At 41.6% G+C, this 72,089-nt stretch overlaps 4 pseudogenes across 4 annotated transcripts; 2 read left to right on the top strand and 2 right to left on the bottom strand.

The window, feature by feature from the left end:
* Window positions 1-23,834: 23,834 nt before the first annotated feature.
* LOC308256315 (keratin, type I cytoskeletal 18-like) lies at window positions 23,835-25,070 on the bottom strand (annotated as a pseudogene). The gene has a single exon. The product of its transcript is annotated as a keratin, type I cytoskeletal 18-like (transcript).
* A 12,619-nt stretch (window positions 25,071-37,689) lies between these two features.
* LOC308256593 (F-actin-capping protein subunit beta-like) lies at window positions 37,690-38,470 on the top strand (annotated as a pseudogene). Its single transcript has one exon. The product of its transcript is annotated as an F-actin-capping protein subunit beta-like (transcript).
* A 3,391-nt stretch (window positions 38,471-41,861) lies between these two features.
* On the bottom strand, window positions 41,862-42,408 carry LOC308256592 (U1 small nuclear ribonucleoprotein C-like; annotated as a pseudogene). The gene has a single exon. The product of its transcript is annotated as a U1 small nuclear ribonucleoprotein C-like (transcript).
* Window positions 42,409-67,931: 25,523 nt separating this feature from the next.
* LOC308256591 (large ribosomal subunit protein eL34-like) lies at window positions 67,932-68,302 on the top strand (annotated as a pseudogene). Its single transcript has one exon. The product of its transcript is annotated as a large ribosomal subunit protein eL34-like (transcript).
* The last annotated feature ends 3,787 nt before the right edge of the window (window positions 68,303-72,089 follow it).

Genomic DNA, 72,089 nt, shown 5'->3' with positions numbered 1-72,089 from the left:
CATTAGCTAATAACTCCAGGAAGTATGTTCCGTTGCTATCACCATTGTACAGTTGGTAAAACTCAGGCTAAGACAAAGTAAATTGCTTATACATATCCCGAGGAATGAAGCTGGGTCAAGAAACTTGTTCCTATTAACTCCAGAGGCCAGAGCGCCAAGTTCCTAACTACTGTATCATTGCTATCTCTGAAATCTATACATTTAGAGTCAAATGGCAACCATCTTCACAGGTCTAAACACATACTGGAATGCACACAACTGACACCTGGGTGAAACAAAACGCCAAACAAATCCTTTTGGCAAGGCTTATGTAGCCACAGGCAGAGAGTTTGAGACTTGAATCCTCCTCATATCGTCTTATTTTTCTCATTAATATCAGAAGCTCCATAGAGGATCTTGCCCACATCAACTTAAGTTAACTGTTTAAGTCCGTGGGGCCCACATTTCCAATATTTACTGTATAGGGTAATAACTTATAAGAGCAAGAAGATGATCTCCTGGTTCAATGACCATCACACACATTAACTGGAAGGTGAAAAGTGACCCCTGGAGTTGTCCAGTGTATCTGTTCTGCATGGGTCTTATGACCTTTGAGCAGCATGAGGAGACTGCTGGGCTTGGTGGGGTTGCCCTCTCTTGATCTGACACTGACCTAATGACAACAGATACCTTTGGTCATTACTGTATGTCACATAATTGCTCTCAGACAAAAACAATCTTGCTAACTACTGAAATTACCATTTGTGGACTTGTGTTTGCAGGGATTTCTATACAAGAGTACAAAGGTGTGAGAGATAAGTTTTCCAAGGTGCCATATGAAAATGCCATTTTTGATAGTTTAAAAACAGTTGAGTATGAGCAAGCTCACATGGTCCAACCTCATAGATCTCTGAATGGAAAAGAAATTTTAAAAAAAAAACCTCTTTAGTTTTACTTGTAAATCTTCATGGTTTTTTCAAATGGTTGAATGATGTGCAACATGAGTAAATGGACACAGTTGTTTGTTAAAACCAATGCTGTCTTTCACCAGGGTGGTGGATAAATTACAATGAATAAAACTAGAAGCAACTAGTCTAGAAACTTGAGGTCACCCAAACATTTTAGCTGAACAAGGAGAAGAGGAGATTGATTTGAGTTTCCTCAAATTGGCCTTATGGAGGTGGTCTTAATGATGGGTAAATAGATCAAAGGAAGGTGGCAAAAGAAGAAAAAGAAAGAAACCATAAGCCTGGGTAACTCTCAGACTAGATGACAAATGTTGAATGTATTTGTAGGCACCCAACCCCCTTTCCTCTCATCTACTACTGCAGCTCACAATGGATTACATGTATCATTAACAAGCTATACTTCAGATAATCTGTGTAATTATGAAACTTAAAAACTCAAGAATTCAAAGGCAAAATTCCAACTGTTCTGCTCTGTCACTAACAAGAGTTATAATCTCTAAACCTTAAGGCTCAGAGTGACAGACCACTTCTCTTCCAGGTGATGGCAAGCGGATTCATATGTGGAGGAATCTGAGGTCTTGTTTGGCCAGCATATGAACTAGCACCAGGACTGATTGTTTATGTCAATCAAGAACATGGGAGAACAACTAGTGATCATACATGTTCCATACTTTTGTCATCTGTGACCTTGGCATTGAGCCTTCTAGACCTCAGTTTACTTATCTGTACAAGAAGACACTAGAAATATGCTACATATGAGAATCCCTCCATATCTAACACTTTGGGATTTTTTTCCAATTATCTATACATGTGATTTCTTTTTTGATATTCTGTCACAGACTCTTGGTTACTCCAAACTTTTTATTGCAAAGGAAAAGCAGCAGCAACCCAATAATAGGTTCCCCAATTTCTTCACAATTTGAGTTACCAACTTTGTTATGTTGCTTTAATAATGTAATAACAACAGGTGCCCCATATCATGCCCTTCAATAATATTCCAGAGACGCTTGTCACATTCCTATCTCTCTGAAGCTGCTACCAAAAAAAAATTAACATTATGCCACCAGTGAGTCTAATACCATCATTCTTGTCATCTGGGAAGTGATCACTTCTAGGTTATTGAAGAAACTAAATGGGAAATGTGAGGAGACTTCATAGCCACACAATGTTGATTAGCTTCTTCACCACAAACATAACAAAAATAATAATGATAGGAGCTTCAAGTTATTGGGTCTCATGAAGCAGTAGGCCCTTAGGGACATAAACCCATTAAGTCAAGGGTTTGTCCTGGACAGCATGTGATATGTTTGGATCCATCATACCTATAAGCCCTGTATCAGTCAAGGTTCCAAAAAGTAAGACCTGGCCACTCAAAGAATTCATGGGAGTTGGATGAAGGGACTATTTACCAAACTAGGGTCAGAGCTCAGGGAAGGTGAAGCCCACAGGGATGGCAACGACAAAAGTGCCATTGCCCTGCAGGCTGAAGAAGAGCATTGTTACTAACATGCTAGAGAGAGTTGTAGCTATGGTAGAAAGGCTGATGGACAGAGGCTGAGCACTGTCAAAACCATCACCAGGTGATGAGAAGTGGGGGAGAGATGATGAATAAATTTCCCAGTTTCTCTCTCTTCCATCATCTTATCTCCTTCCAATGCTTACTATTATCTAAACCCAATAGGAAATAAAACAGCAATGGAACACAGGCAATATATAGTTCATAGAAGTCAGCCCCCAGGACACAAAGCAGAACAAAGAAGAATGGGGAATGAAGCCAGCCAGTGTGGCTTAGTGGTTGAGCATTGACCTATGAACCAGGAGGTCTCCATTCGATTCCCAGTCAGAGTACATGCCAGGGTTGTGGGCTCTATCCCCAGTAGGGGGAGTGCAGGAGGCGGATGATCAATGATTCTCATCATTGATGTTTCTATCTCCCTCTCCCTTCCTCTCTGAAATCAATCAAAATATATTTTTTAAAAAATAAAAAAGAATGGATCTGGAGGGACAAATGTAGCTTATCAAGCACAATCCCCTATTGAACAAAGTAACCATGGGTGATGTCATGTGACCCTGTTGGCCTGGCTACTAAAGATGGTTTCAGGAATTGGATCCTGGATTGGAGCCAGCTCTGAAGAAGCCTGACATGGGAACTCTAACCAACAGGGGGCTCCCTGTTGGATGGTAACCTTGTGATTCAATGGAATCCTCTCTGTTGGTGAGGTTTGAATGCAAGACAAGGACAGGGAGAGAGATAAAAGGGTCTACCCTTTTAGAAGAGGAGAAAAAGCCTTGAAGGCAGAGTGGAGACTGGCACACAGAGAGATGAGAGACAAAAGAAACTATGCAGCAAATATGGCAGGGCATCTTACGAAGGTGCTGCTGTGTTCTGCATAGTGATTATTTGCCACACTTCCTGTGTCTCTCATACTAATCCCTGATCACCAGTGTAACCTGATCTTGCCTTTGATCCTTACAACCTGAATGACTCCAACCAGCAAAATGCAATTACCCTGATTTTACAGTTGAGCTAATTGAGCAAAAAGAATTAAGAATATACCTGAAGTGACATAGAAAATAAGTATCTGCAAAGAAATGCAAATCTGGTTCCATCTGTCACAAGCCCATGGAGCCACATTGCCAGTTGTAACCCAAGACAGAGCTGTCTCAATAACAGAACTAAAAGATGGCAGTTTTCAAATTTTCCCAAGAAAATCCCTAAATGATTGTAGATTTTTTTTTTGCCACTTCCAGTTAATAAATGTCCATGATTTTTTTTCTTTTTTTCTTTTTTTTTTTTTTTTTTTTTTTTTTTTTTTTTTTTTTTTTTTTTTTTTTTTGTCTGGAGCTCACAGCCTTTTAAGAGCCATTCATAATGGTCTGCAAAACTCAAGGATTGTTAAGAGCACCATCTCAGGGTTGCTAGCAGATGTTCCTGGCTAAAAAGGCTTTCTGGAATATAAGAAAGAAACATTTCACACCAGTTTCCATTTTCTCCCCTAGATCCCTTGAGATCTGAATGTGATCATCACACAGAACAGTGTGGCACTTCTTCCATAACAAGCAACATTTCAACTTAGGAAAGACAGAAACTGTTCCCATGCTACGCATAATAAAAGCAAGGTGCATCTTTCATTGCTTCAGCTGGTAGAAATAATGCAACCATAACAAAGTCATCAGAAGACTGGTGGGCAGCCCAGCCGGTGTTGCTCAGCGGTTGAGTGTCGACCTATGAACCAGGAGGTCACAGTTCAATTCCTGGTCAAGGCACATGCCCGGGATGTGGGCTCAATCTCCAGTGTGGGGCCTGCAGGAGGCAGCTAATCAATGATTCTCTCTCATCATTGATATTTCTATCTCCCTTCCTCTCTGAAATCAATAAAAATGTGTTTTGTTTTGTTTTGTTTTTAAAGAAGAAGACTTGTGGGCAGCTAAGGAGTGAAATATCTATGGAGAAGATGTCAAGATCTGTACGTTTCTAAGACAGCCTTGCTTCATGGAGACTTATATTCTAAGACAGTGTAAGCATGTGCTCTGTAAACCCAAATGGTCCCTTCAATGTCTTTTCATTACTTTGAAGGGAAAGTTCATTTCCATAAGTCAAACTTCGTAATGAATGTTGAGAACCCAGTTCAACAGTGGAAAAACCTCTAGAATGTTTTTCCACATTCAAACCAGGGGCTTCCTTATCAAGTTCATCAAAGCATTTTTTTTAATATAAATGTTTCACCAATTTGCCCAGGAAGAATAAATCTTCAGAGCCACCTCAAAGGCTTGACAACTTTCTTTTCATTGTGTAGAGCTGGGTGGGTCCCCCTGAACTGGGCTTCCTAAAGAGACCCAGCCCTTCTCCGAACAGTCCCCAGGCCTGCCACTCCAGCAAACGTGATCAAAGGGGGAATAACGCAAAAATAACAGATTTGTTTCTTGGCTTCTCTCTTAAATGCGTTCTGCGTGTTTAAAGCCCTGTAAGGAAGCGCTCTGGGGCCCTGATGTGAGAGAGGCACATCTAAACCCGCTCCCAAGAGGAAATCTCTCACCTCGGTGGGGTAAATGAGCTCATTAAGAGCAGCCAGAAGCAGGCAGGAAACCTGGGAAGTAGGAGCTTTAATTCAAAGAACAGAAAATTATAGATTTCTTTACACATTAAGAAAGCATTTATCTTGGCTAAAAATGAAACGACTTCAATGATCAACACATGGTTTAAATCTGCTTTGCTAATTTATATCGATCCACCAGTCTGTCTACTTGCTCAGCTACCAGGAAATTCAATTATATTCAATAAATCTTTGTTGAAACCCTACTATGTGCCTATTGTGCAGTTGTGAATTGCATAAACACAGCAAAAATAGAAGGCAGGTATCTGTCTACCTTCTTGTTCAGGACATTTGCACTTCACTTCTCAACAAACAGTTGAGAGTGCTTTTTATATAGCAGGCATTGGGTTCAAATGGGAATAATGCAAAATGGATTGTTAGAAAGTGCTGCATTCGGTGGAATCAAGTGCTAAGATGTATAGAGAGAGTCATGGCTCAAGGGGAGGCAGGGGGTTGAAAAAAAGAGGGCAAGGTTTCTCTGGAGGGTTTTCTGAAACAGGACCTGAACTGACCCTGAAAAAAGGTTAACATGGAATAGTAACAAGAGTGGCCCCTAGAAGATCTAGCGTTGGTCTCTGCTCCTGGGACTGCAGACTACCCCAGGTTTCTGGACCTTAATTTCCCCCTTTAAAATAGGTACACTGGACTCAAATTATTCACCTGTTCACTCATTCATTCACTATTTATTCAGAACCAACTATCCATCCAGGTGGTGTTGACTTTTTAGGAGGAAGCCTCGGGGCTTGCTTTGACCCAAGCATGAAAGGAGCCTCTGCTCTCCAGGAAACGCTCAGATGTGCATGATGCCCTAACAACCCCTGCTGTTATCTCCTATTCACTTATCAAGTCATAAGGCTGGCTCTGGGGAAACAGGACACAGGCTGGGTAAACCTTGTTGGGAGAAGGGGCCAAGAAAAGTGTAAAATATGGCAATGGGTTGGCATCTACTGGGTTTACGGGTGGTGACAGGATGAGGTGGGGTGGAAATAAACCTAAATGGTTGGTGACAAGATTAAAAGGCAGAGGAGAGCTGCAATGTGCAAAAAGCTCTCACCATTCCCTTGAGGCTGGCTCAGTGCCCTCAATACTGCAGCCAATTGACCAAAGGCCAGCAACAGGAACCGGAGCTTAGGATCAATAGCGTTCTATTACTGGGTGAGTTTACCTATACTGCTTGAATCTGTTGAAGTTCAGATTCTACATTAGTAAAATACAGTTGATCAAATGTATGACATTTTTCCCCCCCACATCTCAAGAAGAATTTGGAGAAATGAATAATAATACTAATATCCAGCATACCCAGTATGCTAATTTTCTATCCGTTTTCATTTATTAGCTCTGGGCAGAGACCATGCCACTAATTTTATTTCAACATAGTACCATCCTCTTTGAAAATGGTACCTTATACAATTAGGAGTTCAAAATTATTTTGTTTGAAGACAGAAAAATGGCGGCAGAATAGACAGACGTGTTCCGAGCCTTGTCCCAAAGCAGAAAGAAAGAACAGCTGAGGGTCACACTAGGAGTGTTTGTTGGCAAGTTGGGGGACAGCTGAACTCCAGAAGAAGGTAGGAGACTACTAGACGGGGTTCCCCTGACCTGGCAGCTCCCACTGCGGCTGGGTCCCCTCCCGGAGCTACGGGCTTGGACGCGGAGTCTCCGCCATCTGGGACCAGAAAGTGGAGCTTATCGGAAGCCTGAGAATCCACAACTGCAGCACCCACGGAACAGCTGCGAGCCCCAGAACAACGCTCCCCATTTGGCACAAACACACGGGTTCAGAGGAGCTCTACACTCCACCACGGAAAGGTCAGATTTCGCCTAGGATAAGGTGAGGTCTCTGGTCCCAGCGCGAGAGAGGAACGCGCGTTTTGCGGGAGCTGGAGGACCAGGGAAGTCTGTGCCTAGAAAAATCCATGGCTGTTGGGGCTGGCGTGATCTGTGAATGTGGAAGGGGGTCCCCAGAGCTGCTAACAGAAGGGCTCTCTAAAAAGCAACCCATTTTGATCTGAAGTGCAGGGACACCCTAAGAATTTCAGGGCTAGACTTACGCGCAGCCACGGAGTGCGCACACTTGGGCTTTTTCCTCTTGAAATTCTTGCTTCTGATTACTAAGCCCAATACATAGGATCACCCAGTTGGGGACACCCTGGGAGACTGCAGGGGAAAGTTGTTTTTCTGGAACCTGGGGATCAGAGCGGGGAGTGACCATCGGAGAGCCAGCTCTGAGGCAGCCCACTTCCACAAACCGGTAGTGAGTGCCACAGGGAAAGAAGGCTCTAACACTCCCTAGAGAGGCCATAGATAAACCCGGAAGTCAACCCAGAAACACTGCCACCCAGGGGCTGAATCACAAATTGACTCTTGTGTAATCAAAAATAAAGGAATACGAATTAAGACACACCACCTGCTTAAAATCAGGACTGGCTTACATCACTGAAGAGCAGTGGAACGCAGGGAACTGCAATACTGTCCGGACTGAGAAACAGGCATGCCAAACAGAACAACAGAGGAAGTGAATGACCTTCACTACTCCATATTTTATTTTTATTTTTTATTTTTTTTATTTTCATATTTTGCATCTTTTACTCAAGAAACTAATTTTTTTTCTTTTTTCCTCACTTGATTTTACCTTTTTAATTATTACATTTTTATTTTCAATCTGTATTATTACTACTGCTATTTTATCTTTTTTTTTTTAAGTGTCATTTTATTTTCTCTTCATTTTGTTTTGGGATTAATCTTCTACATTCTATTTTTATCTTGCCTTTAGCATCATTTTACTCTATCTCAACTCTACTTTATGCCATCACTCTCTTCCTCACTTTTCCCTTTTCGGTGTCCTGTTTATCTTACCCCTTTCCTGCTTTAGATTTTCCCTATTCTTTCTGTTTACCCCCTGTTAAAATTTCACCCTACTTATATATCTAATCTCCAATCCCCTGCTCCAAGTCCATACACACCTCTCTCTTCGCTGTCTTAACTATCCAAAAAATTGTTTTTCTCTCTGTCCTTTTGTTGTTGTTCGCTTGAATGTAGATTATATCGAATTTTTATGCTTTTTTGTGAGATTGTTTTGCTTATTCTTCTTTTGTTTATTTTTTTTGTTTGTTTAGTGCTTCTGTTTTCCCTTGCCTCACTCAATATTAGTTGGTGTTGTAGTTTGTATTAATCCCCAGGTACTTGTTGCTGGCATTTGCTGGGATAAGTGATTGTTCTATTGGAGTTTTATCCCCAATATATATAGTCTGTTTCCCTTTCTCTCTTAGTCTCTTTCTTGTCTCTCTTACTTTTTTTTTCTTCTTTTTTTCCCTTTTCCCAATTTCATTTTGACACTCCTTTTTTTTCTTCTTCTTTCTTTCTTTTTCCTCTTCTTCTTTCTCTCCTATCCCCTAATTTGCCTTTCTCTGGAGGTCACCTTTATTGGAGGTTATTAATATCGTGAATACATTTCTGTTCAGTGCCTTGTGTGTTGTACCTGGTAGTGCTGTATTTTGTGCCTTTAAATCAACGCAGGAGAGAGAGAACTACATAACCAGACACCCAGAGAAGAGAGACCATGGGGAGACAAAGACACAGCCCACATATGAAAGAAAAGCAGGCATCACCAGAAAAGGAAGTAAACGAAATGGAGGCAAGCAACCTTCCAGAAAAAGAATTCAGAGAAATGGTCATAAGGTGGCTGAAAAGAATGGAAGACAAATTCGACAATATGAGCAAGAACCAAGAGGAAATGAAGAAGAACCAAGAAGAAATGAAAAATGACATCGCTGCTGTAAAGAACTCAATAGAAAGCATCAAGAGTAGACTAGAAGAAGCAGAGGACCGCATCAGTGAGCTAGAAGACAAGATGGGAAAAAATACCCAAGTAGAGCAACTTCTAGAAAAAAAAATTAAAAGGCAGGAGGAGAGCCTAAGGGAACTTTGGGACAACACAAAACAAAACAACATCCGCATAATAGGGGTTCCAGAAGGAAAGGAAGCTGAGCAAGGAATAGAAAACCTCTTTGAAGAAATAATGACAGAAAATTTCCCTGATATAGGGAAGAAAAAACCCACACAAATCCAAGAAGCTCACAGAGTCCCAAGCAAAATGAACCCCAAAAGAGCGACGCCAAGGCACATTATAATTAAACTGGCAAACACCAACAACAAAGTAAGAATCTTAAAAGCGGCAAGAGAGAGACAGAAAGTTACATACAAAGGAACCCCCATCAGACTAGCAACTGATTTCTCAACAGAAACTCATTAGGCCAGAAGGGAATAAAATGAAATATACAAAGTCATGCAAAGGAAGGGTCTGAATCCAAGAATACTGTATCCAGCAAGGCTATCAATCAAAATTGAAGGTGAAATCAGGAGATTCACAGACAAAAAAGGACTAAGGGAATTTATTACCACCAAACCAGCAATGCAAGAAATGCTAAAGGGTTTGCTGTAAAAAAAAAAAGAAATAGGGAGCGAAGAAGGAACACAGGTGTAAAGAATAGGAATGGTGACACATAAGTACCTATCAATAATAACTTTAAATGTAAACGGATTAAATGCCCCAATCAAAAGACATAGGGTAATGGGTTGGATAAGAAAACATGACCCAGCCGAAACCGGTTTGGCTCAGTGGATGGAGCGTTGGCCTGCGGACTGAAGGGTCCCGGGTTCGATTCCGGTCAAGGGCATGTACCTTGGTTGCGGACACATCCCCAGTGGGGGGTGTGCAGGAGGCAGCTGATCGATGTTTCTCTCTCATCGATGTTTCTAACTCTCTATCCCACTCCCTTCCTCTCTGTAAAAAATCAATAAAATATAATTTAAAAAAAAGAAAGAAAGAAAACATGACCCATATATCTGCTGTCTACAAGAAACCCACCTCAGAAAAAAAGACGCACACAGACTGAGGGTGAAGAGATGGAAAAAGGTTTTCCAGGCAAATGGAACTGAAAAAAAAGCTGGGGTAGCAATACTTATTTCTGACAAATTAGATCTCAAACTGAAGGACATAACAAGAGATAAGGAAGGCCACTTCATAATACTAAAGGGAGCAATCCAACAAGAAGAAATAACTCTGGTAAACATATACGCACCCAATACAGGAGCACCCAAATACATAAAAAAACTCCTGGAGGATATCAAAGGAGAGATTGACAGCAATACAATCATAGTAGGAGACTTTAATACCCCACTATCACCATTGGACAAATCCTCTAAACAAAAAATCAGCAAAGAAACATCAATCCTAAATGGCTCACTAGACCAGATGGAATTAATTCACATCTTCAGAACATTTCACCCCAAAGCCACAGAATATACATTCTTCTCAAGTGCACATGGGTCATTTTCAAAGATAGACCACATGTTGGGACATAGGCAAAGTCTCTTCAAATTCAAGAAGATAGAAATCATATCAAGCATCTTCTCAGACCACAGTGGCATAAAACTGGAAATCAACTACAATAAAAACAACCCAAAGAAATCAAACACATGGAGGCTAAACAGCATGCTATTAAACCATGACTGGGTTACCAGAGAGATCAAAGAAGAAATAAAAAACATCATGGCAACAAATGACAATGAAAACACTACAATCCAAAATCTATGGGACACAGCAAAAGCAGTCTTGATAGGGAAGTTCATAGCTCTACAAGCTTACTGCAAAAAAACAAGAAACAATGGTAATAAATTACCTAACCCAACAACTCAAAGAGTTAGAAAAAGAGCAACAAGAAAAGCCCAGTGTAAGCAGAAGGAAGGAAATAATAAAGATCAGGGCAGAGATAAACGACATAGAGACCAAAGAAACAATACAAAAGATCAACAAAACCAAGAGCTGGTTCTTTGAAAGGATAAACAAGATTGATGAACCTCTAGCCAGGCTCACCAAGAAGCAAAGAGAGAGGACCCAAATAAACAAAATCAGAAATGAAAGAGGTGAAATAACAACAGATCCTGCCGAAATACAAAGGATTGTTAAAAAAATACTACGAAGAACTCTATTCCAACAAACTGGACAACCTGGAGGAAATGGACATATTCCTAGAAAAATATAACCTTCCAAAACTCAATCAAGAAGAATCTAAACAGCTCAATATGCCAGTAACTATGGAAGAAATTGAAGCAGTCATCAAAGAGCTTCCGGCAAACAAAAGCCCGGGGCCAGACGGCTTCACAGGGGAGTTTTACCAAACATTCAAGGAAGAACTAAAACCTATCCTCCTCAGACTATTCCAAAAAATTCAAGAGGAAGGAACACTTCCAAGCTCCTTCTATGAAGCCAGCATCACCCTAATACCAAAACCAGATAAAGACAACACAGTGAAGGAGAATTACAGGCCAATATCCCTCATGAATGTAGATGCCAAAATCCTCAACAAAATTCTAGCAAATCGCATCCAGCAGTACATCAGAAAGATCATACACCAGGACCAAGTAGGGTTTATCCCAGGAATGCAAGGATGGTACAATATCCGAAAATCAATAAATGTGATACATCACATAAACAAATTGAAAGATAAAAATCACATAGTCATATCAATTGATGCAGAAAAAGCATTTGACAAAATCCAACACCCTTTCTTGATAAAAACTCTCAACAAGGTGGGAATAAAAGGATCATACCTCAACATAATAAAAGCTATATATGATAAACCCACAGCTAACATCATACTCAATGGGCAAAAACTAAAACCATTTCCCCTAAGAACAGGAACAAGACAAGGATGCCCACTCTCACCACTCCTGTTTGACATAGTACTGGAAGTATTAGCCATTGCAATTAGACAAGAAGAAGAAATAAAAGCCATCCAAATTGGAAAAGAAGAAGTAAAGCTGTCCTTATTTGCAGATGACATGATATTGTACATAAAAAAACCGAAAGACTCCATCAAAAAACTAACAGACTTAATAAATGAATTCGGCAATGTAGCAGGATACAAAATTAACGCCAAGATATCTATGGCATTTCTATACACCAACAGTGAACTTACAGAAAGAGAGACTAAAAAAGCAATCCCATTTACCATCGCACCAAGAAAATTAAGATACTTAGGAATAAACCTAACCAAGGAGGTAAAAGACCTATATGCGGAAAACTACAGGACACTGAAAAAAGAGATAGAGGAAGATGTAAACAGATGGAAGAACATACCATGTTCATGGATTGGTAGAATCAACATCATCAAAATGTCCATACTACCCAAAGCAATCTATAGATTCAATGCACTCCCCATTAAAATACCAACAGCATATTTCACAGACCGAGAAAGAACTCTCCAAAAATTCATCTGGAATAAAAAAAGACCCCGAATAGCCACAGCAATCCTGAGAAAGAAGAATAAAGTAGGAGAGATCTCAATACCAGATTTCAAGCTGTATTACAAAGCCACTGTCCTCAAAACAGCCTGGTACTGGCACAAGAACAGACATATAGATCAATGGAATAAAATAGAGAATCCAGATATCGACCCAAACCAATATGTGCAATTAATATTTGACAAAGGAGGCATGAGCATACAATGGAGTCAAGACAGTCTCTTCAATAAATGGTGTTGGGAAAATTGGACAGATACATGCAAAAAAATGAAACTAGATCACCAACTTACACCATACACAAAAATAAACTCAAAATGGATACAGGACTTAAATATAAGACGGGAAACCATAAAAATACTAGAGGAATCCACAGGCAGAGAAATCTCAGACATATGCCAAAAGAACTTTTTCACTGATACTGCCCCTAGGGCAATGGAAGCCAAAGAGAAAATAAACAAATGGGACTACATCAAAATAAAAAGCTTTTGCACAGCAAAAGAAACCATCAACAAAACAACAAGAAACCCCACTGTATGGGAGAACATATTTGCAAATGGTATCACTGATAAAGGTTTAATTTCCAACATCTACAGGCAGCTTATACAACTTAATAAAAGGAAGATAAAGGATCCAATAAAAAAATGGGCAACGGACCTAAATAGAATCTTTTCGAAAGAAGACAGAAGGAAGGCCAAGAGACACATGAAAACATGCTCAAAGTCACTAATTATCCAAGAGATGCAAATCAAAACGACAATGCAGTACCATCTCACACCTGTCAGAATGGCTATCATCAACAAATCAACAAACGACAAGTGTTGGCGAGGATGCGGAGAAAAAGGAACCCTCGTGCACTGCTGGTGGGAATGCAGACTGGTGCAGCCACTGTGGAGAACAGTATGGAGTTTCCTCAAAAAACTGAAAATGGAACTCCCATTTGACCCAGTGATCCCACTTCTAGGAATATATCCTAAGAAACCAGAAACACCAATCAGAAAGGATACATGCACCCCTATGTTCATAGCAGCACAATTTACAATAGCTAAGATTTGGAAACAGCCTAGGTGCCCATCAGCAGATGACTGGATCAGAAAACTATGGTACATCTACACAATGGAATACTATGCTGCCATAAAAAAGAAGGAATTACTACCATTTATAGGCACCTGGATGGAATTAGAGAACATTATGCTAAGTGAAATAAGCCAGTCAATGAAAGAAAAATACCACATGATCTCACTCATTTGGGGATAATGAAAAACATTATAAACTAATGAACAAAAAGATAGTTACAGAGGCAGTAAAGCATCAAACAGACTGTCTAATTACAGCGGTAAGGTTAGGGAGAGGTGGGGAAAATAAGAGATCAACTGAAGGACTTGTATGCATGCATATAAGAGTAACCAACGGATGCAAAACATTGGGGGGTGAGGGCATGTATGGGAGTGGGGTGGGGGGGGCAATGGTAAGATATGTACACATATAATACCCTAATAAAATTTTGAAAAAAAAAAACAAAAAACAAAAAACAAAATTATTTTGTTTGAGGAAATTCAAGAAAATTTCTCTATTTGAGCAATTTCACAACAGCCCTTGGGTGTAAAACCAGTACATCTAATGCTACTTATAAAAATACAATAGTATGGGTACATTTGAATAGAACATGCTTTGCTGGAGTGATTTAAACCATAATTAAACATCTCACATCATCTGCCATGGTTTTGATTAAACAAAATAAGGGGTGTGAACATCTGATGAGTTTTCGGCACACGTTCGTCCTGTTTGACACTTCCATCCAGTGTGTTGACATCATTCGTGGATATAAAAGGAATTCTAATCAAACACATGCCCATTCCAATTGGAGACAAAAAAAATCATGGTGGTTTATAGAAAACTTCCTTTCTGTGCTAACCCACAACCTAAACAAAAGTTCAAAATCACTTAAGTTGCTTCAAAACGGACCGCTGTGACATAAGCCAGCAATGCCGTATGGATGAAGCCCAGGCAATCTCTTTGTAAGTTGCAGAGCTAAGCTAACACTACAAAAGCCTGCTATTGTTTACTCTGATATCATAGTCAACACTTTGGAATCATTAGCCTCGGGCCCTTGGATAAAGCTGCTTTTTTAAACTCTGTAGTTTACAGTCAAGGTCGACTTCTATAGCCAGCAGATCCATATCCTCCCCTCAGGTCCACATGTTCAGCTCTCACAGGCATCAACAGGAGGGTCTCCTGGGACCCTGAGGCAGGATGAGGGTTACCTCCCTCTCTCCTCTTTTACCTGAAGATTAAATGCTGAGAAGTCAGAGTTTGGGGCTATCAAATACTGAAGGCCACAAGCAAGAAAAGATCCATTCAAACTGAGCTACAGGTGATTCCCAAATTTCTTGACCACAGAAATTTTATTGATGCCAAATAATATAACTAAATTGTATATGTGTGTGTGTGTGTGTGTGTGTGTATCACATATATAATTTATATATATATACGTATATCACATATATAATTGTTTTGACATGTTATATTATCTTCTCTCCAAGTCACCCAAATAAGATACAAAATCCTCTGCTTTAAACATCATCCATTTCTAAAGAAAGTAGTGGCCACCTATTATCAGTGGAACTTACACCAATTACTGTAATACATGGCTCTCCTGGCTTTCATTTTACACAGAGATTATTATATATAAATTCTTATATATAAATGTTGCTATAGCAGACAGAGAGCTTCTACCTCAGCCATCCAGCCAGTGACGCTAAATAGTGGGGTGAGTTCCATGCATCAGTGAAATTCTCTGACATATCTTCTCATTTCTTTTATTTTAAAAAGTGACCCAAAAAAGGACTCAATGCTCTAAAATTCAGTGATGTCTAAGAACCAAGTGAGAGAATCTAATTGCACAAGTCAATAAGCATTGCTAGAGGACAGAATAAACTTAAAATAAAACCTCTGGGGCAGCATGATTATCTTCAATTTTGAAGGACGGGACATTAATCATTAACAGTGCACCACTGGGAAAGAGAGATAAATTAAGTAAGTACTACGGTGACTTTCTGGCCTGTGCCTAAGGTTCAGCCTGGAGCAGCTAGACTGGTACAACGCCCACCCAATAAATTAACTGAATGTGTGACCAAGGCCAGTCAAACCTAAGCTACCTGGGATTAGTGATGGGAGAGAGCACACAGAAACAGCATGTCTAGAAAATTCTCCAAGGCCAGGACCTGCACACCAGGCACTGTGATAAGACCACAGTTAAGGCATCTCTTCATTTTCAACAGACTGGGTTCATTTGCAAGTCATATAGGAGATATATTCTGACCAAAGGATTGGAGTCTTAGCCAGCCCACAGAAGCCTCCTCAACAAAGAACAACACCCTGAAGTACAGTAGTTATAAAATTCTTTTAATGAGCCCACAGGGTATATATAAAAATGCTTCCAAAGAAAAGTACCTTCCAAGCATTAGAAAGAAAGCATTGCACCCCTCTACCCTACCCTACCTGCCACATACACACTAGGTAGGTAGTTTCTTTTATTCTCAGGCACATTTTTTAAATGGGCACTAATTGTTTAGCTATCTCAGATATCACAGATGGACCCTAGTGGCAATAACCCTTTCCATGCTGCCCAACCATGGTAGTCATCAATCAATGGATCAATCTCAAATATATATATATATATATATATATATATATATATATATATATATATAGAGAGAGAGAGAGAGAGAGAGAGAGAGAGAGAGAAAAGAAAGTCAGACACAAAAGAATACGCATTGCATGATTCCAATTGTATGAAGTTCTGAAATAGGCGAGATGAATCTACAGTGATGGAAATCAAAGTAGTTGGTTTTGGCAAAGGGAAGAGGACTATCTGATAAGGAGCCCAAAGGAACTTTTTGGAGTAATGGAAATGTTCTGTGGGTTACATATGTGTATGAATTTGTAAAAAATGATTAAACTCACACTAAAGATTTGTGCATTTTACTGTAAGTAATTTATACATCAATAGAAATATATGGGGAAAAGTAAATACATAAGCCTGGGGAGGGAGATGATGGCATAAAGATGAAAATGACAATACTCTAATTCTCAAGGACCTTCAATGATGGGGAGAAACTATCTGAGAAAGTCAAAGAGCATGGGGAAGACAAGACAGAGTTGCAGAACACATTTTATAGCATACATGTGGTCTTTTTTTAAAACCTGGTGACTAAAAAAATATTTTTCTAAAACTTATTTGAATGGGTAATCCTCAATCTAAATGAACTGTTGGGATGTTCACCAGACAATGAACACCAAGATTACAAACTTCAACATCACTACTTTGGTGTAGACTACTTCACACATCATGTCCCAAGGGCTTCCAGGTTTAAGATTATCCATTGCACTGATGTCAGGAAGCCCCATTAATCTTTTCCGTGAGACACAATAGGAATGGGGCCTGAGGACCATGAAAACACCTCCCCCACTGCCCTGGTCCTATATCCAAAATGCTCACATCACAAATTTCTTTTGGGTTAAAGCAGAGTTGGGACTAAAGGACTCAACACTCCACATCTTACCCACATTCTGTCTCTAACCCATCCTATTTGAAAATATGGTCTTCACTTTGAAGAGACTCTCCCTCAAGAGACACCCTTCCTATCCTCCCCTGAGCTTTCCAGCTTTATGTCCTACATCCTTAAAAACACACCTCAGCTGATAAATCCATCCCTCTTCCCAGAGACTTAATCTAGACTGTGAGAGGCCCCAAACTCCCGGAGCCTAAGACAGGAGACTGGAGCACCCTTCCAGCTGGAGACTGGGCAGGAGAAACCAATAGGCTGACCAGAGGCCTAAATAAACTCCAGTTCCTAAACATTTAGATTACTCTTCTGCAGCCATTGTCTGTTGACCATAAACACATTATGGCGGTGCCCTGTTTGAACTGTTCAGAGTCACTGAGCACCCAGTCAAGCCACCCCCTTCATTATCCCTGCAGGTCACCCTGTCTGGATGCATACATAGCAACAAACCAGCCTAACCCATACAAACAAAGGCACTACAGCCCAACAGAAGATCTAAAACTTTTTAAAAATTAGAAATCATAAGCACGGAGAGGCAGAGTAGTATATTTACCCTTTACATGAGAAAAAGAAAAAGAAAAAAATCAAACCTGAGAATAAATCCACCTGTGAGTTCCTATCTCTGTTGAGGTCACCAAAAAAGCCCTCCTCTTTATTTGCAAACAGTTCAGAAGCTACTGAAGGAAGTCAGCCAATAAATGTTTTTCAAACCAAGATTAATGGCTGATTTGTCATCTGGGAAGGGAAAGGTGAGCCTGCAACCTCCGAAAGGAAGCCAACCGGAGGAGTGGGGGCAGCTGATTTATGGGGTTGTGAGGAGGCTAATTAGAGCCTCATGGAGGGAGATAAGAGGGACCAAAGGCATTTGGGAACAGCAGAGTGAAAGGTAAGGGCACAGCAGAGGACAGAGAGCAAACAATGAGCTGCAGAGGGGAGGGGGGCGGCAGAAATAAGCTCCAGAAGCAAAGCAGAGAGACTGTAGGCAGTGAAGGGACCCAAAGTCTGCCACCCTGAAGCTGCCCTGGGGGACATTGATTTTAAGCTGTTTATTAAAAAACAAAAGTCTCAGAAAGAACCTTTGACCCTCCCCCCTCTCCTGCCCAAGAGATTCAGACAGAGAAACCTGCTTCAGGAAGGAGATCTTAGGATGCTGCCTTAGCCTAACTTGAATTCAATATGGTAAACTAGGGGGCTTCAGACAGGTGCCTGTTAGCTAGATGCCCCCTGGTCACATTGCTCCTGAGTCACCTAGCAAGGATTTTCCTGCCTTGTGTGTTCCTCAACTACCTATAAATCACTTATTCTTTCTTCTGAAATCGAATGCCCCATCCCCCCTTCTCGCCTTTGTCCAAAAGTCTTATATACCCAATGTTGCCTCACTGTCTTTGGGATTGTCATGGATTTATCATATCTATGCAAAATCCCCCTGATATTAGTAAATATTTTCTCCTGATAATCTGTCGGTGTTCATTTGGTTATTAGCCCAGCCAGAAGAACTTAGAAGATGGGAGGAAAAGTATTAATATTTTTAGCCCCATAGTGGGTTCCAAGAAAATTGCATGTCTAGAAACTTCCTAGAAGCCACAAAGAAAAGGCCCCTGTTCTTGAACCTCAGACAAGATCTGAAAACAAAATCCTTGTGGCTGAATTTTGAGCAGCTCCCCAGCCCCCACAGTTGCCTACAAGTGGCCAGCATGCCCGGGGGTGTCCAGCACACCCTCCCTTTCCTTCCTATCTAGTAAACCTGTGAAACAGCTTGCTCAGTGGTCCAATAGGTTAGTTTGTGGTCACCCAAGATGTGCTGTCACTTGGGAGGTCTGCCCTCACACCAGCCATGTTTGTGTCAGAGACTCAATGGGGCTGAATCCAGGCCCGAGAAGAACCACAACAAGGAGGGGAGACTCTCCAGGCATCACGTTCTTGAGAGAAGCCCAGGCCAGAAGGTGGCCTCTGCAGAAGACAGGCACTGCATCAGGGCAGGTCTCAGGAGGTCGGGGCCACTGGAGCGAGTCTGGAAGGGAGGGGTGGTGATGAGAAGGAGAGAACAACGGACAACCTGCCCTACTTTCCCCATAGGGTTTCCTCTTTTCAGGACAGCTGAGCACCGTGTGTGTGTGTGTGTGTGTGTGTGTGTGTGTGTGTGTGTGTGCGCGCGCGCCTCCAAGTGTTCAATCTCCTCTCATAGCCTTCAAATGATAAAACTAGGGACCCTCTCCCTTTATTAGGGTGTTGCGTTTAGGTGTAAAGTGTCGCCTAAAACACGGCATTCTTTTTCCCTCTCTCATTTTAACAATAAGAACAATGAGAAGGCAGAGAAAGAGAAAGGGAAAGGCAAGGAGGAAGGAGGAAGGGATAGGCAGAGAGGAAGAGAGAGAAAGAAGAAAGAGAGGAAGGAAGAAAGGGAGAGGCGGGTAGCAAGAAAGAGAGGAAGCAGAGACAGAGAGAGAGGGATAGAGAATGAAAGAAAGCGAGCAGGCAGCTGGTGCAAGAAATAAGTAAGGGTCTTTTCTCCCATTTCCCTGTCTTTTAATAAATCACTGTAGCGGTCTGTGACAGCTCTCTGTTATCCCTAAATGCTCGAGCAAACAGCTTTTCTTTGAGACTATTCAAGTGGCTGCCAGGGCGGCTGGAGCTGGGCAAGCCGTGCAGGCCTCAGACTGCCCGCCTGTAATTCAGTTAGAAAAGCAAGCACAAAGTCAATATTCATTGCGCAGGGGAAGAATTACCACACCACAATGAAATGGTAATGAGCCGGTTCACAAAGCAGACAAGCCGGATAATCAGTTTTTAAGGAGGTGCTGGACACACCAGGCTGCCAGGGACTGAGCGGACAGCCCAGGCATATGGGCCCCCACCAGCGCGGCCTGCCCTCGGCCCCCACCATCTGGGGGCATTGGCAAGAGGCCGGCTGGAAACCAAGGGAATCTCCCCGGGCCCCTTTCTCCAGCCACTGCTCTCCATTTTGCCATTTTAGGATCCGAAGTACCTAAAATGTGATGAGGACAAAAAGCCATTTCACAGCCACAGCCCCTGTGCCAGCTTTCAGATCCTGGGGATGAAGGCCGGCAAATGGGAAAACTGAAGATCCTGCAGCTGTAACAGACATATGTGCTCAGTGCACTCAGTGGTCATTACCCAACTAGATCAGGACACCTAAGCAGGAAGTCACCAAAATAACAAGAATTGAGGGGTAGACTTAGACACTGGGTATTTACATATGTCAATAGCTTCAAATATATAAGGAATTTATTTGTTTTAGAAGATTTTATTAAATACACCTTTCTTAGTAGTCAGACTTTTTAAATCCCCTCAATAAAGCCAGAATCCAAGAAGGATCCAATAAATTGAAGCCATCAGATGTATGGCCCCGTGTGAGCTGCATTTAAACGCCCATGGCTATGGAATTGTTCTAATCGATTGGAGTCCCTGAATTAGAAGAGAAATTTGTCTTCAGGGCTTCCAATTGATTTCACCTTTTGTATTCTACCCATGTCTGTTTTGAGATTATTGCAAAATTATTTCAGGTGACCTACAAAAAATGCATGCCAAAATGGGGGGATGTACAATGTAAAATAAGGAATGAAGGGAAAATAAGAGTAAGAAACAAAATAAAGCCCAAGGCCCTACCTCCTTGCAGAGCTGAGCTAGGACTTGGTTCTTGGCTTTCTGGTAACTAGCTCAAAGAGAGAAACATAATATTTTCAATCAGCAAATCTCAACCCAACCCCAAACATTCTGATGAATGTGGCCTAGGGGTGGGGGCTCAGGCAGCTGTATATTTAAGGCTCCCCTGTGAGATAAAAACAGAGCAGTTGCTCAGGAGATAATCATTCATGAGGCTCATAGGAAGGACATAGTGTTGTACGGGGGGAAGTCACGCTCAGCAACCCCTTTAGAGTAAAAGCAGTGAGAGTGATATATGAAAACATGAACGAAGCCCAAGGAACACACAGGAGACTGAGGAGGAAGGGAGAGAGCTCCAGGGAAAAGAAACAGTATGAGGAGAGAAAAAGAAACACAGCAAGTCATGAAATGTTTAGAGGTTGGCAAGAACATAGACACATGTGGAGGGAATTCAGCATTTGGAGGGAATCCTGAAAGACGTGCTCAAGACATGAAGTTAAGAGCCTAGGTTTGAATCCCAGCTTCACTATTTATAACATGTGAGAACTCAGGCAGGTTGCTTACCTTCTTTGGGCCTCAACTTCCCCACTTGTAAAGTGGGAGCAAGAAGAGTACCTACCTTATAGGAATAAATGAGACATTCTACATAAAGTGTTGAACATAGCATCTGATATAGTAGCTATTATTATTGTCATTATTATTGCTGATAATACTTTCTACATAACGAGAACAAGGGAATAAATTTTCAAGAAATACCCTCTAGATGTATTGGGCTTTTCATATATTATCTTTTTTTTTAAAGTATAGTTGGCATACAATCTTATATTGGTTATATTTGTTTTATGTGTACAATATAGTGATTCGACATTTGTATACCTTATGATGTGATCACCCCACTAATTCTATATCATCTGCCAATGTGCAAACTTATCACAAAATTATTGACTATATTCCCCCTTCCCCTCACCCCTTCCCTTCTGGTAAACATACTTTTCGTCTCTGTTTCTATGAGCCTGTTTCTGTCTGATTGTTTGTTTTGTTTTTATATTTCACATATAAGTGAAACCATACAGTATTTGTCTTTCTCTGCCTGACTTATTTCACTTAGTATAATACCATATAGATCCATCCATATTGTCAAAAATGGCAGGATTTCATTCTTTTTATTGCTGCATAATATTCCACTTTATACATATCACAACTTTTTTATCCATTCATCTATCAATGGACACATTTAATTTTGTAACAACTCAGTTTAATGGGCATTATTATCTTTATCTTTAATAACCAATTGACTCTCAGCATAGTTAAGTACCATGTTTGTACAGCAAAAAAAGTGACCAACCTGAAATTCCAACCCTGAAACTGGAAAATATTCTAAAATAAACAGGTCAATTTACACTAAAGGGAATAAAGCTTAAACTTCACACACTCCCTGCCTTGTTTACTCAGGCCCCTCCAAAGCTCTGAATGTATTTTGCATTTACACTTTATTACTATTTTTTAAGGAGAGTCCCTAAATCTGTGTAAGTTTAGGATCCACCTCAATGATAATATATGCATGGCAGGGTATGATCAGAACTATGTTCTAAAACATGAACAAGGGTGACCAAGGATAAATTGATAGGAGGAAGGCCAGGAGAAAATGTGTTTTGTAGGTAAAGATAAAGAGTTAAACATTAACCACATTGATCTGAGGGGACCACAGACCAGCCAGGTGGACGTGTTGTAGATATTTATAAATGTGGGTCAGGAGAGCAGGCAGGGCAAGATGCAGACCAGGAGCAATGAGGTAGATGGTGACACTAAGGAGGAAACTCTGACCAAAGAGGAACTATGCTCTAGTCTAGAACTATGCTATCTGTCCTATAGGGCAGCCACCAGCCACATGTGGCTATTACATTTAATTAAATGTAAAATTCAGTTCCTTGGGCACGTGTGTGCAGTATTGGGTAGCTCAGACATGGAACATTTCTACCGTTGCAGAAAGTTCCATTGGATGGTGCTGGTCCAGAAAGGCAGCAGGTAGTGAAGGACAGACTCCCAGGGAAACATCAGAGGGACAAATGGAGAAAGAGGACAGTGAATAAGATGGGGAAAGTGGCCTGTAGAACCAGGAGGAGGACCAGGAGATAGAGGTCCCAGCAAAGGGGATTTCAAAGGAAGAGTTTATTCACCAGGTCAGCAATTAGCAAAAGTAACAACAACAAATTCCCAGCACAGAACACATGTCCAACTAAACCAGCTGCCTCTAAACCCTCTGGTGTGGTCAGGTGAGGGCCCTCTTAGGGGTCACATACTTCTTGTGTCCTCATATGGTAGAAGGGGCTAGAAATCTCTCTGTGGCCTCTTCTATAAGAGCACTGATCCCATTCATGAGGGCTTTACTATCATGACCTAAGCACCTCCCAAAGTCCCACCTCCAAACACCATCACATTGGGCCTTAGGAACCCAACATGTGAATTTTGGGGAATGCAAACTTTCAGAGAAGAGCCCTCTGCATCCTTGCTTCCACGAAAACCTTGAAAAGGCATTTTCTTACAGACACAAGCAACACACTCTGAACTTGGCCCTGCCCAGAAAGGAAACCTTGAGAAGGACAAACGACAGCTGCAGTTAGAGAAGCAGATGCCCAGAGGCCTGCTTTCCCTCCCTGCCCTCTGCAGAAACCTTTAAAATCGTACTCAAAGGGCAAGGCACACGCCGGCCCATGCCAGCACACACCTCTCCAACAGGTGGCTGCCTGCATACCTACGCAACTTCCTGCTTGCTTGTGCAATTACCTACAGTTCACATAAGAATGCATGTTCTGAGCACAGCCTTTTCTGGCCCACACATGTATGTGCATATTTTGAAGGTGCAAATTAGACACCGAGCAGTGTTTTTTAATGTAGCCCTAAGGGGTACATTATTCTGATCAGCACTAACATAGGCCTCCTACATTAAGGTGTCAACTTTAGGCCCCACTGGAGACAACAATGTTAAACAAGCAAACAAATCCAGGTTCCCCTGCGGCTCAAAGCTTTCCCTTTGCCCTTCACTCCCCTCTCCTCCTATTAAAGTTCCACTGCCTCCAAAGCAGCCCCTGATCCGAAAACTTCTCCACACCCTCCCCAGACTCCACTTTCATCCCAGGTATTTTCTTAGGTATCTGGCTCTGTCTTGCCTTCCCAATTATGATCTTGTGTTTCAAAACTTTGTCTACCCCAGGGTTTCATGCAACATTTTTTCATGTTCAATGACCTCTGAACTTTTTATTGGCCACCTGCCCAGCCAGGGGTGCCCCACTACTGCTGCCTTAATGCCTCAGAACTTTACTATCATTGACCTCAGACACCACTTTGCTGTAGGTGGTGGTCTTTTGGATGGATTGCATGGAGTTGCTGTTGTCCAGGGCATCGCCAAGATCCAAATTCTCCCCTTCTTCCAGCAGGTGGCGGTAGGTGGCAATCTCAATCTCCAGCTTGACCTTGATGTTCACCATACTCCTGGGCCTGGTGCTATCCCTCTCTCTGGGTCTGGCTAGCTCTGACACCAGGTACAGCAGGATCCCATTGAGTTGTTCCATCTGCATGGCTTAGCGCATCTACACCTCTCTCAGGATGTTCTCCAAAATGCCCTTCTAATTTCTCATGGAATCCAGGTCAATTTCCAAGGACTGGATTGTACATATCAACTGCTCCTATCTCAGCGGTCTACAAGGTGACCACTGGGGTGCTCTGCTGGGACCAGTACTTATCTGTTGCCTCTCAGTTCTTCTGAGCCAGCTCACCATACTGGGCCTGGATGTCAGCCATGATCTTGCTAAAGTCCTGAGATTTGGAAGCATCCAACTCCATAGTCAACCCAGAGTTGGAAATCTGGTTTTATAGACCATTTACTTCCTCCTCGTGGCTCTTCTTAATGGAGAGCAGCTCCTCCATGGGAGCCTTGATCTCTGTCTCCAGCTGCAGCCGAGTGATATTGGTGTCATCAGTGACCTTTCAGAGCCCATTTATGTCACCCTCCTCAGAACAGTGCATGGCCAACTCCATCTCATACTTGACTCTGAAGTCATCAGCAGCAAAACAGACATTGTCAATCTGCACCATGTGGGCATTGTCCACAAAACTTACAAAGATCTGAGCCCTCAGATCCTCGATGGTCTTGAGATAGTGCCCCAAATCTCTTGCTTGTGGTCCCTTCTTCTCCAGGTTTTACGGATTTTGTTGTCCAGTCTCTAATTATCAGCCTCCAGGCTTCTCACCCTCTCTAGGTAGGAGGCCAAGTGGTCATTCAGGCATTGCATAGTCTCCTTCTCACTTTGGATGCCCCCCGGGCCCTTCAGAACCCCAGCCATCACTGCAGCCAGGCTCCCAGACACCCAGACCCCCTGCATGCTGGTAGAGTGAGACATAGAGATCTGGGAGCTAGAGCTCCTGCCACCTGCATAGATGCTGGCCATGCTGCTGACTGGCCAGGCCAGTGGCTGGGCGACTGCACGGAGCCTGGGATCTGGTAGTTTGTGGACAAACGAGTGGGTGCTAAAGCTCATGTTGTTTAAGGAGGAAGGTGAGAGGTCAAGATTCAGGTCATTAACATTTTATGAGCCTCAGTCATTAACATTTTAAAATACCTCGGGTGCACCTTCTCCTGCAATAACTATAACTAGAGCCCAAGTAGGTATTCAGCACACCATTTTCCCTTTGTGCTCCTAACACAGCTAGACCAGGTTTCCCAACTTCCCTTGTTGTTCAGTTGGGCCATGTCCTATGTTCTTGCCATCAGAAAGAAGGCAGAGCAGTAACTATGATGCCTGCAGGTGGGGATTATTAGGAGTAGATGCTCCTGCTACATGTTGCTCTTTCCTTATCTACTGGCTGGAAACAGAGGACACGATAGAAGACTCCATGGCCTTGGAGGGCACAATAACTAGAAGGAAGGAGCCTAGCATTCCTGAATGACTGGGTGCAGTAGAGCCCTTCCCTACTATTCTGACCACTCTTATTGGACTGTAATAAAGTCAAGAAATAAAACATTATTGTGTTAAAATCCTGAGACATGGAGTTTGTTTTACTATAGCAATCAGCCCACTCTGATGTGGTAAATGGATTACAAAATTTCTCCCAAGTATTTCCCTCCCCTGCTACCTGATTTAGTAGCTTTTCCCATCAAATGTTGTAGTCTACTTTCATCCCTTGAATCCAGGATTGGCCATGGACTTTTCTTAGCAAATGAAACATAGCAGAAGTGCCATTTCCAAGCCTAGCTCTCAAGAAGCATTGCATGCATTATATGGGTATAAAAAAGTGGTTTGTAATTATTCTGTTGAACCCTGCCAGTGAAAAGATGTTTCTCAAACCTTTAGTTCTCTTTAAAAATTTAAACACTTCTCCCAAAAAATGTATTTAGTCAAGATGTGTCTTGTAAATGATCCTTTCAATGGTCTTTGAAAAAGAAAAAGCCAACTTTAACTTCCATATTTTCAAATATCTTATATCCTTTGGAATAAATGCTGATGATGTTATAGAACTAAGACTGAGAATTATCTCTGTGGACTCTAAGACAAGGAAGGAATTGGATGGTTTTGAGACCTATTTCATGTACAGTCTTAAGACACTGAGTGGAAATTACAACAGCCCTTGAACAGTGTCTGGTGGTTTTCTCTGCAACCATAGCTGTTATGCCTAATAGCCACATATTTTTATCCTTTGTGGAAAGAACTAAGGTATAACTATAAATAACATCTTCCCATATGTTCACATCTGAAAAAAACTGAAGCAGGTTTTTCTTTAAAATTATGTGTTTGATTTAACAGTGTTTCAATATTAGCTCACAACAGCACTAAGCGTGACATCATTGTATTAATTATTTGAATTACATTCAGTTTTTCCACTTGTTTGCAAGGTCTCCTTGAGCAGTCTATTTTTGGCTGAGAGTTTTTTCAGTGATTCCACTCAAGGAAGTACCCACTTGTTTTGAGTAGCACTTGCCAGCAACAGTGCTTCCTAAACTTTAACATGCATACATATCCCTAGGCGATCTTGTCTAAGCACAGATTCCAATGCAGTAGGTCTGGGGTCAGGATTGAGATTCTGCATTTCTAACAAGCTCCTAAGTGACATTGATGGTGCTGATCCATGGACCACACAAGAGTCTATAGCAGACTTTTACTTTGCAGGATTTCCAAACACTTAAAATTTTACTCAGATGGAACATGATACAGCACATGAAGATCATGTCAGATAATAGGCAGTGGTTTGCATAATTCCTATAATTCACCCTGTGATCACCTGCCTGAACTCAGTCCTGTGTAATGCCAAACATATCATCACCTAGCTGGTCATTTACTTAATGAAATCAACACACTTATTTGTGTTGACACAGGAAGAGCAGTTCTGGGACATCTTCACATTCTAAATTCACATCTAAATTACTTTCACATTCTAAAGAGGCTGGACTCCCCCACTTTTTTCTGCAATTCTGTTTCCTTTTTTGCCTATCCCTGTCACCAACCTGCCATCTTGAATCTATTTCAACCAAGGCTAAATAACACAGGTGGTAACTACTGATGCAAGCACTCATGGTAAGGTATAAAAAGAAATTGGATATTTTTTATTCAGTTGTTTGGTTCACCTTTTCCACTTGAATCCAATCCCTATGTATGGATTGGGGATTCTATTGAGAAATACATAAAAACCAATTCAGCAGGATAATATTTTTAATGAACTATATAGCCTCTGAGATTTGGTTTAAGCCCTTAAATGTGAATGCCTTTCAATTTTATGATTACTCTGGATCAAGTGGATCCTTCAGCCTTTAGTCTACCAATCTCAAAAGCCATAGTTCTTATAGCTTGCTACAAAAAGTGTGATTCATGAATTAATAGAAAGATCCATTAATTTAGCAATAGAAAACTAGGTTCTGACTCCAATTCTGCCCCCTAATTAGCTGGGTGAGTTTGCACAAGACATGTTGCTTCCCTAAGCCTCATCGCTTTTAATTATAAAAATACGTTTTCAGATCTAACTCCTCCCAGTTCAGACATCACTTGACCTGAAATGCCTCCAGACCAGAGGCTGCTCACAGCAAGTGACCCACACAGCACAAACAGCCCTGTCCCACACCCACTTCAGCACAAGGATCCTTGGCCACCGCATTTCAGGCAGGAAGGCCCCCAAAGTATCATATGCCAGCTCCTTCATTTAGCATGAGAGGAAATCAAGGTCCTGGGAGGCAAGATAACATGGTCACATGGCTAGTTAAGGGCAGAGCCAAAACTAGAACACAAGTCTTCTAACTCTCAGTCCAATGGTCTGCATGAAACCACAAACTCAGAAAGCCAGGCTTTGAGAGTCACATTAGGATTCACAACTGTGTCTCCATGCTGGCCACCATGGAGCTCTTACAGGAGGGACGTGTCCACACAAAAACAACACAAACACAATCTTTTCCCCCTTTTTCTGCAGCACTGGAACATAGGAAGGGCTTTATACACAGTTTTGAATGAGAGAACCATTCCTTTGCATTTCCCCTTATTTCAGAGTTATATTTGTAGGTTTTTAGTCTCAGCATGTGTAGCAGGGGCTTATTTGATGCCCTCCAAAATTTCCTCAGTGCTTACTAGTATCCCTGGCTCCAAAGGCTGCTCACTGCAAATTGAGATGCTCCTTCAGAGGACTTCTTTTCTGGCCACATGGTTATGGTCAGCCTGAGCACAGTCATCCCAGACGTGCTGGGAAGTATCCCTACAGCATCCCTCAGTCCATGCCAGATGTAGAATTGCTGGCTCAATACTCAGGCTGCCTCGCCCCTGAACAGTTTGCAGGACATCTCTGAGGCCTGTTCCACAATGTTCCAGATGCCTCCTCAGGATTGGGCTCCAGCTGCACACAGTAGTAACTGGTTTGATAATACGCCCTTTATTTCTTCCAGCTCTTCCCTGTCTCCCTTCCCTACTCGAACAGCATTTTCTGGAATTACTTCCCAAATAAACAATTTGCAGTGAAATCCTTGTGTTAAAATTTGCTTCTGGGGAATCCAAACCAAGGCATCGGGGTACCAACTTGTGGAAAATAGAGCTTTTGAGGGGGTCATTTAAATTATTTTTGATAAGACAACTGCATTGTTGTCTGTCCCTTGTGGTAGTTTAGGTTTCTCCCAAAGCAGGCCCTGAGAAAAGGACTTGGGTGCCGGGCATTTATTTGAGAAATGTCCCAGGAAGTAAAAGGGAGAGACTGGAGCAGGGAGAAAGGAAGGGAAAGAAAGCCAATATAAAGTGTATCCATGAGTTAGTTGCTGTTGGAGACTGTGGGCCCAACCCCACTGAGTCCACCCTGAGAGGCTGTATGGAACACATCTCAGAATTGTGCACTGAGGAGCAAGAAGGGGTATTGATCCACTAACACCCCTCTGGGGGCATTAGCTCCCAAGTTTCCCAGCATGCCCTGCAAGTAGGCCAAGCACACCTCGGGGTCACAGAACACCCTCAGATAATTACACTAGAAGTTCTCAGTGTCTGGCAGAACTGCCTGCAAGGGACCTCCATGAAACAAACAGCGTCTGCCGTGAACAGTTTGCAGGACATAGAAATGCTGCTCTGCTCAACAGATGACCATCCTGCCATCCTCCGAGACTACATTGTGCCTCCCTAGCTCTGAGCTGGCCTTGTTTTGGCTTCCTCGAAAGGCATCCCTGAATTCCATCAGTGCCCAGTGCAAAGCGTCTAGGTAAACTGCAACGCAGGTGGAATGGGAAATGGAACCAGTCGAAGAAAAAGGAGCCAGAAATCTGCCTCCCCCAGTCATGCTACAAGCCAAGCTAAAATGCTGTGTCCACATCAGTTCCATGCCTGTCTTGTCTTCAACACCCTGTCCCGGGGGCTGGGCAGCTGTCAGGCTCACAGGACCGCACAGGCCTTTGCTTTGATGCCTCCCTGCTCAGTGTCACCCAGACAGCCTGATCAGGGGGCCCTGAGGTCAAGGCACTATCAGGAGTAAGGTTTCTTAAGTGCCATGTGTGAGACACCATCTGACACTGTTTATAGATCGATTTAGCCCCTTATTGACCATGGGACAGAAGTTAAAAGCATTGCTTTTGGAACTCAAATGTGTTAACTTCTGAAGTGATGTTTGAATTAAGGTTAAGAAGGGCCCAAAGTTTTGATCTGCTGATTAGAGAAGGAAAAAAAAAGAAAGGAAATGGACTAAGAAAGATTTTTTTTTTTTTTCAGAAAAGAAATCAGATTATTTTGACTAAAATCAAGAGACAAGCTTGTAATGAATCTACCAACTTTGGGGCTGATATAAGATGGCTACAGAAGTGTCTGAATTCTGCAGCTGCTAAATGTGGATGATCTGTTTAAGTGCAACCACTGGTTCTTGAAGTTGCTCACAGAAAGAAGTCACTTTCCTCTTCAGTAGATTAAGGCCAAAAAGGAGAGCATCCACTGGATTCAGGCCCAAAGCAATCACATAAAAGTCAAATAAAACAGCATCCCATGCCTAAACCATGCCATTCGTGATGGAATAATTGCACAATAAAAAGATACAGGCACCCCACAACTCAAGTTGCTGGAATTCAGCAACTCATTCCCTGAAATGTCTTTGGATTCAGAACACAAAAGATCTAGTAAAGAAATGCCCCATACTTTAGTAAACCAGATTATAAAACACCTGTAATCTATGGGTTACATAGTGAGGTTGACAATTTTTAATTGATGTATTTTTTATCTACTGATGTGGCATAATAGGAAGCAGTGGCAATTAAGATAATTAGATAGGAATAGGAAACAGTTCTTCTGATTAGAACCAAAGACTGGGCATGCTGGATATTCAATAAGAGGAAACTGATGTGTGTGGTGTGTAATGAGCTGGCAAAGCCATACTTCTGCAATGCAGTAATGGTTATCACATTAATGATGATCATGAAGTGCGACAAGATGCTGGGGTCCCCTCTGTACCATTCAGAAAAGAGCAGATAATGTTCAATAGGGTTTGTAAATTTTAATAAACTCTAGTATGTCCTAATTCTTTTATAATTAACAAAGTGAATTAAATATGAGTTAATCCTCTATTAAGCTATACATTTTATGAAGAGTTTGCTGTGTAAATCATCAGCCCAATAATAAATAGACCAGAATCCTAATAAAATTAATGAAATGATATCTGTAGCTAAAATATCCAGAAGGCAATAATACTGTGTTGATATGAAATGGGAGGTATTTATAGGCAACTCAAAGGACATTTCAAAAGCATTTTGGACTCTATTCAGAATATTAAGAAGCAATAAAGATCTAAGTCTTTTAATAGCCTCTAAGTTAAATATACTGTGGGCACATATATTTCACAGGATCAAGCTGTTTGCCAAAGATGGCTTTGTACATTTTCTTGTGTCTCTTATAAATCATGTCATATAAAACTTTTAGTTCATGTTGGGCTCTGGAAATAAAAATTGAAACTTTCATCATTCACTTAATTGTTCAATAAATATTTGTTGACCATCAACACTGGTGTCCTATCAAGATACCCATCTGAAGAAGTCCAAATGGCTCTACTTTATCGAGTAGGCAGGGACCCTATCCAAATGATCAGATAAGGAGCATGCCCAGATGGTCTAAGCATGCCTAAGTGTGCACATAAGCCTGTGTGAGTGTGTGTGTGTGTGTAGGGTGAGGATGAGGTGGCATGTATACATATCATGATAGAAGGGGCTAGAACTGATCATCTTTCAGGCCCTAGAACAATATTTGTGTTTCAGTAAGATGAAAATTGACAATGTAGACTTTGATACAAAAGTTTACATTCTCTGATAGCCACCAAAAAAACTTTCATTTTTTTAATTATTTAGCTAAGAATTATTTATTGAGCATTTATTAAGTGCCAGAAACTATGCTAAATGTTAGGGTTACATTAGGGAACAAAGATGAAGTTCCTGCTACCTAGTGTTGCAATCGATGTAAGTCCAAAATTTTTTAGAAACAAGTAGATTTTCTGATCCCAGTGGATTTTCTGGTCCATGTTTTTCCCTTGTAACTTAATGATATACAAAGACTTGATATTGAATAAAATGCTTATCTGGCAATCCCATTTTAACTAGGTTGAATTCTATTTCTGGGAAAATAGAAGGAAGTGAATTATCTCACATGTAGTGAGAAAAAAGTGTCCACATGAGTAAAGCTTTGGTAACTTCTCTAGTACCTTCAGCCTTAAGACTGAATTAAAATAAACCAGCATGGAGAGAAGAAAAATTAGTTTGGACTGAGCTCCCACCTGCAAATTACTGCAATTCCAAAGGCCACATAACTATTCTTCTGTCTTAGGTGCATGTAGGAAATCTGGAGAATATCAGCAATGACATCACAACCTGGGTGACAGGGCCATCGTTAGTTCCCAGCTCCAGTTCCTTCAATTACATCTGAAATGCTTGTGCATCACTAGCTCTGGGGTATTTTGAAGAGCGGCAAAGAGAGGCAGAGCCAGAGCAGAGTCCACCTCAACATTTAGTTGGTATGTCTCTACTCAAGCGACAGCACCAAGTCCTATTTTAAAAACATAAACAGGGATGTGCAAAAATAGATTTATAGTTGTGAGTACACAAAGCATAGAGTATATTTTTGTATTATTATTATTTATTAACTAGAGGCCTGGTGCATGACATTTGTTCACTAAGCAGGCAGTCAGACATCCCTCTCGCAGTCCAGAGCTCTTGCAGTCCGGGACCCCTTGCTCCTTACCACCCACCTCACTGCACTCCCCAGTCATAAGCCAGCTTCTGGCTGAGCGGTGCTCCCCATGTGGGAGCACACTGACAACCAGGGGGCAGCTCCTGCATTGAGCATCTGCCCCCTGGTTGTCAGTGTGCATCATAGCGACCGGTTGTTTCACCATTCAGTCGATTTCCATGTTAGGGTTTTATTACATAGGATTATTGTATTTTCCACACGAACAACTGCAAGCCTACTTTTTCCAACCCCTGATGGTATTTTATGCCAAATTGCCTCTATGGAAGCCACCACTGATTTAGACTCATGCAAGAAAGCTAGCATTTGCCAAATTAAAAATGTCAGAAAAAAATCCTGAATTATCATTTTGCTGGCATCAGATGATGTAACTACAGAGTTTTTCCATCTTGACCTATTTTGGGGTTGGCTACTAATGGTATTAGTCCACTTTTCATTTACTTCTAAGGCAGCTGTTAGTGATCCTGATTACCTGCCTTTCCCAAAAGAGACCAAAGAAAGTAGCCAGAATGGGCATAAATTTGTAACCATGCACAGTAAAAAGAGGATGAGAAGGAGAAGGAGAATGGAGAAAGACTACACTATACTTACAATGTTTTACTCTTTAAGGAAGAAGAAGGAATGTCCACAGAGTGACTGGATATGTGATGAGTAAGGCATCAGTGGTGATAGCTGGAAAGTTTTAAAGGAAGGAAGGTATTCAAACTACACATTCAGCCCAACCAGAGTCACTCAGTTGGTTGAGTATCATCCCATGCACCAAAGGGTTGCTAGTTCCATTCCTGCTCAGGGCACATGCAGGTTTGATCCCAATCAGGGAGCATACAGAAGGCAACAGATCTCTCTCTCTCTCTCTCTCTCTCTCTCTCTCTCTCTCTCTCTCTCTCTCAGCATGTCCTTGGGTAAGGATCTTTATTAAATACTAGAGTCCCAGTGAACAAAATCATGCACCAGTGAGGTCCCTCAGCCTGGCTGAAACCAGCTCTTCGACATCCCCCGAGAGGTCCCAGATTACGAGAGGGTGCAGGCCAGGCCAAGGGACCCCACAGGTACATGATCGGGGCCAGGGAGGGACTCAGGAGGTTGGCCAGCAGGGGTGGGACTGCGGGAAGACTCCAGGGCGTGTCCATCCCATCTTGCTCAGTCCCAATCAGCTGGACCCCAGCAGCAAGCTAACCTACCTGTCGGAGTGTCTGCCCCCTGGTGATCAGTGCACGTCATAGTGAGCAGTTGAGTGGCCTTAGCATATCATTAACATATTATGTTTGATTGGTTGAACAGGCAACCAGTTGACCGGACACTTAGCATATTAGGCTTTTACTATATAGGATGCATTTATACTGCATAGTTTGATATAAACAAAAAGCTACAAGCCCTTTAACTTAACAAGAAAAAAAAAAAATAGAGGCCTCCAGAGTCCAGTTCTCCCATTCACACCTCACTCTCCCATCTTTCTACAAATACAAACAACTTCACAGTAAGGAAAGTGAGGCTTTCCAATTCATTGCTCATGCATAGTACCAAACACCTGTCATTATTCAACTCTCAATTTACAAATAAGACACAGAACATTTTACAACACAGGGCAAGCCATTTTATTTATGGGAATGTTGGATTGCTTTCCTTTGTTTACTTCTAAGCATAGAATGACTGCATAAGCAAAACTGTCTGGGAACACATGCATATTTCCAATCAACACCTGCCTTTGAAAATTCACAGGGTCTCTTGTCAACAATCCAACTTGCAGAGTATCAGGTTTCCACTCACCTTTTTGAACATCTAGTAATTAACCAGAAAGACAATCCGTCAGGACTCTCACCCCTGTGTAGTAAAGGAAGCACCAAGTGCAGGTAGCTCTTAACCTTGCTCTTAAAGACCATTGAGAATACTCCTGTTACACCCTCTAAAACATCTCTGGGGTGATGATGGTTCTACTGTAAAACAAACCCCCCCAAAAAAAATTTTTTTTCTTGCCTCATTCTGCTTTTGAACTTTAATGGAATATAGGTTTTCCTGGTGTCATGACTTTGCCAAAGAAAAACGATGGTTTTTATGTAATGTAATAACACCTTGTATCTATGTAACATCTCTGCCTTCCTAAAGCTCAAACCACGTTCATAAAGCACTAGCTCCATCTCTTTCATCTTCACTGAAGGAGACTGAGGCATATGGACAAGCCTCGTGTCCAGACCAGGAAAACAGAGACACTCAGAGGTTAAACCGATCCTCTGGGATTGCACAATCTGGTTAGTGATGAGGCCGGAACTCTCTGCATTCATTTACTGAGCTGCTTTCTCTTCTACTAAGATTCCAAAACACATAAATAAATTAATCTGATATTTCTCTGAAATGAAGAAGAATAATGGTTACTTGAGACAGAAGAATATTTCACTCTCTTGCCATCTCATAACCACACATAATGTGTAAGGGCCTTTAAAAACATGTCCAGACCCCTCACTTCTAAATGAGTAACAATTATAACTTGGAAACTGACCATCAGTAGATATGTAGAACAGAGAAGAGGCAGAGATGTGAGTTTTAGGAATATTACCTCCAAAAAAAAGAATAGTACCTCCAGCCTCACTGAAATAGGACACTAATGTATCTGATACCAGTTAGAAGTCAGGCACCACGCCAGAAACTGTAGGCAGCTTTCTCATTTAATCCCATAGCAACCTATAAGGAGGGTGACAGCATCCCCACTCTATAGAAGAGGGAAGTAAGACTTGGAGGTTAACTTACTTTTACAAAAACCCTAGCCAGTAATGGCAAGCTCTCGGTGGTCTCACAAAGGAGATGATCTGCTGTGCCTAGAAGTCCTTAAAAGCAATCTGCCTTCAATTGTGAGGAAGGCAGAATGATGGGTCCCAGTAAATGACCTGAGTGCATATATTAAGTTGAATCATAAGACATTGCTGATATTCACCTGCTTTCCACCTATAAACATGGATATTTCATATGATTCTAACTATTACTCAGGGAGAGGCTGAGATGACTTGGGAGAAAAAATCTCAAAAGTATTAATACTAAGGGTAAATAAAGTTAGACACTGCCTTTGAAAGCATAACCCAGGGCTTTAGATAAAAAAGGCTGGCTGGATGGAGAATTCTAATTCAAAAAATGCACCAGTTCATAATAAGCTTAGTGAGAAAGGGTGTATTCCCACCACTGGAGCAGAAATTTCCTTTCCCAAGCCCTTCTAGGATTTTGCCCTTCCCATTCATCCTTTCCGATCAAATTGATCCTTTAGGTAAACACAGGAGGGATTAGAGACCTTTAATTGGCTTTAAGGAAGAAATGGTAATCTGAGTTGCCTGGGCAGGAACTATCTTGTGTCTTGTGGGAGAGAAGCAGGGAGAGAAAGAGGAAAGGAGATATCTGCAGCTTGACAAGTTGTTCCCAGCCAAAGAGGAGACTATTCAAGAAAAGGCAAGATTGTTAAACCACTCGCCCAAATTAGGCTGTGAGCTATGAGCATGACCTCTTGGGGTTTTTTCTTCACTCCAGCTCTTCCTGTGTGAAGTAGGAGACTTCAATGCATCCCAGAGTCTAGATCAGTATTTTTCACATGTTAGCATGCATCCATATCACCTGGAGCCTTGCGGCGTAGGGAGGCAGCCATACCCCAGAGATTTTGATTGAGGTCTGCAGCAATAAGTTGCTAATGGTTCAAGGAGACACTTTAAAAACCATTAGCCTAACGTCCAGTTATGTACAACTGCATTGCATATGCCTGCCATCCAGTGCTATTACCTGCACTGTGTCTGTACATATGGAAGCCACACATGATCCAAGGAGGATAAGCCAAAGCAATGATGCTCCCCAAGGGACTGTGACAATAAGGGATTGTCTTGGTGCAAACCAAGCTGCAACACAGCTGACTCTGTAGGATTCATATTAATGAGAATAGCTGACAGTTATTGACTAGTTTGTATGTGCCAGGCAGTATGTTGTCTCTACCCACATTATCTTTGAGATAAGTGTACTGTTATTACCCCTGTTTTATAAATGTAGACTTTGAGCCTCATTGAGCTAAGTCCATGGTCACTGGGAGAATGAGGGAGCTGGGTATAGAATCCATGACTCTGATTTAACTGATGTGCACTGTACTGCCTGAACTCTAGAAACACTAGATCAGGAAAAGAGAGGTTCACCTTCTGTTTTATTTTATAAAGAAATAAATATAGATGAATGGGAGGCCATAGCTCTTTCTTCACTCTACTTTCTTGTGTCTACTCTGGATAATGCAAACATTCCCCTCCAGCCTCATTTCTTCCTCGACCTTTCCCATGCTAATACATGAGAAAATGCTTCATGTGTTAAAGTACAGGAGATTAGAAAAGGGGTGCCCAGCTACCAGAGATGGTATCTTAGATTTATGGATTTTCCCTGTTGAAACAAACATCTCATTCCTCTGGGAACATCACCTGGTGTTTGGGAACTCTGCCCTGGAAATATTATGGTTTGAGGCTCCAAAGGAAGTTGAATGCAAGGGTTGGGACAACTTCAACAGAAAAGCTTCTTAATTTTATGACGCCCAATTCTTGCATTGTCCATCCCAACTCTTTGATGTCGTGGGGTAGGATGTGGGAGAATGGAGCTCCAGAGATACCAGGCTCTTATCTGGATGGAGAATTGTTTTCATTGTTACTGCTCTGGCTTTGATTTACTATCTAGCTAGTCTCATAGATTGCTCCTTCACCATCAAGTTCCTACTTTATAGCTTAATCCAGGACCTGGCTTCCAGAGACTACTTGCCTTGGGACTACAAGCTTCTGGGGTAAGAGCTGATGAAGCCTCCCTTCTCAATGGGAAGATGCTGAGCTTTTCCCAGGAGTCTGGTATCTGTCATACAAAGTTCAGATGCAACTTATGGACCATATCAGTGGCTAGCGACAGATCCTCAGAAACACTGACCACACACTTACCAATCACCTTGGAGTCACTAGCTCCAGAAGAGTGATGTTGTAATGTACTTCTGTCCTAACTCACCCCTGTGCTTCACTGAACTAAAGCACACAGAGGTGTGGCCACATGTCTGCTTTTAGTGAAATATATCCTGTTTACCCAAGTGATGCATTTGGCCCAAAACAATTGCCCTTTATACTGACCATTTTCAAACCTATTTAAATATTTCCACATTCAAATTGCATATATCCTTTGACCTAGCAGTAACATTTCTAGATATTTATGCTACAGATATACTTGTACATGTGCAGAATGAGGTATAACAGAATTGACTGTAATAGCAAAATATTGGAAATAATCTAATTCATCAGTAAGAAACCAGCTAAATAATGTACAGGGAATCCCTACAGTGGAATAATATGCAATTGTTAAGAAGAATGAGGCAACAGACACTGGGACCGAGACAGCCACAGATGCCACCACAAGTGATAAACAACTGAACCGTGCCTTGGATTTAATGAGGCAAATGGAGATAAACCTCAGCAAGCTGAACGACCTGGTCCCCAGTCTATATGAAGATCTCCTGACTTCTGTTGACCAGCCACTGAAAATTGCCAGAAACAAAGTGGTGGGAAAGGGTTAACTTTTGTGTGACACAACAGAGATGGGAACTCCTACAGGTCACCGTGGAGTTACAGATATGACCCTCCGTTGGAAGATGAAGCCATGCCTTCTGCTCGGCTGAGAAAGCTGGAGGTGGCAGCCCACAATGTCTTTGACCCGTATCGAGACCTATATATTAAAGGTGGCATCTCATCTGTCTACCTCTGGGATCTGGATCATGGCTTTACTGGAGTGATCCTCATAAAGAGGGCTGGAGACGGATCAGAGAATATCAAAGGCTGCCGGGAAAATCCAGTGGTCCCATCGCCCATTGCAAGCTAGCCTCCATGGTGATGCTGTGGCTGCAAACAAGCAAATCCAGCTCTGGCACCATGAACCCTGGAGGCAGCCTGATCAGACAGATGGAGAAAGATGAAACTGCTAGCGACTGCTCCCATGCACAGCCAATATCGGGAGCCTGGTAGAGGACATGGAAAACAAAATCAAAAGTGTGCTAAATGAGATCTACTTTAAAAAACGAGGATATTGTCAATGGGCTGAGGTCTGTGCCGACTCTTATAGACAAATCAAAACAAGAAGCTCTTAAGAGTGACCTGGTAGAGGCTTTGAAGAGAAAGCAGCAGTGTTTAACCCCTGCTTCACGCTCACAGGACATGCCTACACTCATTAGATTCCTTCCTTAGAAAACTCGATTCCTTTTTTTTTAATACTTATTGATTGATTGATTATTATTATTATTATTATTATTATTATTATTATTACTAGAGGCCTGGTGCATGAATTAGTACATGAATGGGGTCCCTAGGTCTGGCCTGGGATCAGGGCCATCAGGGCCAGGCCAATCAGGGCCTGCCAGCCCGGGCAGGGAGAGATGGGGGGAGGGACCACAGGAGTATGGCTGGCTGGGGGTAGGGAAGGGGCATGGGAGGTTGGCCCCCAGCCCCAAGGAGGGTGCCAGCCCTCGGCCCCCCTGGGAAAGGGGCCGCATCCGCCGCCACCCACCCCCAGTTCCCCATCCCAGCCCAGGGCCCGAAGGCCCCAGGGGGTCAGGAGAGGAGGCGACGGTCGCCGGGCCGGGCATGGAAGGAACTGACATCAGATGCTGGCACCCCGCCACCACGTGGTTCCTCACCTCCTCTCCTCCTCCTTCCCTCGCCACTGCACTGCCAAGCGTCTGCCCCCTGGTGGTCAGTGCATGTCATAAAGACTGGTCGACAGGTTGTTCCAGTTATTCAGTCATAACGGTCACTTAGGCTTTTATATATATAGGGGGTTTTTTTAGAGATTGAGGAAGGGAGAAAGAGAAACATTGATAAAAGAGCAGAATATGGATCAGCTGCCTCCTGCATGCCCCCCCACACACTGAGAATTGAACCCACAACCCTAGGTTCACAGGACAATGCCCAACCAACTGAGCCACACCAGTCAGGGAAGAAAACTGGATTTCTGTTCCTTTCCCTTGTCCCTCCCCTCCCTGACCTGCACATCGCCATCTCTCCCTGAGAATAAAGTCAATAAACACCCTTCTTCGTCTCCAAAGCCTATTTCCCACCATGTTTTGCTATGAAACTCCATGTTTCCATAGAGACCATGTGTGTTTTGTTTGCCCCAATCCCCTATCTCCCCAACATCCATTAATAGGAATAAAATACACTGTCTGCCTCTCCTTCCCTCCCACCTTTTTATAACATTGGTGTAAAAAATGTAAAACAAAAAAATTTATGAAATAACAATGGTATGTGAAAGGTAGAGAAAAACTGGAGATCTGATTCCACATGTCTTTAGGAGGGGCTTGGGGTTGTGGGGACGGACAGGGGACAGCTCTGGGAGAAAGGAGAAGTGGCCCTCAGCATTGTCCTGTGCAGACTGGCCTCTCCCCCTGGAGACCACATTGTGAGGGTGTGGGGGCTGCTGACAGTTCTACTGTTCTGGCCAAGTGCTTTTCTATCAATTTTTATGGAATGTATAAAGAGTTTTTTGTTTTATTTTTGTTTCTTTTATAAAAACAAACAAAAAAGCTTTAAAAAATCTGCATCTTATACTTGAGCTCCCATTATTTTTAAAAAAATAAAAATAAATAAATAAAAATAATCTGGACACACACACACACAACACAAAAGAAGAATGAGGCAACCTACCTGTACTGATATGGATCAAATCACAGAAATGTCCCATTAGAAGAAAAAGAGGAAAATATAGAATTTTATATATAATGTGGCACCATTAGGGTGGAATAAAAGTACATAAGTGTGTATACATGTATATGTATATGTATATGTATATGTATATGTATATGTATATGTATATGTATATGTATATATGATGGATATAGAATGTTTCCAGAATGTCTCTGGAAGGAATTATAAGAAACTGGTAATGTTTCCAGCTGTTTCAGGATAGGTTTTAGAGGAAACCACCTAAAAGTTACTCATTCTTCCTGAGAGGCTTTGAAATTGATTTGGGACGTTATTCCATGCAGCATGAAGTAGAATCAAAATGGGAAAGTAATGACGTGGAAGAAATCTCAGGCCTCCTCTCTGCCACAATGGAAGACCCCACCTGCCAGGGTTCATGCTGGACACTATTGGCAAACACACCATCCACTCCAGTTTTATCAAGCCCCCTCCCCCTTTCATAATCTGTAGCAGAATTTTCCTATGGAAACTGCTGGCTTTTATAAAGAGAAGAAAGGAGATGCAGACTCAGTAAGGCAAAAATTCAAAGTCCCAGAGGACTTTGGGACGGGCCTACAAAAGAAGGCAGTGCCCTCAGGTGAAATCAGTTGGATAGAATGAAGATTCAAGGCTTATGTTTCCTAAAATACAGAGTTCCTGGAGACCTTGAACTTTTGTGAACAAAATCCTCAGAAAAATATAGCAAACTGTGATATTTTCTGTAGAGCAATGTTTTCAAAATCTGCTCTTTTTTTTAATCTTTATTGTTGGAAGTACTACACATGTCCTCTTTTTCCCCCATTGACCTCTTCTAACCCGCCTCACCCCCCTACCCCAGGTCTTCACCACCTTTTTGTGTCCATGGGTTATGTATATATGCATACAAGTTCTTTGGTTGATCTCTTCCTACCCACTCACCTTCCCCCACCTTCCCTCTGAGAGTCCACATTCTGTTTCGTGCTTCTATGTCTCTGGATCTATTTTGTTCATCAGTTTATTTTGTTCATTAGATTCCACATAAGAGTGAGATCATGTGATACTTGTCTTTCTCTGACTGGCTACTTTGCTTAAATCACATGCACTGTCCATGAATTCTCTCTGCACATGGACTCAATTCCAGCCCTCAGGTATGTTCCTTCATTTTTTTTCACTGTCAGGTGCATGTTTGCTGGCATACTTCTCTGAATTTGGTGGGCACCAGAATCACAACTCTTTTAGAACCAGAGGAAAATCAGAGATTGCAACTCAGGAAGCAAATGGATTTGCCTAGAGTCCTTTCATAGCATTGTTAGATGCTAAGGATCTGATTTTCCCACAACCCTTGCAGGAGGAGAAACCATGTTTGAGGAGGAGAGGGAGGAAACCCCCAAGCCAGAGCAAAGGAGAGTTTGCATGAGCTCTAGACTGCTGGGCTGGAGAAGCTGTTTTCTGCAGCCAGTCAATCCCAGCTGGGCATTTGTACTTCAGGAGGCAGCGCATAAAGCTGAAAGGAAATTCCACAGCATAAGACAGACACAAATTGAGGGACATTCCACAAGATAACTGGCCTGCATTCATCAAAAATATCATAAAAGACAAAGACTGAGGAACTCTTCCATATTCAAAAAGATGAAAGATAACGTTAAATGAATGCAACACATGATCCAGAATTTTCTTTTGCTATAAAGATTATCGGACAATTGAGAAAGTGAATGAAGTCTATAAATGAGGTAATGTCAGTGTTGACTCTTGATATTTTTTGTTTTGTTATTTTTAAAGAGTTGACAATTTTATTTTCACATTTCACAATACAAATGAAAATTGCTTTTTTTTGTCCCACTACTCCCCTCAAAAACTATTCTCTCTTAGATAGGAAGAGGGAGTGAGTCTTCCTTGTCATGCTGTTAGAAAACACACAGGGTCACAGCACCTCGATCTCCTGGTGAAGTAGAACAAGTAACAGAAGCCTGTTAGAAAGAGGCTCCCCTTCCTCCTTATCTGGTCCAGTCATTCCTGGCCAAGTGGGCACCATCATGGGATGGGCGGGAGGTCTCATCATTGGGGGCCGAGGCATCATTGGCATGTGCCTCCCATAGGCAGACGCATTCAAAGAGCAGGTCCCACTGGCATCATCCTGGGAGGAGAAGTACCCATCATTGGCATCATGGGAGGGCCCCCCATTTGGGGTGCTGGCATCATACCAGGGCAGGGTGGACCCGGAATAGTGGGGAAGGTGGGATTGTGACCCCTGCAGGAGGAGGAGTAGAGAATGGAGTAGGAGGTATCTTTCCTTGCTGAAACACTGCAGTTGTTTTGTCAATCGGGCTCTGTGCCTGCTCTTCCATCCATTTCTGATAGTAGTCTTTCACATTCTCTTTGTGTTTCCTTCCACTGCAGTGTGTCTTTCTCACAGATGGAGAGTCATGGGTGAGGTATGTATCGCAGTAGTCACAATAAAACTTCGGCATGTTGTTCTGCGGGCCGTGGCACTCCGTTGGCCACTCTGCGACTGCACCATCAGAAATCTGACTCTTGATTTTTGATAATGGTACTATGAGTATATAAGAGTTTCCTTGTTTTTATGAACTTATCCTCAAATATGAAATATACACTGAAATATTTAAGGGTAAAGAGAAATCATGTTTGCAACTTATCCTCAAATAGTTCTGGGCAAATAAATCTACATATATTATAAAGGCAGTGTTTATTAAAATGTATTTATAAATGTATATATATATAGTGTCCCAGAAGAATGTATACACCCTTTAACAGCTTATAGCTCAATTTTGAAAATGAAATACATTTTAATAAACACTGCCTTTATAATTATTCAAAGTATATATATATATATATATATATATATATACATATGTGTGTGTGTGTATGTGTGTGTATATGTATGTATTTGTGTGTGTGTGTGTATGTATGTATGTATTTGGGGGGGCACCCTATATATGAAGAAAGAAAGGGAAGAAAGATGGAGGGAAAGGAAGAAGAAAAGTACGGAGAGAAAGAGAAGGAGGGAGAGGGAGGGAGAAGGGATGGAGAGAGTGTTGGTAGAACACTGAATGTGAATGTGGAGGGTATACAGTAATTTTTTGTACAATTTTGCAACTCTTCAGTAAGTCTGAAATTATGTTAAAATAAAAAAAGTGAGATTCCACCATGTCATTATAATTCTGTCCTGTGGTATAATTCTCAGTCATCGGTTTGGGAGTCTAACATGATCTTTAAAATCTTATCACTTGAGTAATAATAGAGATGCTACAAAAAAGTCCTTCAAGGTGTGAGGCTACCCCTTTGAAAGGGTCTTTTTCTCTCGTTTTTCTATGCTGAACTGGCCTGGTAGGAGGGTGGAGCCAGCGAAATCAGCCCATAGCTGCCTCCAAAGGACCCGCTGTTGTGAGTATTCTGAAAGAGAGCTTCCCATTCTGAAGGCATGAGCAACATTCAGCGATTTCACCCACAACTTCGGTTGAGCCTGTTTAATTTGGCTTTCCTTGGTTTTATTCTGCTTTGCTTGGACAACTGTGCAGATCTATTTACAGCTTTCCCTATTGTCTGAGAATGTTGCTTTGAGACAGTGTCATAAGCCATTTCCAATAAGGACTCTAATGGTTTTTTTATGATTCCTAAATCCACTCCCAAGTGCCCCCCCCCACCCACACACACTTCTGCAGGGTCATCTGTGCCACAGGACTTGGGCTGGTCCTCTTCATTCCAATCAGCTCGCCCAGATCGCCTCCCTTGGCCCTTCCTTCCAGCAGCTATCATGGTGAAATGCTTGACATGGCCCTGTTCAGACTTGTCCATGTGCCAAAATCAACATACAATATGTACTTCTGGGTTTTTTAGAGCTGACCCCAAAAGATCTATTTACCCAGACATTGACATTCTCATGAGTAATGGGCAAAGCTCTGAGGACACACTGTTGGTGGCAGAGTAGATTTCAGAATCCCACCCAGAATTTTAGATTTGGACAGGGATGTAGAGATTGTCAATTCCAACCATTTCATTTTAGGATAAAGAAAATGGGGTGGCAAGCAGTGGATAACTTGCCTAATGAAACCAGCATTGGAACCCAGGTACTCTGTCTCCTGGATCAGTCCCTTGTGACTCTATCTAAGGTATGAATGCACTTGGGTGAAACAACCCAGGAGCCTGAATTATTAGGTGGGCAATGGCGAAGGCAGCCTCCCAAATACATACTTTGTGATTAGAGACAACATTTCCAAATCCTTTTTCTGAGTCCTACATGAAGAAACCTCAAACCCAGGAGCCCAGCCAAAAACAATGATTCTCAAGTCCCCATGAAATCCTGGATGAATGTTTAACTGGGCAAAGTCCTAGCTGATTCCCGCGGCAGACACGGGCCTCAGCGAGCTCCAGGACTGACGCTTCGAAGGGACTGGATGTGAGTGTGCGTCTGAACCATACACAGTAGGCCATTTGCTCTTATCAACAGGATAAGTGAGTGTGGGAGCACGAGAGGACCTTCTGAAAAGTCATGCAGAACAACATGCACCTTTTAACTTGATTCATGCATTTCTCACAAATTACAGAAAAGCTTGCTGAGAAACTTCACAAGAAAACTTCCAGAAACTTTTAGAAAATATACCTTGGAAATGGGGTATTTTACTCTCTCTCAGGTCCTAGTGCTAACATAGGACAAACAAACCTAGTAACTCATCCATTCCTTCACTCATCTTCTCAGTCAGTCATTCACTCATTCATTTATTCATTCGCATGGCAAATAATTAATGATCTCCACTTGGAAGTAGGTGTCATGATGGATTGCAGGAAGGTATCTGCACACCCATTCTTGAAAGTCATTGGTGAGAGATGCTTCCAGGGGCCATTAATTCCCAGGTACTTCAAGTCTTCCTCATGCTTGGGCAGAGTGAGCTCCGGTGGTCAGAGAGGCCCTTGGGCAAAGTATGTCAGGTGCTGGCAGTTGGGATTTGGGCCAGCATGCATAAAAATGTTAAATGTCAAGGGAATGTACAAAGGGCACAGAGATTATTGCTTTGAGAGTATTCTCCCAGGACTGATAAGGAGCTAAGGAAAAGGTGGTGTTGGAAGAGGTGGAAGAAGAGATCTCGAAGGTCAGGATGGGGATAGGAAATTGGGTCAGTGAAAAGATCTTTTCCACCATATTAAGAACGTCTTGACAATAGGAAGCTACCAGCGTGTAAACAATTATGTGCAAAGACCCACTATTGTGTGTGTCACAAGTATCACTGATCCTTTCAACAAATCTCTATTGAGCACCTGCTGTGGATATGTAATGTGCCCCAGGATGATGCTTTTAATACTTTTTTAAACACAGAGTTTACAAGTGAATTTTCTTATTGAAATACTAGAGGCCTGGTGCACGGATTCGTGCACATTGAAAGGAAATTAATTAGAAGGTGGTCAGCAGGGTGGGACTGGGCGAGATGGGCCGGACACACCCAGGAGCCAACCTCCCGCGGTCCCTCCCCAGCCAGCCGCACCTGGGGGGGCACCAGGGCTCGAAGGGCATCTGCAGAGTGAGCAAGAACCCTCCAGCAGGTGGGGTCCCTCGGCCTGGCCAGCGGGGAATTGGGCTGAAACTGGAAGTCCGATATCCCCTGAGGGGTCCCAGAGTGTGAGAGGGCACTCTGCAAAGTTGATGTTGCTTGGCAGCTCCTGCGTTGAGTGTCTGCTCCCCTGGTGGTCAGTGCGCATCATAACAACTGGTCAAACAGTCAACCGGTCGCTAAGGGTTTTATATAGATAGATAGATAATGCCTTAACCATCATGTAATATCAGTTCTATATTCAGTCCCATGTGTACTCTTGAGGGGGAACGCATAGGAAAGGAGCCATAGCCGCCAAGTATTATGCTAGCCGTGGGTAACCACCCCACCCCTAGGATGTATCTTACACCTGGGCACTATCTGTCAACATTAAAATTGTTTTAAAATGTTGGTTTTTAAAATAAAGTGAAATTGCAACCTGGGGAAAATTAGGACAATTGGGAAGATTTTTTTTCCACCATCCAGGAAAAAGATAATGGTCTTGAATGGAGGCTGAATTCTCAAGTATTAACCAGATGAGATGAATCTGGGCTGGTTATTCTCCCCTTGCTGATTATCTCACCAGGTCCTTTTTGCTCCAGTCTCTGACCTTTCTGTGCCCAGGAGCCTGACGCTATGGCCTATGGCACTAAATTCCTCCATCTTCTGATTTTGGTAGAAGGTCAGAGGGTGGGAGGGGATAGCAGGGAGGGTGATTAATTCCCCTGCTTCCCTCCTGCCTCGCCTCCTGCCTGCATTGCACTGTTTCAGCTCCCATCTGGGTGGCTCTTATTCCACAGTTCCAAGCTCACATATAAGGTACTTTTGGGAATTCCACAACCACCCTTCCCTTATTTCCTAGGGTGTTTACAGCATCCCACAGTTGTCCCTGGGTCTTTCATTATTTTTTTCTTAGTTTCCTCATCCCTACTCTGTAAGTGACTCTTTATTAAACTTTCTGCCATTCAGCCCACTGAATGTTTCCTGTAGAAAAGTTAATTTATACAGAGAATAAAGATTGGTTAGATTTTATGATCAACTGGATGTGTGCATGAAAGGTTGGGAAGAAATGAAAACTGAAGCCTCCCCAGGCTCTGGCTGGGGCAGTGAGGCCAATAGTTGGTGGTGTCAGCACTGAGCCAAAGAGTCTAATGGTAAGGAGCAGGTGGAAATACAGCAGGAGGAGGGAGTGGGCGGAGTCACTCACAGGCAGTTAGCATTGTGGGTGTGTTGTCTTGAGTCTCCAGGTAGAGGTGCTGTCATTGGAATAGATGTGTTGAGGTTGGAGTTAAGCAATGGAATTAAGGCTGGAGATAGATTTGGAAGAATTGAAAGCCATTAAAAAATATCAGGCCAAATTTGCCACTTACACTTTCATCATTTTTCTTCTTCCTCAGCCCCACGGCCCTCTTTCCCCTTCAACATGGGTTCCCCAACAGAGATTACCCGCCCAGGATAATATTTTCAATCCTTCCTTTTATCCATCTCTAAAGATTTCTAGTCCCTAATCCCTCAGTGACCTCAGTATTCTTTTCCAAAATGACAGTGAACTCCTCTGACAAATAACTTCCTTCTAACATAAAAATGAACTCACATGTCACTGTTCCAAGGGAGGATCTGTATATTTCAAAGGACAATGGCTGGATCACCACTTGGACAAGGACTTCGGTCCTAGTTCTCAGAGCAGGATTCTCCCCCTCCTGAAGAGACAGACAGTGCCTGGAGGAGTGCTCCGGGCTGCAGGACAAACATGTGCATCTTCCTGGAACATCAGTTTCACTCAAATATTGGAGGATGGGTGACATTTTTAAACTTAAAAAAAATGAATGTGTCATGGAAAGGATGCAACATGTCCAGCAATTTTTCAGATAAATCATAAGCCTCCAAAACATTCCCCGCCAAGAGGTTCACACTGAATTTGACCTGCTCATGTGGGTACGTAGTGGGAAAGTAGAGCTGTCAGTGCTCACTCAGGGCTGTGCCAAAGATGGGAATTTCTGGACATTGGAGGGCAAATATTTGAGAGCCAGCAAGACTTATGATACTCCATAAATCATGCCTCTTCAGCCCACCCAGACACCATATACCACAACCTGAGCCTTAAATGAAAGTTCCTTGTTTAGCGGACTTCTCTAACTTTGGAACTTGGAGCATAAAATACCTTTCAGATGATGTAAATCCATCCACTACAAGCCTTCTTTAGGTTTTTCTGTCATTCACTATTTTGAGTGTAGCACATTTGCTTTCTTCCTGCAGAGAACATATCCTGGTTTCAGAAAAATCTTCCAGGGGACAGAGGAAAAACTGCATACACCAACTTCTTGAAACATTTGGCACCTGCCACAACCACCAATAAATCTACACGGGACAGCTTGACATTTCCTCAAACAAGACCCCACCTTCTCAAAGAACATTTGTCCTCACATGAAAAACAATAAAAGCCCAGCTGATAGAATGCAAAACATTTTCCCTTGTCTAAGTGGAGAAGCAAAAACAGAATAATTCCTTGCTTAGGCAGTGATTTGAACAGTTTCACAGTCCATGAATATTACAATCCTCTTCCAATGGCATCAGCAATAGCCTTCAAGAATCTTCAAATTGAAAGGATTTATACACTGTCCCAACACTCAATTTTTTTTTAAACTACCTGTCCAAAGAAAACTTCAGTCTGATATACATAAGCATTGTATATGCCTGAATGGAGGCTGTGGAACTCATTGCATCCTTTTTTACTTTGTAAAAACACAGTTGTCAGTTCCGGCCTTAGAAACAATTCAACTTATAAACAAGTTAATGGAGGTTTCCTGTCTCCTCCTTTCCCCTTTAACATGGAGCCTTCCTCCGCTGTTTCCAAAGGGGAGCTTAGCTTCCCCACCAAGGCCCCACTCCCACAGGCCCTCCTCCCTCTCACCACTCAAGGGCCGCCAAGTTCTCCCAAAAGGAGGAGGACAGGATATGGCAGAGCCTCTACCAGTTTCCCAATCCATCGAGCTGTCTCGCAAAGGATTGAAAGCTTGGGCCTCCGAGCACTTTCATTCCAGCTCAGCCACTTGGGGAATCCAATAGGCTTTTATGATGGCTTGGGAAGATAACCATCCCTTGGAACATTGTTCTGTAAGAAAAATGCATCCAAAGTTCCAAAGAACTTTTGGAACAGAACATTTTCACATGATAGGACTTCCGTGATCTACATAATACGTTAGAGACTTACACATGGTTTCCATGGACCCGCAAGATTTCATGGGAGTTCCCTAGCAATGTCACCAAAAATTAACCCAGAGGCACTTAGGAAAGCCTGGGAAAATCATCCACTTGCTCAAAGCACTCAACAAAGTAGGAGCAAAAAGTTCATTCTTTGAATTTGACTTTTATTTTGTAAAGTACCAGAAATAGTCATAGTGGGGGAAATTAGAACTCTTTTGGACTTCCTCCGATCGTTTCATGGTTTGATATTGTTCTTTTGAATTCTATATGAAAAAAACAAGTTTTCAGACTTTTAACAATCTTAAACAGGCCTTTATACTAGATAGAGGAAAAAATTAATATTTGTACAGATACCAGCCTTGTCTTCTGCACTAACTGGCTAACATCAGGGTGTCTATTTTCTCATGAGTTGGGTTTGCCTAAGGATTCCTTCCAGTTTAAAATGCTATGGTGTCAATCATCTTCTCCTGTCTTCATGCATGCCTCTCCAATGGGACCTTCCTGCCATGGATGAATCTGTGCCAAGATTCCTCCTGATTTAGCTATAAACACAGCTGTGCCTTCTGGACCATGAATTGACATCCCCAGAACCTAATGAAGCAACAGATTACATGCAGGATATCAGCAGATACTATCTACAAACCTCAGCAGACAGCATCTGCAAATCGCTCTGTGACCACTCATTAACCAATGTCAGCATTCACAATATTCCAGGTTAGACAACCATTGAAGTGCATCTACCAGAGGCCAAACAGTTGGCAAATTCTTTGCACACAAAACAATAAATTCAAATGTTGACATTACTTTAATTTCCTTTCATTTTAGAAAGCAACTAACAAGACATCCTAGGTTTTGAAAATGGAAAGGTCAATAATCTTTCAGTTGGTGTAAGAGGAAACTGAGTTAATTTTTTTGTTATCTGTTAATTGTGCCTCCTCTCTGTTCTCTCTCTCTCTCTCTCTCCCTCTTTCACACTCACATGCACACACTCACCACCCCTTCACTATGTGCTAAAGGTTTCAACAGTCAAAGCATGTTAAGCATAAAGCCAAGTCTTGCTGGGCAAGGTGGTTTTGATTCCATGGAACTTTAGAAAAAACAACCCACTAAGTCAAAATGGCTTGTCTGATCTTTGGAATCAGATAAAACAGAGGTCAGTTAACTGTGGCCAATGGGCCAAATCTGGCTCATCACCTCTTTGGGTACACCTGCGAGCTAAAACTGGCCTTTACATTTTTAAATAGTTGAAAATTTTTCAAAAAAGTCTAATAGTTGGAGAAACCAAGATGGTGGCATAGGTAAACACCTAAACTGCTGCCTCACACAACAATATCAAAACTACAACTAAAAGACAAAATGGACACCATCCAGAACCACAGGAAAGCTGGCTGAGTGGAAATTCTACAACTAGAAGGAAAGAGGAAAGCACATTGAGAATCAGAGGAGCTGCAAAAGGCTGAGGTACGGAGATGCGCGCACATGGAGAGGACGGGCGGCTGAGTGCACAGGTGGCTCAGTGAACAGCTGGCTTTCTAAAGCGGGAGGGAGACGCTCCCGACTGCACTGAACTCCAGTTCTGGGCAAGTTTCTGGGAACCCAGACTCATTCGGGGAGAAACTGGACTGTCTGGCAGTGGGCAAAACTCAAGGGCAGCTTTCTCTCAGAGGTGCTTACAGCGATTACTAAGGGACACTGAAACCCAGGGGCCTCATAGGGCAAGGATGACGGGAAGCCAAGGCTGTCTGCTCTGCCCTGAGACTCTGCCCCATCCAAGCTGAGCACAGAGGCTTTTGCAATTTTGCAAGTCTTGTCTCATAAGGGTGTCTCCAGCACAGAAGTTCTCCCGGCATAGACACAACTGATCCTCACAGCCAATTGGCCTGGAGGTCAATTCCTCCCAGTGATACCAACAACAATCAAGACTTAACTACAACAAAGCTGGCCGAAACCGGTTTGGCTCAGTGGATGGAGCGTCGGCCTGCGGATTGAAGGGTCCTGGGTTCGATTCTGGTCAAGGGCATGTGCCTTGGTTGCAGGCACATCCCCAGTGGGAGGTGTGCAGGAGGCAGCTGATCGATGTTTCTCTCTCATCGATGTTTCTAGCTCTCTATCCCTCTCCCTTCCTCTCTGTAAGATATCAATAAAAATATATTTTTTAAAAAAAGCTGTACACACAGTCCACAAAGGGGTGCACCAAGAGTGTCCACCTCAGGTAACTGGGGAGGCTGAGCCACTGGGGCATATAGGACACCTAGCACACAAAGCTACTCTACCAACTCAGGGAACCAGCAAAAATGCGGAGACAAAGAAACAGATCACAAACGAAAGAAATGGAGGAAAGCAAATGACTGGATATAGAGTTCAAAACCACAGTCATAAGGTTTTTCAAGAATTTCCTAGAAAAGGCCAATAAATTTAGCGAGACCCTCGAGGATATGAAAAAGGACCAACTAGAAATTAAACATACACTGACTGAAATAAAAAATATTATACAGAGACCTAAGAGCAGACTAGAGGACCGCAAGAATCAAGTCAAAGATTTGAAATACAAAGAAGCAAAAGACACTCAACCAGAAAAGCAAAAAGAAAAAAGAATCCAAAAATTTGAAGATAGTGTAAGGAGCCTCTGGGACAACTTCAAGGGTACCAACATCAGAATTATGGGGGTGCCAGAAGAAGAGAGAGAGCAAGATACTGAAAACCTATTTGAAGAAATAATGACTGAAAACTTCCCCCACCTGGTGAAAGAAATAGACTTACAAGTCCAGGAAGCCCACAGAACCCCAAACAAAAGGAATCCAAAGGGGACCACACCAAGACACATCATAATTAAAATGCCAAGAGCAAAAGACAGAGAATATTAAAAGCAGCAAGAGAAAAACAGTTAATTACCTACAAGGGAGCACCCATATGATTGTCGGCTGATTTCTCAACAGAAACTATACAGGCCAGATGGGAGTGGCAAGAAATATTCAAAGTGATGAATAGCAAGAACCTACAACCAAGATTACTCTACCCAGCAAAGCTATTATTCAGAATTGAAGGGCAGATAAAGAGCTTCACAGATAAGAAAAAGCTAAAGGAGTTCATCAACACCAAACCAGTATTATATGAAATGCTGAAAGGTATTCTTTAAGAAGAGGAAGAAGAAGGAAAAGGTAAAGATAAAAATTATGGACAACAAATACATATCTATCAACAAGTGAATCTAAAAATCAAGTGAATTAAAAATCTGATGAACAGAATAAACTGGTGAATATAATAGAATCAGGGGCATAAAAAGGGAGTGGACTGATAATTCTCAGGGGTAAAGAGTGTGGGGGTGCAGGAAGAGACTGGACAAAAATCGTACACCTATGGATGAGGACAGTGGGGGGAAGGTAAGGGCAGAGAGTGGGGTGGGAACCGGGTGGAGGGGAGCTATAGGGGGAAAAAAGAGGAACAATTGTAATAATCTGAACAATAAAGATTTATTAAATTTTAAAAAAGAAAGTAAGGCAAAAGGAATACTAACTAAAAGTCATTACAACAAATTTTTATATATTAAAAAAAATTTAAAGCTCTATTATGGGATCCACTTATAAATAAAATTCCAGTACATCAAACAAACAAACAAACAAAAGTCTAATAGTTTGAGACACATGAAAATTTTATGAAATTCTGATTTCAATGTCCATAAGTAAAACTGTATTGGAATACACCTACAACATGCTTTTATATTGTCTAGGACTGCTTCACACTACAACAGAAGAGTGGGGCAGCTGCAACAAAGACTCTATGGCTCACAAAGCAAAATATTTACTATCTACTCTTTACAGGAAAAGTTTGCCAACCCATGAAATAGACCCACACTTTGAATCCGCCACTTAGTATCTGTATCATTAAGCAAGTTTCTTGACCTCTATGATCTCCATTTTTTCTTTCTTACTTAAGAGTGATGATATATACAACCTGCAGGTGTCTAGGATGATGCTTGGAACAACATAGAATGGTTTTTTGCCACCTCTCTTTCCCATGCCTTTTTCTGTGTAACTGTTGGAGGCATCAAGCCAACAGATGTTGGCAAAGTTTTAATTTACAAAGAAGGCAGACCACATAATATCTCGGTTGCAAGGACCAGAGCTGGGCTTCTGGGCCTATTTTAGTAAAAGTTATTTTTGGCCAGTACCTGGACTTTTTATTATTTTTCTTCCAGCAGAGGTGAAAGTGGATATTAACACATTTGCATCTACCACTTTTTCTATTATACTCTTGGGAAACTCTTGACCAAAAGGAAAGTGTGTTTTAGTTGTTAAACTGATAAACCATATACAATAAGTCAATAAGTATTAAAATTTGGAGGGTCCAGACAGCCCACTGCAAGGAAATTGGAGTTATTTATTCAATATTCAATTACTGAAAAGCATAACAACTCCCAGAATGAGAGCCCAAATCACACGGTCCTTTGAGACTTCCCTGCTGTTCTCCAGATCACTCTGCCCACTTCATTCAAAAATTATTTTACTGCTAAGTCAACTCAACAAGGAACATGGAACTCTGAAACCAGATGAGCAGACGATTCCTACCTGAGAAGGAAACTGCTAGATTTAAAGAAATTAAAGTACAACTTGGGTAGTTTTTTACCTAATTGGGAGGCAGTGTGCTCTTGAGGGATGAACTTTGGAAATAATAAAATGTCAATGTGTCTCCTTCTGCTCTGTGGTATTGCCTACCTGGCTCTCTGAGCCTCAGTCACCTTATCTGGACAATGGGAGAAGTCATTTTTACCCCTTGGATTGATATGGGATTAAATAAAGTGACTTACAGACCAGTTTATGAACTTACAGGCAATGCCTGGCACATAACAGTTATTCAGCTGTTGTTTGTTCTTCCCTCCCTCCAAATTCCAACTTGAATCAGGGGTGCAGGGCTGCCACAGTTCTGAGTGCTCACCGGTGCCAGTGGCTGTATATGCAAGATCTCAGTTACCATGTGCAATAGCCCTTGTCATTGATATTTCTAGCTTCAGCTTTTAGATGAAGATATTGACTCTGCCATCCTGAAATAATGATGTAAAGTACTCGATTCTGTCTGTGGGGAATGGTCTGTAGCTGGTTGGCTCGGTTGGCCAGCTTTGTTACACAAAGGTTACTAATGGTGTCCAGGACTGTGAAGGTCATAGAAATCATAAACTTAACCTTGACGGCCTTTAACAATGTTTTATGAAATGTACTGAAAATATGTTAACACATACAGTTCCATGAATTTTCACAAACTAAACTCACCCCTGGAACCAGCACTCAGACTAAGAAACAGAACAGGACCTGCACCCAAGAAGCCCCTGGTCCTGCTTCCTGCTGGTCACTAATCTTCCAAGGGTCACCACTCTCCTCACTTCTAAGCACAGATTAGAGGTGTCTGTTTTTATATTTTATGTAACATCATATAGTCTTTTCTCTTTGTGTCTGGCTTCTTTTGCACAACATTTATTTTTTATGAGATGTGCCTATATTAATTAATGCAATTAAGATTAGATCATTCACTCTCAATACTTGTAGAGCACCCCATTTTTAAAAAATATATCTTTATTGATTTCAGAAAGGAAGGGAGAAGGAGAGAGAAATAGAAACAACAATGATGAGAGAGACTCATTGATCAGCTGCCTCCTTCATGCCCCACACTAAGAATTGAGCCCACAACCTGGGCATGTGCCCTTGATCAGAATCAAACTTGGGACCTTTCAGTCCACAGGCCAACACTCTATCCACTGAGCCAAGCCAGCTAGGGCTACAAGCACCCCATTTTGTGAACATGCCATAATTTATTTATTCATTCTATGGCTGATGGACATTTAGGTAATTCTATTTTGAGAGTATTTGAGCATTCTACTACATGTCTTTTGGTGACTACTTTATCCATAACTAAAAGTAGACTTGCTGAGCCCTGGAGTAGCTTACATTCAGCTTTAGTAGGTATGACCAAGCCATTTTCCAAGGGGTTGTATCAATGTATACTCCAGCAGTCCCATAGCCCTGCCAACAGTCAGACTCTTCCAACTTTTACATTTTCTCCATTCTGGTGACTCCTTCTTGTATCTTTAGTTCTTTCCCACATACAAAAGCTATTCAACTACAAGAGTGAAAGACCAGAAGTGAAATAAGAAGGGTGAGTTGAGGGAGCATCACAAAGACGCCATGAAAAACATGAAGGTCTCAGACGGACATAAACTTAGTTAATGGACAGCATCATCGAATGTACATGGAACACAGTTCAGCACGCAATGACTCAGCCCCCTCCTCCATGGTGCATCTAAATTAAATTTCTGTAATAGGATTCTGTTTTTCCATCATCCCACATTTTGACTTCATAATTGCATTTTCTTCCCACCACTATTTGGGTTTCCCAGGATAGCCTTAATGAAATTTGGGTTATTGGCAAAGAACAAGTAGGAGAAATAGAAGACTGGGCTCCAGATCCAGTAACAGTCAGGAAGCATAAATATGTGCTTCAAAATGGGAAGAAGTGAGGTGGACCAGTTCACCATTGATACACGGTGATAGTAATATCTTGCATTGGTACCGCCTTTTTCAATTTATAAAACATCCTGGGAACCTCTGGAGCACCTTGAAAGGAGCAAGTCCTGTGAAAGCAACAAGCTAAGGGCTGCTGCTTAGCTGGCTTCACACCAGAACCTTCTGCAGTAGTCAAGTAGGGGCCACCCTAACTAAATGTGGGTTTGTGACAATAATAGGGGCCATTACAAGTTCTCTCCTCTCTTCTCTTCTCCCTCCTCCTCCTCCTCCTCCTTCTTCTTCTTCTTCTTCTTCTTCTTCTCTCTCTCTCTCTCAACACATTACATGTATTATTTGTTTTGATTGGACTTAATCCCCACAAAGTCCAGAGTCACACAGCCCACAATTCACAAAGTCTAGCAAGAATCTTGATCTGCTTCCTCTCACATCCAGTGCTCCTTCCATTTGGGCCAGGTGATCTGCCAAGTGCCTTTCTTCTCTCCTCTCCATAACACACCCATGCCTCCTGATGCTTAAGATTCCACAATTCTATGTCGAAAGGGTGTTGTGCTTGTTTGATGCCTTAATGTTTAATGAGCACATTGTTTAGCCCTTAAGGAAAATGTGCTGAGAAGGAATATGACCCTTTGTAACCTAGGGCCTTGATAATGGGCTTCGAGGAACATGAATTGCTGGATGATTTTTTCCCTGCTCGTTCGGATGTCTAAATCTACATTTTTGTAGGTTTCTTTTGAGACAACTCAGACACTGAGGCAAAAGCCAGCTCAAAAGATAAGCATAAAGTAGACACCAAATAATTCCCTCAATCCCAACATAGGATTAATGAGCCCCCTTTCATTCTTGAAGTTAAGTTTAATTATTTTACCCAACAATGTATTAACCCCAAAGTAAGTACAGCTTAAATAGACATTGGAAAAGGTCTTGATAATGCATGGTTGATAGAGTCATAATGGGTCCACGTGGCCCACTGGGATATCATGGGGATATATGTTGGTGGTTAACATCAGGGGAAGCAGAGGTTCATTCTTCAGCCCAGATACCACCAAGGTAGGAGAAGCACTTTCATCTCTTCCTCTTGGGGTTAGATCCCAAATTCCTAACCACACCAGCAATCACCTGAGGAGTCTGGCTTCTGCCTGCCTCATGTGACTCATTGCTCACCAGGCTATGTGGTAGTCATACAGCAACATCTTAGTCACATTCCCGAGTGCTCACTCACACCCAGGCCTTCACCTGTGCTGCCTCTTCTGGGAAAGTGCTGTCCTGCCCTTGTTACCGGATGAACTTTCTCTCATTCCCCAGTCCTTAGTTTAGAAATCTGCAAGAACATTTGTCAAGTCTCCACCTGTGGCTAAGATGCCCCTCCTCTTAATGGCCTCTCCTGCATTAACCCCATGTCCATTTTTCATGCTGATCATAACTGCCTAGTCATGTGTCTATATCTTTGACTATTTTGTTCATGAGTTAGCTGTGCCCTAGCACAAGGCCTGGCCCACAGTGAGTACTAAAATGTATTTTTATTTTGAATGAACTGAAAATGTGTATATTAAACTAAGATCATTTCTTCTAATCAAACAACAGTAAATCCCTAAGCTTCTTTCAACCATCTAAGATAAGCTTGCCATTCTTTTTGGAAAGGAGGGAGAAGGAAAAAAATGGGGAAAGAGAGCCTAGACTCTGTAAGACCAAATAAATTAATTCTACTTAGCCAACAAGTAAATACAGGATTAGGAGTCAAAAGGCTACCAAAAAATCCCCTTTCTTGGCATGTGCAGAATGCATGACCAGTTCAGAATCGTCTTCTATTTTTCCAGACGGCTTTTGTTGCTTAATTGTTCAGGAAAAAAAAAAAAAAAAAAGAGGAAATTAGGGCACTCCCACGGAAACCTGTTTTACTAGCTGCATTTTATATGACTGCAGACGGCACGTATGGAAAAGAGCAGGGCTGACAGCATGCACCTTTGCAGCTCCGAAACACACATCCAGGACTTATAAGAGACTCACTTTCTGTGTTTCCCTCGTGTTCCTCTTAGAGCTGCTGTGTCATTCATTGAACTTCTATGTTGGTACTTGTGTAAAGCATTCCCTTTGTGGTTGACTCCCAGTCTTAAACCTGGCATGTGACCACATGTAAATGTGCATTTTTATAGTCCTATAATCTCAGGACTTTGTTGCTTAAAGGCATACAGTGAGCTCAAGTGGAAAACTCGGGAGGTTGCTGATGATTTAGAAGCAGTTTGTGTGCTGATTCCAAGTGCCTTCGCAGCTTCAGTTCTTGCATGGATAGGGTCCTGGCACCAAATTAACTCTTCGAGGCCTTCAAAACAAATAGAAAATGTGCAACTTCACTTGCAGATTCCTATATTTTCTTACTCACTGCAAGGCTTCCTTCTCAAGAGTTACTCCTCTATTGTCTATGGTATTGTCAGTCCATCTTGAGAACTCATCTTCTTTCCCAAGCTTGCATGGGTCTCCTTGGATGGCCTAATTAAAGGAGAGAATTGGGCTCAGGATCCAGGAAATGGACTCCCTTCATGTTCTGCAGAAAACCTTCCTAGTATTCTCTCAACTTATCTTTCTTTAATCTAAATCTCATTCTTCATTTTATAGTTGGATATTTTGTGGATCTGGGACAAGAGCCAAAGGTAGATAAAATACAGAAACAAACCTGAAAACCCCACAAATCTATTTCATATTCAGATTTCCCTCAAAATAAGCATTATTTCTTTGGCATTGACCATATGGAATTACAAATCAAAAGAATATTTGCAAGTGTTCATTTGATGAAAAATACTACATCTACCTCTCTCCTTTAATGTCAGTCAATTAAATCTCCTATCCGCAAAACCCTTGAGATGTTTTTCCATAATTCAAGTGTAATTTCCAAATACATAAACTATTAGCTCTTTAGGCCAAATTGGTCAGTTGCTTTTTCTCTCTCTTTTCTACTTGTGTTTGTTGTTGTTTTATTTTAAACTCCATTTGTTATTGAAAGATTGTCAACATAAAAAGATAGGCATCAGGTTTTGAAGGTTAGTATGAAGTTATATTTAATATAAAGTCACACACCTCCACTGACCAGAAAACATCTGCCCAGTAGGTTTGTTCAAGAATTCAGAAGCTGACAGCCTTGCCAGACCACTACCTATTGGGCCCAAGGCCTCCCAACATTTTCATCAAGGACTTCACTTCCAAGCCACTAAATTCTATATTCAAGGATGCCACAATAAATGATTGAAAAAAGTTAGATTTCTAGTCACTTCACATTTCTAGTGTGGGTTTGTTTATAGGAAAAACTCCCAACCAAGGTTTGCTTTGGTTTGATTTTGTTTTTGTCCATTTGCTTCCTCTTTGATCAGCACTATTCATTTCTGATCCAAGTGAACAATCTGACTTGTTAATTTCAACTTTTAGATCTGGCCCAAACTCCACCACCATGACCTTTCAGATTTTAAGTCAATCTTAAAGTCAACTTAAGTCTATTATCTAAAAATTGTGTTCTCCCTCAGCATTGTGTCCATAACTCACTTGCTAACCATACTTTCAAATCTTCATCCAAAGCTCTGTTAGCAAAAGCAGTTTATAAAACAAGCTTTCATGCCCACTACTTATGGCTGGATTTTAAAAGACTGGGTTTTTCTTGATGCAGGTCCTCAGGCATCAGGAAGAAGATTTGACAGTAAAAACTGGTAACAGATGATGGAGGTGTTACATTTCCATCACTTGAGTTTTCTAAGAATGGGCAGTATTACAAACAAGGTGGCTTCTGATGAAGTGAGGGTGAAACTAACTAATCTCTTTAGGTCTTCACTGGTTTTGTGAAATTGTTTTGTTTGGTATCTTGGAAAAGAAAATTATGCCTCCTATACCAACATTTCTATGTTATGTATCCATACTTTTAAAAGAATCAGCCTGGGGAGGGTAGTGGGTAGGGGGGAGACACAGTCTTGTGGGAAGCTGATTCTCATTCACATTTTTTGGGATTGCCCTATAGTGGGGTTTTTCACCATCTGGCTCCATGCATTCTAAGAACAAATAGGCAAGGCCATTCTTTCTTAGGTGGAGGCCCATGTACATCTCAGAGTTGCGTATAGCCCAATCCAAAATAAGTGAGTAAAATTCTGAGGCAGTTTTATTTATCTGCTTATTTATATAAACCTAGATTCGCACTCCAAAAATAATTGAAGCAGATATCCAAAGGTTAATGCAAGAAATTCCTGACACAAAAACCCTCCCTCTGTCTCCTTGAGTCTCCAGCTCACTTTGATGCATGTCGGAGTGCAGCGTGAAGCTTATGTTGTTGACACTTGTATAACATGGAAAGTTTACTTCAATATTGTGGTTGCTTATTAGGTGTCTGTGGCTTTGAGGCATAAATGATTATGCTCTGATGTACTCATGAGATGTGATCAAATTACATTCATGGGCAAAGAATCTACTTTGTACCTTTTCCTGTGATTTTTAAATACTTGAAATCCACTAAGAACCTTCAGGAATTGCCACACCTGTTTTTCAAGTGCTTTTACATTGTAGGTACATTCATAACTGTCACATTCTCATGGCATTTATAACTTTGGGTAAATAGTGAGAGAAAGAAATTTAGTGAGGCAATAAATGAGTAATTATTAAAAACAACCTAAATCTCAAGAAAAGGAAATTTTGGATTTCATGTTAAATATTGAAGTGTCTCTAGAATAAACTTGATTCTTTCTTATACAAACCTAATGGTTGTTTCAGGCAAGAATTACCCACAGAATACATATTAGAATAAGAAAATTTGTAACTTTATAATAAAGACACCTAGCAGACACCACCTTAAGCAAGTGATCAAAGTTAACATCAGTAAGAAGATATCAGCATGATGTGCCTTCTGATATGCTTTCCTGAGAAAGACGGTATCATTTCTGTAGTGGATAAAAGAACTGTGGAACATTTACAGCCCATGGAATACTATGCAGCAGTAAAAAAAAAAAAAAAAAAAAAAAAAGATCTCTTACCCTTTGAGACAGCATGGCGGGACCTGGAGAGCATTATGCTAAACAAAATAAGCCAATCAGAGAAAGACAAGCATCACATGACCACACTCATAAATGGAATCTAATGAAGAAAATAAACTGATGAACAAAATAGAGACATAGAAGCATGGAACAGACTAATGAATCTCAGAGGGAAGGCAGGGGGTGGGATTGGGGAGAAATTAACCAAAGAATTTATATGCATATATGCATAGCCCATGGACACAGACAATAATGTAGTGAAGGCCTGGGGAGGAGGGGAAGGGTAGTGAGGAGGGGAGAGAACTGGGAGAAAAAAAGGGGATATCTGTAATACTTTCAATAATAAAAATAAATTTAAACTAATAAAAGTGCATAAACTGAAAAGAATCATAAGGAAACATCAGACAAACTGAAAGTGAGAAACCTTTTACAAAATAACTTCCCAAAACTCTTTAAGGTTCAAGGTTACACGAAATCAAAGAAAGTATGGGAAAATATTTCCTATTAGAGGAGAATAAGTGACAATGAAAACTAAATGCAACATGTAATCCTAGATTGGATTCTGGACCAGAAAAAAAGACATTAGTGGGATAATTGATGAAATTTAAATGAGGTCTATAGTTTAGACAACAGGGTAGTACAAATGTTAATTTAGTGATTTTGATAATTGTACTGTGGTTATAAGAAATATTAACATTTGGGTGCCCTGACTGGTTTGGCTCAATGGATAGAGCGTCGGCCTGCGGACTGAGAGGTCCCAGGTTTGATTCCGGTCAAGGGCATGTATCTTGGTTGCAGGCATATCCCCAGTAGGAGGTGTGCAGGAGGCAGCTGGTCGATGTTTCTCTCTCATTGATGTTTCTAACTCTCTATCCCTCTCCCTTCCTTTCTGTAAAAAATCAATAAAACATATTTTTTAAAAAAGAAATATTAACATTTGGGGAGTCTGGATGAGGGCATACTGAAATTATTTATATTTGTAACTTTTTATGTCTAAAATTATTTCAAAATGAAAAGTGAAAACATAAAAAATAAGCATTACTAACCTATCATTTAAAAAATTAAAAAATAAAACCAAAAATTATGAATAAATATATTCACATGTATGTCACATCTGTTAGCTTGCTAAAGAAGAAAAAATTTAATGGTTGAAAAATATTAAGGTTGGAGAACTACTGAATTAGATGGTATATAAGGTCTCTTTCCATGCTAAAGTTTTATAATTCCATGAATCTTAAAATTTAGCAAACCAGAATGTGTCAGGATCAATTGCTTTAAAAAAAAGATCTGCCTCTAATTGAACAGTGAGAGAAAGTGAGAATTTATTTGAATTTCTTACATCTTTATGTTCACACCAGAGCTGTAGGGTCAGCGAACACTTTCATGAGAGACACCAGTTGTCTGAAATGAATGTGTTCTTATTTTCTCCACTAGTATGGACATATATGCATCATTAATGCAGTTCATTCTAGATAATATATGAAGTTGATAATACAAATTATTCATAGTCATTCCAACTTAGATCGTCTTGACACCAGCTTCCTGTTTCTCACAGGTGGAATGTTCACACATTAAAGTTTTCATTTCAATTCCCCTCAAGTACTCAGGAGATAACTTCGCTGTTGGGGTACAGAAAATAACATATAATTGATTCTGTGGGCACATTTAAATATAAAGTGCATCATTGGGCCTCCGTGTTAATCTTTTAAAATAACAATCTGTGCATAACTTGGCAATATCCACACTCTACAGTAAAGGTAGAAAAGTGTATTTGAATTTGAAAACAAATCTCCTGGCTAAGATTAGCCTCAGGAATTATTTATCATCCCTGATTCCTATGCTTCAACATATTGTGTTAAGGAAGTGTTCTGTGTGTCTTCACCACGGGTACTCGCAGTACTCCTGGAATGGCAGGAATGGACTGCAGACAGCACCGTGGGCTTCTGGCTTTCTCTCTGTCATTCACCAAATTACCTCAGTTTCCTCAGCTGCGAATAGAAGAAGTTGGGCAAGGAAGTGTTTTTAAACCTCATATTCTATGACCTTATTTCAGAATGTTTTTAAGTGGAGTGAAAAAAATACATATCATTACATAAGATACAGTGCTCAAAATAGTTTTAAATGTGTGACATATGTATTTTTAGTAACACATTAAATAATACTATCCAGCAGTAGATCTAATAACTATCAGAATTCAAAGAAGTGATGAGCATAAATATCTTGAGATAGCCTAAACCACATGTGATATGAAGGCATTTCCTATTTCTACTGTGTGAAAAATCACAGGTACAGGTGATGTCCTGGTGGTTTTGATGAAGAAGAATGAAACTCCCTGTGGTTTGGGGGAACAAGGTAGAGGTTCTTGGGGCGCCACTGAAATAAGCATTTTCAGAAGCCCCCAGGGGAGGATGGAATGTGGAAGAAGGCTTTATTAGTGTGGAGTTACATTTCTCGGGTTCCAAAGTCCCCTGCCCCTTAAGCCAGTCCTGGAAAAGGTACAGCTGTGGTTCCAACAGAGCCAGAACAGGGCAGTGCCCAGAGCTTCCGTTCCATGTTCCCATCACGCGTGGTTCAGCATCCCAGCTAATTGAAGTCCATTAGCTAACATGTGGAATCCAACTTATCATGAGCTTCATGGACACAGGGGAGCGCATCCCCCTATCCCAGGAGTCACAGGAGCCAGGTGCCATTGAGCCAAGAGAGGGCGGCTCCTTTGTTTATATATTCCTACTAGAAGCCCAGTGCATGGATTTGTGCACCAGTGGGGTCCCTCAACCTGGCCTGAGGGGATCGGGCCAAAACTGACAGTCTTACATCCCCTTAGGGGTCCTGGATTGCGAGACAGTGCAGGCCAGGCCAAGGGACCACACTGGTGCACGAATCTGTGCACTGGGCCTCTAGTATGCATATAAGATCTTTGGAATCTCTTCCCTCCCTCCCCTTGCCCTTTCCCTCTGAGACTCATCAGTCTGTGCCATGTTTCCATGCCTGTAGGTTGAGCGTCTGCCCCCTGGTGGTCATGCACATCATAGCTACTGGTCAAACGGTTGCTTAGGCTTTTATATAGAGACTAGAGCCCCGGTGCACGAATTTAGGGAGGGGGGTGGTCCCTCAGCCCAGCCTGCACCCTCTCCAATCTGGGACCCCTCAGGGGATGTCCGACTGCCGGTTTTGGCCCAATGGTATCGGGCCTAAACTGGCAGTCGGACATCCCTCTCACAATCTGGGACTGCTGGCTCCCAACTGCTCGCCTGCCTGCCAGCCTGATCACCCCCTAACCACTCCCCTGCCAGCCTAATCACCCCCAACTGCTCTCCCCTGCTGGCCCAATAACCCCCAACTGCCCTCCCCTGACAGCCCAGTTGCCCCCAACTGCCCTCCCCTGCAGGCCTGGTACCCCCGCAAGCTGCCCCACCCACAGACCTGGTTCCCCCTACCTGCCCTCCCCTGCTGGCCTGGTCACCTCTAACTGCCCTTCCCTGCTGGCCTGATTGCCCACAACTACCCTCCCCTGCCGGCCATCTTGTGGCGGCCTCTTTGACCGCATGAGGGTGGCCATCTTATGCAAGGATGTGAGGGTCAATTTGCATATTACCACTTTATTATATAGGATTTTGTTTGTTTCTCACACTTGCAGTAGCCACGTCCATCCTGGACATTATGTTTTCAGGTTTTTCTGGTGTGATTGACGGGCAAGCATCTTCCCATGTCATTCAGACTTTTACTGGGCATGCCTCTCAACTGCTTTTATTCAGTCCCTTCCTGAATTAACCAGTGGGGAATAGATTTGGAGAGTGATAAATAGAGCTTTTTAGCAAAGCTGTATAAATGGCATGCCTCTATCTAGTCTTCCCTTCCCTCCTTTGCTGTTTAATAACAATCAGGTTATTACAAAGGCCTCAGTTTGTTGCCCACATTTGAAATGGAAAGCAACAGAAAATTTTAATTAGAGATTAATAAAAACAAAAATGTAATTCTTTTCGCATCCATATTCACAGACCTCCTGGATTCCCTCCAAGGGTCCCTTCATTTCAAACTTCTGAACTGCACGATCTCCAGGTTCCCTTCCAACCCAGTGAATCTGTCATTTCTGTATCTTCTCCAGCCAGGCACCTTGAGGGGGACACTAGTCAGCCATGTGTATGTGTGTGCGCTTCTCTCTGGGGACGCAAGTTAACGAGATATCAAAATATTTCATTTGCAAATCTTGGCTGCTGTACAGCGCTTAGCAAAGCAGAGCCAGTTTTCCTAGTTGAGATTGGTCAACATCAGGTTCATTTGTCTAGCATTTCAAAAATATTTTCCCACATTTGTCCAACTGCAGTTTGAAGGCTGTAACTGACAATATAAATGTGCCCTAAGGTGGAAAGTCCGACCCCATTTCCCTGAGTGATTTCCAGGATTGGCCATTTCCATGCAGATGCCCAGAGTCAAGGGATCTCCCTGAATCTGCTAATTATTCCCCAGACTTTTCCACAGGCAATAAAAACCCCATTTGTTGCAGCTTGTTGGCAGAACAGCCCCCATTGCCACAGTGGTGGCATTAATTAGCAAAAACTTGTGAAAATGACCAGAGTTTATTGGTTTTAAGGGGAGAGAAAGAAAGAACCCTGAAACACTGCTAAATATTCATATAAACTGCCCTTAGCAAACAGGGGCTAAAAGCCCACTTGTCTTAGATGCTGTGATTTTTTTTCCATTTGTAGTCCTAAGTGGGAATCAATCAAGGCCTCCAGTTCCCATTAGAGTAGTGACTTTGGTGAATCCCAAATGTAGAAAGATGGTGAATTTCTCAGATAATCAATCTCCATTTTCTAATGGCCTAGTGGCATCTCATTCCGGGGCTAGAAAAACCCTCAATGCTGCATTCTTGGAGGGAAGACCCCTGCCAGGTGCTCTAGAAACCAGCCATCTCCCCAAGGCTCCAGGAGATATTCCAGGGGATGGCCCTGGGGTTCGAGGATTGGAGAGTGATGAGAGGTGTCCCTGCCCTTCAATTTCCAACCTCAAAGATGTCTGATACACCCACCCAGAGATGGAGGCTGATGGAGAAGGAAGAAGGAAGCTGGAAACATTTTCATCAATGATTTTATCAAGTCTATTTTGAAGCAGTTCAGTGGGTTTTGTTTATTTTTGTTTTTAAATTAAGTAGCCTTATTTTCTGCTTAATGACTTATCCACCAAAAGAAAATTATCTCTCCTACTCTTAATACCCAGGGCTTAATCAATTTCTATGAAAGTGTGACTCCCAGCTTTACTTCTGAAGGGTTAAACAAATGGATAAAGGGTAATAAATCTTCCCTCTTCACTTTCAATGAGTTTCAGAATGTTTTCCTCCCTAATTCCTACCCTGAGCCAACAATCACTGCTGACTTTAGCTAAGAATTTTATTTTTTAATTTTTTTATAGCTGCAATGTGAGTTTCCCATGCAGTTTTTATTAACTCTGTTTCATTGCAAGGCCTTGCAAGCAAAAATGTCCCTTATTTTTATTTGGAGAAATCTATTTCAGTGACAATCTAGCCTCAGGGCAGCCATATGTCAATCTATTTGCTTTTTTTTCTCCTGTTGAAACAAGCATGGGAAAGTTGCAAGACAAATGCCACACAGGGCAGGGCCGAAGGAAGCAGCTTACCAACCCTCATCTTTAGGCAGCTCAAGACCAGAAAGCACAAGGGAAGTAATTGAAGGGAGGGTCCAAGGTATAAGGTGGAAGAAAATTCCAGTACAGTACCAGCCTTTATTCCTAACACAGGGAAGGTCTTAAGTTCTCACCACTTAAAGACTTTCCCCAGAGCTAACATTATTTGGGATTACACTGGGAGGGTGGAGTATAATATTTACAATAAGAAACATGTCTTCTTAAAAAGACAATAGGAGCAAGGCGCCTGATGTTTCTGGGTTGCCACCCCAGGGCTTCCTGAACTTTCTTCACTGTGACCCCTGAAATAAAGCCAAGTCCTTCAGAGACAGGCACCTGAAGGTTGAGGATAGAGATTATTAGAGATCAAACTCCAGAAGCTCACACTGCAAAATGCAGCAATAACAGCGGGGCCACCGCAAATGTAAACATCCTGAGGCCAGGCTTGTCATCTGAAGCCTCCGTGGGTAACAGAAAACAGTATTTTAAACTGCTAAAGGTAAATTCTGAAAACAAATGGGAAAATATTGTAATGAAAAGGGAGCATGGGGGATAGGCATGTGTTTGAATGAACCTGGCATTGTCACAGGTCTCCACACCTTTACATCAGTTCTCTTGATCTCCTCATTACCATGCAAGATTTATTTTCATCCTTTTATAAATGAAGATGGGGCTGGCAAGAGAATTAGCAGCCAAATAAACAGTATGATAAATTATGAGCTCTCTTCATCTGGCACGATTGAAGACAAGAACCCTTTCACTTTTACCAAGAGAACATTGGCAGGAACCCTAGAGAGAATCTGGTCTCACTTCTCATTTTTCAGCTGATGGGTAATAGAAGAGGAACAAACTTTATTTACAAAAAGACAACCTGTTTTTGTAAATAAAGATTTATTGAAACATGACCACAAATGTTCATTTATACATCGTCTACCCTTTTATATTACAAAGGCAGAGTTGAGTAGTTGTAATTAAGATCATATGGCCTGCAAAACCTAAAATGCATACTATCTGGCTCTTTACAGAAAAGGCTTGCCAACATTACTAGAAATCAATTTGAGAAGCATTGACATCTTAATGAAATTGAGTTTTTTAATACATGAATATAATATAATTCTCCATTTATTTGAATCTTTTGTCCCTTCAATGTTTTGTATTTTTTAGTGTATAAGTCTTACACATTTTTGTTAGAAATAAATGTGAGCATGTTATAGTCTTTGATATTATTCTAAATGGTATTTTTAATTTTATTTTTCAAGTGATTGCTGTTTGATATACAAATGCAATTGCTTTTGTATGTCAACCTTGAATGCTGAAACTTTGCTAAACTTACAGATTAGTTCTAACATCTTTTCTGTAGATTCCTTGGGTTTGTCCACATAGATAAAAATGTCATCTGTGAATAAAGAATTGTATTGTCCCTTTCCTTCTTTATGCCTGTTTTTCTTTTTCTTGCCTTATTGCTCTGGTGTGACCTACAGTAGTATAATGTCAATGGAAATGGCAAAAGTGGATATTCTTGTCTTTTTCATGATCTTAAGGGGAAAGCAATCAATAGTCACCATGAAGGATGCTGCTGCTTTCTCCTTGAATTTTCAAGTCTTCACCTTTTCATTTCTTTGTACCTTTCAACTGAATGATTTTTTGGCTGACTGAATTGATGAATAAAAAGCCTAAGTAATCAGAGATGGGAATGTTTACTAATTAACATTGTCTTGGTTACTTGGCCTTTTTGACAAGGAAAGGGGGAGATGAGGGAGAAGAGAGAATTGTAGAAAGATGCCCCTACCAGCACTGTTGATCTTTTAAGAGAAAATATTGAGTAAGAGTGAAAACTAGCATAACTTCTTTGCAAAACTTCTTTCTTCTGGTGGTTTCTTATGAAGTTAAGCATACACCTGCCCTCTGACCCAACAAATCTCCTTTGTGCATCTACATAAAAGAAACAAGTGCATGTGCCAACAAAAGACTTGTACATGAACTTTTATACCAGCTTTATTTATAATGCCAAAAATTACATACAACCTAAATGTCCCATCTGCAAGAATGAATTTTAAAACTTATGGTAGCTCTTCAGGCACGATGACTTCAGGCATTCACAATGGTCCAGTGTTTGACATACTATTGGAGGCTGTCCTACAAATACAGCCTCTAACAAAACTAGGCAATAGAATTGTTTACCTTTATACCAAGAAGGTGGGGAAAGTACCAAAATCTGCATGTGGCATGAGCCTAAGCTGACTTTACAGAGTTTGTGCTGTGACACCTAAAGTTCTGAGTTTGTCTAAAATGTAAAACATGTCAGCAGGGCCTATGGTGGACCCATGTGTGCTAAATGTGTCCAGGCTCAAGCGTGCTTTCCTTATTGAGGAGCAAAAAAGTGTTGTGAAAGTAGTGAAAGCACAAACACAGAGTCAGAAAGCTAAATTTAAAAATGAAGCTTTTCTGAGTAATAAAGTTTTTTTTTAAAAGTCATGGTCTATTTATACAATGGAATACTACTCAGCATTAAAAGCAACGAAATCATGGTACATGCAGCAATGTGGGAAAACCTCAAAACCATTACACTAAATGAAAGAAGCCAGACTCAAAAGAGTACATACTGTTAGGTTCCATGTATGTGAAGTTATAGAACAGGTCAAACTAATCTAACAAATCAGAATAGTTGTCATGTGGGATGAGAAAAAGGGGCAGGGATTGACTAGAAAGGGCCATAAGGAGACTTTTTGGAGGAGATAAAATGTAAAGATTGACAGTAGTGGTGGATCCATGGGAATATATATTTGTCAAAGCTCCAACTGTATATTTAGGATCTGCACACCTCACTGAACATTAGTTAATCCTCAAGAAAAAATAAATTTATAAAAAGCAAGCCTGCAGGGAAAAGGCAGAGCAGGAATGAATGAGTCTTCAATGATGCAATTTCAGACACTTGGATCCCTGGTACAAAGAAGATCTGCTGGGGACCAAGTGATGGCACCTGGGACAGTTTTGAATGTCGGAGTTGGGCATCACAATCTCTACCAACAGACACCCCCCCCCAACAAATAAACATAAAACTAAACAAAAACTATGTGTGTCAAACAAAGCTTCAAAATAAATTCCATATGCCCTTTTCCAACTGAATTGCAGGTTCTGGTCCTTCTAATCAGAAATTCAAGGGCCATCAATGTGAACCTCACATCACTTGGGCAGCCAGCCACCCAGACTTAAGGCACCTTTCCCCATCCATTTGCACCCTGTTCATCCTTTCAATTTCCTGGATTCACTCAAATGTCCCATTCATGCTCTAAATCATTGGACTACTTGACTAAATGAGTAAATACAATCCTAGTAAAACATATACAGCAATGCTGGAGAAGTAAGAAATGCCCAGGAAAGGTCAAATATCACTACAACTTTCATTTCTGCATTACCCTTTAGTTATCTTTCAATGCCACTGGATTCTAAAGGGCACTTGGGGAACAGGGTCATGGATATGTTTCCTTGATTTTTCTAGAATTTCTGAATGAGCCATAGGAGCCTCCCTGGAGATAATAGACCAGAGAGTTGAGTTTTTCTCTGTGACGGTCTAAATCCTCACTCAAGTTTGCCATACCCTAGACTTTCAGAGGCCTATTGAACACCAATATTTTATAAATAAGCAAACTGATGCCCAAGATAGTAAAATTGGCTTCATCAAGACCCACAATCTTTGAGAAGCATGTTGGGACTTTGTAACTTGCAGCCCCTGCCACCTGGGACTTACATGCAGCCATCACATGCAATAGGTGCTCAATAAATGCTTTTATGAAGTGTGTACTGGGTGGGGAGAGGGTGGTTCCTTTTCAGGGTAGTGACAAGTTCAAAATGTGATGTAATAAATTTGCTCACCTATACAAATGAAAATGTGTTGAAATGTGAGGATTTACTTTGATTTTTTTTTTACAGCTATATTTTTTTCCAGATTACAAAGGGAAACTGAAGCAACTGAATTAAAATAGCTGCTTTAATTTCTACTCCAGGAAAGGCATGTAACAGAAGGGAAAAATCAGAGACTTGGGGGCTAAGTCACCCTAGCTTCTGAGCTAGAACATGTTACTTAAAACCACTTCATATCTGTGGATCATAATTGCGTACATTGCAAGGTTATTGTGAAAGCTTGAGGCTGTGCTCAGCATAATGCTTGGCACATAGTAGGAACTCAACAAACAGATGTGTTTTTAGTAAAGATAGAGCCTCCTCTTGCTCCAGGTACATGGGACACTTGGACCCATCACCTCCAGCCCATCACCCTGCCCCGATCCAAATCTATCCCTGGGTCAGAGGTTCAGAAGCGAAGTAGATCATAAGGGTTATCTTAAGCCAAAGCAATGAAGTCACATTCTGGTCCCACTTTAACTCAGGCCATTAGGGAACTGAAAAGAATGACACTTGAAGTATCAAGAGCAAGCAAACAAAAGGGGAGATGGCAGGCTGAGCTGCAAAATTCAAAACTAGACTAAGCAACGATTCCAAAACAGCCTCAAACTGGGGCACAACGAAACATTATGTAACCAGAAGGATCCTTTATTTATTCCATTGGCAAACATTTCCTACTTGGTTTTGTATAAACATGGGTGCAGAATTTCCTAGGAGTCGTATCTTCTATGGGGCCAGCTATCATTACCCTGTTTAGTTCAGAAGGTTGACCTCATTGTTTTTAGCAGTTCACTTCTCCTCCTCACACCAGACACGTTGGTGAATTGGCTCCATTTAGGGATGAGGGTTTGGGTTAAATGTTTCTGGACTTAACCCAACAACACAGCAAGGTCACGTTGTCCCAAGTAGCATCAACAACATGAAAGAACCCTTCTGCCTAAGAACTTAGAGCTCAAGTAGTTCCTCAGCTTTTCTGAGAGGTGGAAAGAATGCAAAGATACATAAAGGCTTAATCCAGGTGGGATTTCATTTTAGTAAGACCATGTGAGCATGAGGGAACTTGGTATGTTCCAGGAACTATTCTATGAACTTTACAGATATTAAATCAATGCAAGCACACACACAATACTATATAAGAAACACTATTTTATTCCCAGTTTACAGATAAGGAAACCAAGGCATAGATGATCAAGGTTAATAAATGGCAGGCTCCATATTTAAATCCAGGCATGTGAGCTTTACACTCTGTGGTCTTATCCACTATGCTACACTACCAAAATATGGGTCTTAGGTAAAGTAAATTAGAACAGACTTGACCTCTGTCTTCTGTGCTACCCTCAGCCCCCTACCTCATCAATATGGTCCTTTAAACATGACAATGAACAAGTTCTGAGAAACACCGTGTCCTGGGCTATAGCCTAGGAATTTAGGGCTAGATAGGACATGATCCTGTTCTTTAGATCTGCACTGCCTAAAACGTTTGCCACTAACCACATTTAATTCATTAAAATTAAATAAAATTGAAAATGTCTTTCCTCAGCTGCACTAGCCATGTTTTATGTAGTGTACTGGATAGGTCGGTATAGATCATTTTCAGCACTGCTTGTAAGCATTTGAGCCAGGATTTGAATCCGGTTGTCCAACTCCAATGTTGACCCAAATTTTTACACCTAGATGCTGTCTAAACACTGTATAACGGCATGGACAACCACTGGCCTGAGAGTCTGGCTTCTACCCCAGTTCTGCTAGTAAAGAGTTGTGTGAACTTGAACAACTCGTGGCTCTCGATGCCTTTGTTCCCTCAACTATAATAGGAGGAAGAGGAACCTATTAATTTGTGTTTTTCTCTTATTCCAACTGTCCGTTATTCTTTAAGACTGTGAGTCCACTTCTCTAAATGTCTAGACTCCTTCCAGGAATGATAGAGGCATATCTTAGAGATTGCATGGTATCATTCCTAATAGACTTTGGACAAAGGCCCAATTTTAATGGATATTGCGATTCTGTGAAAATCTTCTCCATATCCTGACTAGTTAGGCTAGCTGACTTGGAAACTCATGAGTGAACACAGGGGTCAGAGTGTTCTTAAAATCTAAAAGCCAAAGGAACCTAATGGGGTTTGCTACCATCATGGCCCTCAGAATAGAAAACAGCTCTCTTAGAGACTATGCCAAGCAAAGGTGGAAAACAGTCCATTTGGGAGTGGCAGGGGGGCCAGAAGAGAGCTGAAATAGCAAAATTATACATAAACATAAACATCAGTGGTAGCCAGCAACAATACTAATAATCAACATTTACTAAATGTGCACAATAGACTAGGGTCTTGTGGTTGACATGGAGATGCACCACACAGATC

The sequence above is a fragment of the Plecotus auritus genome (genome assembly GCF_963455305.1).
Source record: "Plecotus auritus genome assembly, chromosome: 8".
Taxonomy (NCBI): domain Eukaryota; kingdom Metazoa; phylum Chordata; class Mammalia; order Chiroptera; family Vespertilionidae; genus Plecotus; species Plecotus auritus.
The sequence above is the reverse complement of the archived record's forward strand: the minus strand, read 5'-3'. Positions and strand labels throughout refer to the sequence as shown.